The sequence below is a fragment of the Barbus barbus genome, assembly GCF_936440315.1.
Source record: "Barbus barbus genome assembly, chromosome: 13".
Classification (NCBI taxonomy): Eukaryota; Metazoa; Chordata; class Actinopteri; order Cypriniformes; family Cyprinidae; genus Barbus; species Barbus barbus.
The window spans coordinates 23371727-23432674 of NC_136741.1; the positions used below are offsets into that span (position 1 = coordinate 23371727).

The 60948-nt window shown below is 37.7% G+C and overlaps 5 protein-coding genes and 1 pseudogene across 13 annotated transcripts in view; 3 read left to right on the forward strand and 3 right to left on the reverse strand.

Annotated features, from left to right (window-relative positions):
• LOC306878646 (eukaryotic translation initiation factor 4E transporter-like) overlaps positions 1–9416 on the forward strand; it is a 15434-nt gene extending 6018 nt beyond the window's left edge. Inside the window, exons 4-19 of one of the 2 annotated variants that reach the window (XM_079431105.1) lie at positions 63–190; positions 277–551; positions 642–840; positions 935–1095; positions 1921–2059; positions 3435–3611; positions 3799–4073; positions 4579–4656; positions 4983–5088; positions 5199–5269; positions 5629–5762; positions 6075–6150; positions 6360–6489; positions 6595–6933; positions 7030–7206; positions 8410–9416. In XM_079431105.1, coding sequence (XP_079287231.1) covers positions 63–190; positions 277–551; positions 642–840; positions 935–1095; positions 1921–2059; positions 3435–3611; positions 3799–4073; positions 4579–4656; positions 4983–5088; positions 5199–5269; positions 5629–5762; positions 6075–6150; positions 6360–6489; positions 6595–6933; positions 7030–7206; positions 8410–8606 — 2662 coding nt within the window. In that variant the 3' untranslated portion in view covers positions 8607–9416. The remainder of the gene's footprint in view (positions 1–62; positions 191–276; positions 552–641; positions 841–934; positions 1096–1920; positions 2060–3434; positions 3612–3798; positions 4074–4578; positions 4657–4982; positions 5089–5198; positions 5270–5628; positions 5763–6074; positions 6151–6359; positions 6490–6594; positions 6934–7029; positions 7207–8409) is intronic. The other variant, XM_079431106.1, reaches the window with a different exon arrangement.
• A 957-nt stretch (positions 9417–10373) lies between these two features.
• Positions 10374–18928, forward strand: patz1 (POZ/BTB and AT hook containing zinc finger 1). Of its 3 annotated transcripts, XM_079431108.1 has the most exons (6): positions 10374–11888; positions 11977–12040; positions 13872–14043; positions 14409–14570; positions 16425–16634; positions 17923–18632. In XM_079431108.1, exons 1-6 carry the CDS (start codon positions 10705–10707, stop codon positions 18384–18386), a joined length of 2256 nt encoding a protein of 751 aa, XP_079287234.1. In that variant the 5' UTR covers positions 10374–10704; the 3' UTR covers positions 18387–18632. The 3 variants fall into 3 exon arrangements, with proteins under 3 accessions (XP_079287234.1, XP_079287235.1, XP_079287236.1); XM_079431109.1 differs by lacking the exon at positions 16425–16634 and having other exon boundaries at positions 17923–18928; XM_079431110.1 differs by lacking the exons at positions 14409–14570; positions 16425–16634.
• A 5741-nt stretch (positions 18929–24669) lies between these two features.
• Positions 24670–33233, reverse strand: slc2a11a (solute carrier family 2 member 11a; the record flags this gene model as incomplete). Its single annotated transcript, XM_079431987.1, has 12 exons — positions 24670–24888; positions 24992–25119; positions 25474–25549; positions 25740–25841; positions 26095–26205; positions 27100–27287; positions 27893–28041; positions 28219–28348; positions 28470–28594; positions 28768–28928; positions 32782–32880; positions 33213–33233. The coding sequence occupies 12 exons, from the start codon at positions 33231–33233 to the stop codon at positions 24670–24672; spliced, it is 1509 nt and encodes a 502-aa protein (XP_079288113.1).
• Positions 33234–34457: 1224 nt separating this feature from the next.
• Positions 34458–44369, forward strand: tgfa (transforming growth factor, alpha; the record flags this gene model as incomplete). Of its 3 annotated transcripts, XM_079431146.1 has the most annotated exons (7): positions 34458–34932; positions 36887–36980; positions 37139–37279; positions 39192–39306; positions 40197–40346; positions 40803–40912; positions 41808–44369. In XM_079431146.1, exons 2-7 carry the CDS (start codon positions 36893–36895, stop codon positions 41813–41815), a joined length of 612 nt encoding a protein of 203 aa, XP_079287272.1. In that variant the 5' UTR covers positions 34458–34932; positions 36887–36892. The 3 variants fall into 3 exon arrangements, with proteins under 3 accessions (XP_079287272.1, XP_079287273.1, XP_079287271.1); XM_079431147.1 differs by lacking the exon at positions 36887–36980; XM_079431145.1 differs by lacking the exons at positions 36887–36980; positions 41808–44369 and having other exon boundaries at positions 34474–34932; positions 40803–40956.
• Positions 44370–47860: 3491 nt separating this feature from the next.
• On the reverse strand, positions 47861–48819 carry LOC306879189 (haloacid dehalogenase-like hydrolase domain-containing protein 3; annotated as a pseudogene). The gene is made up of 2 exons: positions 48528–48819; positions 47861–48255 (listed from the first exon to the last, which is right to left on the reverse strand). The product of its transcript is annotated as a haloacid dehalogenase-like hydrolase domain-containing protein 3 (transcript).
• Positions 48820–56173: 7354 nt separating this feature from the next.
• Positions 56174–58960, reverse strand: trub2 (TruB pseudouridine (psi) synthase family member 2). Of its 3 annotated transcripts, XM_079431139.1 has the most exons (8): positions 58715–58960; positions 58429–58563; positions 58082–58156; positions 57933–57994; positions 57667–57748; positions 57499–57571; positions 57273–57409; positions 56174–57174 (listed from the first exon to the last, which is right to left on the reverse strand). In XM_079431139.1, the coding sequence occupies exons 1-8, from the start codon at positions 58830–58832 to the stop codon at positions 56813–56815; spliced, it is 1044 nt and encodes a 347-aa protein (XP_079287265.1). In that variant the 5' UTR covers positions 58833–58960; the 3' UTR covers positions 56174–56812. The 3 variants fall into 3 exon arrangements, with proteins under 3 accessions (XP_079287265.1, XP_079287266.1, XP_079287264.1); XM_079431140.1 differs by lacking the exon at positions 58082–58156; XM_079431138.1 differs by having other exon boundaries at positions 56666–57174; positions 57933–58156.
• Between the last annotated feature and the right edge of the window lie 1988 nt (positions 58961–60948).

Genomic DNA, 60948 nt, shown 5'->3' on the forward strand with positions numbered 1-60948 from the left:
AAAATGGACTTGTATGAAGAACCTAAGCCTTGAATGTGTTAACAGTACTGTTTCCTTTATAGTGATGGGGTCTGGGACCCTGAAAAATGGCATGCCTCACTATATCCCGCTTCAGAAAACAGCTGTCCAGCAGAAGGATACAAGAAAGATTATGCAGAGGATAGAGTTCCGCTAAAACGCAGAATCGCAGGTAATTGGCCAAGAAGTTTCTGATGTTATTTGTCTATCAAAACCTTGTTGCTGATATAAAACCAGAATTAACTTTGTCTTCCCTAGATCCTCGGGAACGTGTAAAAGATGATGATCTTGAGGTGGTTCTTAGTCCACAGCGACGTAGTTTTGGTGGGGGTTGTCAAGTGGCACCCACTGCCCTCCCTCGCCGCCCCATCAGCCCTCTGGAGAACAAAGAGAACGAGTCACTCCGTTTGGGGGGAGCACGTCGCATAGGGAGTGGCCGTATCATTGCATCACGTGTATTTGAGAGGGACACACGAGTTGACAAGGAGAGGGAGCGAGACCGAGAACGTGAATTTAAGGACAAGAGATTTAGGGTATTGTGATAAGGGTTTGATACAAAAGAACGTTTTGTTATTGCATTGTTCAAATATTAAAACGTTATTGTTTTCGGTGTTCTACTGTAGAGAGACTTTGGAGACAAAAGAGTGTTCAGTGAGAGAAGAAGAAATGACTCCTATGCTGAAGAGGAGCCAGAGTGGTTCTCTGGTGGGCCAACTAGTCAGTCAGAGACCATTGAGCTCATTGGCTTTGATGACAAGATCTTGGAGGATGACAGGAGGAGGACCAAGCGTTCCAGGAAGAAGCCAGAGTCTGTTAAAGAAGGCATGTATTGTACAAATGCAAACACCTAAGAAACGCTTCTGTTGTTGGATCAGTGCATTTATCAGCATGCTTTTTCAATCTTCCACACCTACAGTTGAATGTAATGGTGGGCTCTCTGAGCACCCTGAAGTAGTTCAAGAGTCAGGAGCTGACCAAGAGGTTCCACATGCCGAGGTTCTTTCTGAGCAAACCCCTGGAGAATTTGACTTCAATGAGTTCTTCAATCTTGAAAAGACCATGCCTGGCCTGGCTTCGGTAAGATATGGGGAGCACTGCATGCTTGTAAGGGTGATGGTCACAAAATATCTGGCTTGTCTTAAAGGGAAAAGGAATGGACAAATCACACCTAAGGTATTTTTGGGGGGGGTTTTAGAAATGTTTGGTTTGTGCTTATTAGGTACTTTTTCGGCAGCTTATTTATCTATACAGACTGTAAGCCTTTTTATTTATTTTTATTAAACTTGGCTCTGTAGTGTTCACTGTGCTCCTCTAATGTTTGTACCTCTTTAGTAGTTGTCATTTACTGGACCGATTTGTGTTGCAGCACTACTGATGCCTCCTAATGTTTCTCTATTGAGTCGATTGTCTGTTTAGATACATTTGTCTACTAAACGAATGCAACAATAGAAGTAGTTGTGTTGGTTATTGCAGAATAGTTCAACAAGCCTTTTTGAGGTTCATATGTTGCTGCTCATGTCTGTTCTAAATATGACGTTGTTGGTTTTGCAGTTGTGGCGTCGAGCTATTTGTTGGCTTTGAATTGTTATACCGAAAGCTGTAAATTTATGCAAATTTATGCCCATCTTACTTGTAAATATTTTATTGATACTGTTGAAACTGGGGATGAGGAGTGATTGGGGGGAGGGGTTATGCACATCTATGTTGTGCCAAATTTTAATGTAGTTAAGAAATACGTGGGGATCTTGTAAATGAAACTATTCTCCAAAATGCCCAATTTTCACCCCATTGTGATAAGCAGTCTGCAGACACACTTCACGTAAGTGTCATCCACTCCCCATGGCTGTCTCCTGCTTCTATGTTATAACGGTTTAAACCAGGTTCCTCTCTCTTTCCTTCCAGATGATTGAAGATGTTCTTGCTGAGGGTCCGGTCATGGCCAGTCGTTTCAGCCGCTGGTTCTCCAGTAACCGAAGTCCCTCTGGCAGCCGCTCCAGCAGTCTACGTTCCACACCGCATGAGGAGTTGGAGAGACTAGCAGGTAACCCTTTCCTATTATAGTATATTCACCTGGTTTGGTCTTTGGTTTCAAGGTTGCCCACCTAGCTTAGAAATAGGCATGCACAAACTTACAAATGTAAATTTAAAAACTAGAGTTTTAATATTTGAACTCCTTATCAGCTTAGCGTTTTAATTTTGTTAAAGGGTCATGAAACCCCCTGTTTCAGCACTGGTTAGTTCTCAGCACAGTTTTAAATTATAAAGTGGGCATGGTGCGTTGTGGAGTGGAGGGGGAAGAGGAGACAGACAACCAGTTTCAGACAGATTCATTTTGCTCCCATCGTGTTAACACAAATAAATGCACAGCCGTTTGCACTCTGCATCGAAAACCTATATATGAAAGTGCTGTTGATAACTTTTAAGGCTTATTCTGTGGTTTATTTAAGCCTTTTGATGAGTTGTCAAGGAGCTGTAAAAATCCGCGACACAACTGCAGCTGCGTTCTATTTATGAAGTATTGAGAGATTTCAAATGATTTTCAACGCTCGCTTTGTCGCGTCCAGTATAGATGTAGACACGGTGTAACTCTTATTACAAAGCAAAAACGAACACTCTACTTCGATCCATGAATGTTTCTGTTAATGTACGCGATCTCGCAATCTGAAGCGTCTGTCATAGCAAATCAACATGCTGTTGTGAATAATTAAGCAAAGCGTCTTCTCCTAGGATAAGAACACGGTCTCATGAATAATTTAATAGACACCGACGCAACGTTGTATTATAGTCCTTTGCCACGTCACAAATTGTGACAACACAATGTAGATTTTAAACCCAGAAGATGAAAATGGCGCAAAAAAGCTTAAAATTAACCAGTTTTCTCAAACTAAAATTAACATGCTAACATTGTCTTCTATTATGTGCAAAACAAACACCTGCTAAAATCTCAGAAATGGCAGTCTGGGGTTTCATGACCCTTTAAATCGATTAATTTTACACCAACAAAAAGCTAAAAAGGTAAATGTAAAAACTATTTAGTTCAGTTGCCTATTTAAAACTGTTTTACCTAGTAAGAAAAAGGTATATGTTTTACTGACAATTTACCATAAATATTTCTTCCCAGCCAAGAAACTGCATTTTGCATAGATATTAAAAAAGGTTCCCATCCCTGTGGCTGAAAGCAATTCGGGCAAGAGCACAGATGGTGCAAGGATGGAATTACTCCATTTATTTAACAGTTTATTCTTGCTTCGTGTATGTGTATATCTGTCTCCTATGCTCAAAGTTTAAAAAAAGCAATATTCTGAAAATATAAAATAAAACTTACTGACCATTTTCAATGGTAATGTAAATCCAACCTACCTCTGATGGAATATATATATATATATAATAAAAATATAATTTTGTGTGTATGTCAGGTCCGGAACCTCATACTGGATCTCTGAATCAGGGTACGTCTTTGTACTTCACCCCCATATCTTCAGTGGATCCCAAAGAGAAGGTGGACATTTTGGAGCTGCTGCATAAAGCCAACATTGACCTGAAACCGCTATTGTCCAGCTTGAATGTCAACAAGGCTCACCTAAAGGAGAGCAGTGAGTGGCATCCTGTATATTTAGAATATTTATTGGAATACTGCCTAATGAGGGGGGTGAGTTTTTTATTTTTATTATTTTTTTAAAGTTTATACAACTTTATCTATAGACAGCAGGCCACAGATGTCAAATTGCCCATTATTTAAAAAAATAATTGAAATACCTCTTTCTGTCTGCCCTCTTATAGCAAACTCGGGGGTGGTGCTGTCTTTGGAGGAAGTGGAGGTGGGTCTGAAGGGACTGAAGGTGCAGCCTGAACCAGCTCCATCATTACCTCGAAAGCAGCCCGGCGGAGGTGGAGGAACTCCCTTCATGGTGGAGCATCTGGAAAAGGCTCTCACGGAAGGAACCGGGGCTGTGTCACGACCGCGAGACCCTGACATGTCTGCATTCAATAAGTTGGTGAGCTCCATGAAGGCAAGTGGAACTCTACCCACCCACCCCAAAGCCAGCGGGAGTAATGTAAGTATGCAGCCATAGGCTATGTGTGCATGGTTTTGTTAGAGCTTGCTGCCTGCTGTCCAGCCCCAGGTAAAGCTGCATGTGTCAGATTGATGCATTAGTTGCCCAACTTGTTGCTCTCAAATATTACCTACCTTTGCATGCAACACAAGTCAGCGCTTTTTACTTGTTAGTTGGTCTGGGCTAGTAAATAAGTTTATTTTGACTAGTGATGGGCATAAATTTGTATTTAGCAGTTGTGGCTGACTTGTCAGTGAACATTTGCATGCCTTGCGTTGGCATATCCCGTTCTGACTCCAGTGAATCTTTTGTAACATACTTGGTTTTTAACCATTTTTGCTCAAGCCGTCACTGGTATGATGTAGGTGCCATCAGTGTTTCTGACTTCAGCTAACAAAACTTTATGGACCAAATGGTATGCGTTGTATATGATCTGTTTTTGTCTGGTTTATACTCCAACTCTCTTAACATGATCACTTTTCCCTGCTTGTGTTTTCAATTACAGCAGCAGTCAGTGGATCCTGCTATTGTGCCCTTATCGGAGGCACAGGTACCTGCCTCTCAGCAGAAAAACATCTTTCAGGTGATCTGTCAAAGACATTATTTTTGTTCTAAAGTTTAACTAATTTATACTCAACAGGACATCTGTAAACTCAGTAATGTGATTTCACTGATCTATAAACCACTGTAAGAAATGGTGCAAACTGTTTTCAGGATTTGTTTTTTTTTAAATAACTGAGGCACCAGTAATTTACTGTAATAACTGACTTCTATCCTGCGGTATTGAGACCGCTTTAGTAACCTTGTAGCTGAAGCTCTCATCTTATTCTTATTGTATTATAACACTGTTCTAGTGAATATGGTATTGAATTGACACAGAATATAAGATCTTGTGCTTCTGTGCTTTAGGAATTATTGGTTGCCCCTCATGGCCCTGTTCCTGCCCCTGTGCCTGGCCTCGTACACCACCGTGCTTCACCCCCACTCTTCCCACAGAGACAGAACTTTTTCCCAGGTAAAATTAGTTAAATGTTACTGATTTTAAACTAAGAGAGGCATGTTAAATGTGCAACAAATGTCATTTGTTTATGCCATGTTCCTCGCCCATCTTTTGTTGAATCTCAGGGTTCCCTGCTGGCCAACAATCTGTGTTAGATCAAATTCCAGACTTGCATCGGGCCAGGAATACACCACAGGTAAAACTCAAATAATATGGCAAGTTTATTTTTTATTATTTTTTTTTTTATTTTTTTTCTCCCCAAGGATGCTTTACATTTTCAAGAAGTCTACATGTGATCAATTCTGTGCTTGGTTTTAAAATATTTGTATATATTAAATATATAAACATTCATATGCAAATATTAAAATACCTTCCAATTTAGATACCAATATCAACCCTTCATGACATTTTTAAAATACTTTTAAGAGTATTTATCAGTGGTTCTGAGAATCTACATTCTAATTGTGTAAAGGCTGTTAACATGGAATTAGGAAAGTATAGAGTATGTACTTGGTTTTGCATTTTGTGAATCCGAGATGAATTCCTTGTTCTTAGATGAGAGCTTTGCCTATGGGAGTGGACCAGGCCAATCTTGAAGCTTTGTTTCAGCCGGAACTGGCAGTTCTTAATCGGCCACAGTACCAACAAGGCTACAACAAACAGGCTCACGATAAGGTGTTTCGGAACAGGTAATGTTGATTATCTGACACAAAAGGCAGGTTGTCCTAAAGCAAGCCTTGCTAATGGTTTCAGCCTCTTGAATCCATTATCTTCTAGTACTTGGTTACACTTGTCATGTATTGCACGGTCCTGATTTTTGTACAGTTTTAAGAGCTGTCAATTGAAAAGGAAATTTGACCAGATTTGAACCTTTTATGCATTTATTCATTAAATGAACCGATCCAAAAGTGTAGCTTAATGAATGGAAGAGGTTGATAATGGTGTGTACATGTGTACAGTGACACCTTCATTTATTTGCATCTAAATCTCCTGTTTTGTAGACAAACAAGGATGAACCGTTCACCTGGGCCTCACCTGCCTGGACGGACATCACCTGGTAATACAGTAACAAGTGTGGTAAGCCAGATCTATCACATTTAATTTAACTGCCACGGAGGCACTTGATCATACATCTGATGTATTTATCAACTTGCAGTGTTACAGAGCCATTTTAATGTTTTGAATTAACTTAAATGTCATTCTATAAAACTAAAACACCAAATGTGAACAAATGACTTGGTGTTTGGTTTAAACAACTTTTCTTTTTCTTTTTTTCCTCCTTGCAGCTGTCTCCATCCTTCACTCCCACTTCTGTGATCAAAAATATGTACGAGTCAAAAGAGAAAAGTCGAGATGATCCTCGGAGTAGACCAGGAAGTAAAGAGGAGACTGTGAACTCTCATAACTCACAGGAGGGTATGAAGTTCTGCACATACACCAAGAGATCAGAGCAGGGTGAATAAACAGTAGCTCTCTTTCTTTTTTCCTATTTCCTAAAGCAGTCTCCTTTTTATTTTATAGATGGGCCTCCATCGCCCAGTTCCTTTCTGGAAGATGTGGACACAAGTGGTCCTCAGACTGGTGGGGTAAAGGCATGCTCCACCCCTGTTCCTACTCAGAATCGTCATAGTAAAGACCCAGACCGACCCAGGCCTCCTTCAACCACTGGCCACCACACTCCCACCATGCTGTCACCAGGGCACTCTTCTCCCTTCCCCAGACCCCAGATGTATCCAGTCCCTCTGCTTCCCCATGTCCCTTTGGTCAGACCTCCACCCCAGCTTCATCCCAGTGTGATGCAGAGGATGCTGGCTCAGGGCATCCAGCCTCAACAGCTCGGACCCACCTTATTACAAACCGGTTGGTTTCAGACTTCTCTATTCATACCTGTTCCAGACTTGTTCCTGTTGTTAACTGAAAACATGGAATAGTGAAGTTCTTTTTCTGCACGAACAGGCATGTTCCCTCAGACTGTAGACCTGTCTCAGCTTCAGGGTTTGCCCCCAGCCCTCTTAGGGCAGCCTCTGTATCCCCTTGGTCCTGCAGGGCACCCACTAATGGCCCCTAGAGCTGCAGGAACACACATGCAGTTAGCAGTCATGCAGCAACAGCTTCAACAGCAGCAGAGACCAAGTACGTACAGCACTAGTGTTGTAAAATGACTTCATTAGAATGATAAACACTACTGTTCAAAAGTTGGATCGGTAAGAATTTTAACATGTTTGTAAAGTCTCATTCTCAACAAGGCTGCTTTTATTTTATTTATTTTTTTTTTCCCCAAGGATTCTTTAAAAACAGCATTTATTTGAAACGGAAGTCTTTTGTAACGGTCTTTACGTCACAGTTTACTAAGTGTCATTGCTAAAAAAAAAAAAATCTTTAAAAATTTGGATATCAGTTGTCAAATTTTAATCAGTTTCTGTCTATAGAACAAGGTGGACAGAGAACATGGCTGATAATCAGATTTTAACCACTTAGCATTCATGGAAAATGTAACCAGGCACAAAATGTACCATGGGCGGTATGTTGGTACACTAACAGGATAATGCAATCTAATGATTATAAATGCAATTTAGAGAATTGCTGATATGATCTTGTTTACTTTTACCTAAAACGTGTTCTAATCTATTTCTGATAATTTCATTGCCAAATAGCCAATTTATCAGTCTGTTTCTAGATTCAAGCTTTTAAACATGTTTATTACCAAAGCTTCACATTTATTCTGTCTTTGCCATGATGACAGCCTTGCTGCTGACTTGGCGATTAAAAAAAAAAAAACAACTGATGCTTTACTTCCAGACAGAAGAGAGAATATATGGGACCCTGGACCACAAAACCAGTCATAGGGGTAAATTTTTCGAGATTTATACATCATCTGAAAGCTGAATAAATTAAGCTTTCCATTGATGTATGGTATGTTAATGAGACACTATTTGGCCGAGATACAACTATCTGGAATCTGAGGGTGCCAAAAAATCTAAATACTGAGAAAATCACCTTTTTTAAAGTTGTCCAAATTAAGTTCTTAGCAATGCATATTACTAATCCAAAACTAAGTTTTGATATTTACAGTAGGAAGTTTACCAAATGTCTTCATGGAACATGATCTTTACTTAATATCCTAATGATTTTTGGCTTAAAAAAATCAATTTTGACCCATACAATGTATTTTTGGCTATTACTACAAATATACCTGCGCTACTTGACTGGTTTTGTGGTCCAGGGTCACATTACATTTTTACAAATAAATATGCTAAATGTTTAGCTTTTTTTTTTTTTTTTTTTTTTTTTTTTTTTTTTTTTTGTATGGTTTTTCAGTTTTTATTTTCTCCACAGATCTGCCAGTGGCCCAATCAGGAGGCCCCCAGTCACAGAGCCACGGTCTCCATCGGACAAACCATTCACAGCGAAGAGGTGGTAGCCCTCCTCTGGGTCTGGCCAAGTGGTTTGGTTCCGACGTGCTGCAACAGCCCCTCCCTTCCATGCCGTCTACTAAAGTAATCAGTGTTGACGAGCTCGAGTTCCACCAGTGATGACATCCTGTGACCAGTCAGCAGGAGCGAAGCAAGACATCCCTTCCCTTCCCCACTACCCTCTAGTTGGAGAGATGTGAACTTTGATTTCTACCATAATGTACAGATGTCAGAGCCCTGTCTATTTTCTGTGCTCTGCCTGAAACCCTTGCAGTTGCTAAGTTGTTGTTTTTTACAGGCCTGAGGTTAAGAGTCAAAAGGGAAGACACGTTTTTTTTTCTTCTTTCCTACCGCTTTTGTCACAATGTAGCTTCTTGTAGTTTTTGTGTTGAATTCAGTTTTTGGAGTAAAGTAAATAATGTATAGGCCTCAATTTGTACAGATTATGCAGACTATGGGAATAGATTTTTCTTTTTCCACCTTGTACATAGAATTTCTTTTTTTTTTTTTTTTTTTTTTTGTGTCAAGTCACAATGTCTGCACAATGTTCCATGTTTCCCATCTAGGGTTGATCTGGGGCGGGAAAGGGCACCATTACTGGTTTGTTGGAAAGGAGATGTTAGTGTGTAGCGATTTAATGCACCCCTAATCCAGAGATACATGCCCTTGAAACTTTTGCTGGAATATTGAAGCCAGCTTGTTCTGCAAGAGGGGACACTCTTCCACCCAAGAAGTGAATGCTAGTTGTGCCTTTGTTTCCTTTTTTTTTTTTTTTTTAAGCAAAAAGCCCTCCCATCCCTTCTCTAGCCAGTCTTCTTAGTCACCGGATGAGAAGCACTGCTCTGAATCACATTTGTTTTAGGGTGGCAGGGATTGGCAATTAAGTAATGTGCTATTAATTTAAGAAGCACAAATAGTTAATAAATATATAAAAAATTAAATAAAATAAAAAAATCCTTCACATAAAATTGTATTTGTGACTCACTGATTTCAAGGTCTTAAATTGTCTGTCTGGAAAAAAACAAACTTTTCAGAGGAAGAAATATTCCACTTTGAATGGCTGTATGTATATTGTGGTGTTCTTTGCTCTTAATGCCCAGTTCTTCTATATTCCAGTGAAACTGGACGGTCATTATTCTCCATGCTTGCCAAGTATATTTTCAAAATGCCAAAACTGCTGTGGCACGTATAATTTATTAGCAAATATCAGGTGTCCTTGGTACATAAATTGGAGTCTGTTCTAGTGTTATCCATGCATGTCCAAGCCATACTCCCTTTGCCATACTTCTGTATCCAATCTCATGGCCGCTTGGCCAGGTGTTATTTTTCTTTTCTGCACAATATTTTGTTATGAGGCTTTTCACAAACCCAAGGACGCTGGATAATGCATGGACTGAAACTCAAAAACAGAAACTACATAAGTACAACACGAAATGAATATGAAGGGAGAGCATGTTTTAATTTTATTGGAAGACCTACTGCGCTCAAAAACTGTAACTAAATATTGTGGTGTGAAACCAGCGTTTTATGCCATTTTTTTATATATGATTTAAAAAAAAAAACAATGTTTCCCTAAAGTATTTGGACATCTGATTGCCAAAACTACAAACAATACAGCAGCCAGACACCGCAAGCCAGTGTACAGTCTACAACAATTACCTTTATCTTTGTGCTTGAAATGTAAAGTACCAGTTAAGAGAGACTGTCTAGGCTACAGTGGCAGTTCAAGAGTTTTGACACTTCCCTTTAATTTCGTTCACGTTTACAGTATATTTTCAAAGTGGTTACAATGTCTAAAAGAGAGAAAGAGACGGTCTGCTGTCATGTATTCGGTGTCTGGTGTGCATTTGGGGGAGGGGTCTCACTGGAAAACAAGGATGTGAATTCATAACGCTGCGAACCAGGAAGACGGACGCGAAAATTAAATTTTGGTGTGCGACTAGTGTCTGCGCTTTATCTTTGGACCGAAGTAATGTATTAAACTGTTAAAACAGAAAATATTGCACGCGAACGACACCCCCTCCCTTTAAGCAAAGGTTAAAGTTCACAGGAAGCTGGGGGGCTGCCATTTTTCCCCCTGCTAACATGTTAGATGCTAAAAAGGCGAGGAGTGGTGGTCGCTGCTGAGTGCTTCTGTTTATTGGGTGTTTGCCGTTCGTTTGCGTCTGTCTACCTCTTCTGTCGTATGCGTTAGGCTCGGTTGTTGAATGAAGGCGGCATGGAGAGGACAGAACAGCCGTGGAATTCCTCCTACACGTACCAGGTGAGCAAACACAGCGCCGAGATGCTACACAACCTCAACAGCCAGAGAAAAGATGGAGGCAGGTTTTGTGATGTTATCTTGCGCGTCGGAGAGGAGAGCTTCCCCGCGCACAAGGCGGTGCTGGCGGCGTGTAGCGAGTATTTTGAGTCGGTGTTCAGCTGTCAGGCGGAAGACGACAGCCAGGGCAAGGAGCTGGAGATGCACACGATCAGCCCCAAAGTTTTCCGAGACATCCTGGACTTCGCGTACACCTCTAAGATCGTGGTGCGTCTGGAGTGCTTCCCGGAGCTTATGACCGCGGCGAAGTTTTTGCTCATGCGATCTGTCATCGAGATCTGTCAGGAGGTCATCAAACAATCCAACGTGCAGATCCTCGTGCCTCCTTCCCGAGGAGGCGAGCACAGCCTGTTCAGGGCCGCGGAGCAGCTCTCATACCCCCTGCCCGTGGACATGTCAAACGGGAGCGTGTCCAACGGCGCAGTGTTTACCGACAACAACGACAGCGACAGTGCCGATCCGACGCAGCCGAGTAACAGCTCTCAGCCGGCCGCTTCCGCAGCACAAGCGGCCGATCGCTTAGCGGCTTCCCCGCTGGAGTTTCCCAGCAACCACCTCAATAGCGACGGCTCCAAGCGAGGCAGAGGGAGACCCAAAAAAGAGCCCACAACAGAGCCGATCACTTACAACAACAGCACTGCTCAAATCGAAAACGAGGGGATTTTCTCGTGCGGGGTTTGTGGTAAGATGTTTCCCGACGACGTCCAGTTGAGAAACCACGAGACGCAGCACGGGACGTTCACCGGCCGCGTGAGCACAGGAGCGGAGCTGGTCGCTGTGGACGGCCCGACGGTGATGTCTCATCCCCAGGCGCGGTTTCAGGAAAACGGACTGCCCGCGGACAACCGTAAACGCGAGAGGACGAGACGACACGTCGCGTGTGATCTGTGCGGGAAGGTCTTCCGAGACGTCTACCATCTCAATCGGCACAAACTCTCTCATTCGGGCGAGAAACCGTTCGCGTGTCCGGTGTGCGGGCTGCGCTTCAAACGCAAGGACAGGATGTCATACCATGTGCGGTCTCACGACGGCTCGGTGGGTAAACCGTATGTCTGTCAAAGCTGCGGGAAAGGTTTCTCCAGGTGAGCGCAGTCATTTTTAAATGCCTCTATACATACACTGCATTCGTTTTGTATTTGTCATCATACATGATTTGTGTTGTTTTGGTAGGCCAGACCATCTGAATGGACACATTAAACAGGTTCACACCACAGAGAGACCTCACAAGTGTCAGGTGAGAAATACTAAAGTTTAATGTATGCCCATGTTTCAAATCTGTATGGCTTTCTTTCAGATGTGAATTTCTGAATCATATTCCAGCCACTCTTTTCTATATAACGAGAGTGACTGAGGACTGGGGCTGTCATACTCCAAAATGACAAAAACACCATAAAGTACAATAAAGGTGATACAGCTTATGAAGCGATATGGTAGCTTTGTGGAGAAGAAACCGAAATAACCTCTGTTAAGACCGTGTCTGAAGAACTAGTTTGACTAACTAGCAGTTAGCCAAGTGGTAATCAGTCTTTTGAGGTCCTCTGGTGGGGTTGGTGTCATCTCTTCTCAGGTGTTCAGTCATCTCATATCTTTGTAAGGGTTGGATCCAGACTGAAGCTTGTGTAATACTAATTCCTAGTTACCTCGGGATGCCAATCTCATGGCAGAAACACAGAAGCAATGAATCAATTGCTGCAGTTCACAAATCTGATCTCACTTTCTGCGTCCTAATTTGCATACTTCCCATCCTAAATAGTATTCAGAATGAGTTTGTCTGAAATCATAGTATATTACAATTATGTGATGGTGGTCCATTAAAAGGGTCATATGACGTTGCTAAAAAGAACATTATTTTGCAGTTTAAGGTTAAAAAAATGTATATTTTCCACATACTGTACATTATTGTTGCTCCTCTATGCCCCGCCTTTCTGAAACGCATCAATTTTTACAAAGCTCATCATTCTGAGAAGCGAGGCGTGCTCTGATTGGCCAGCTATCCAGTGCGTTGTGATTGGCCAAATACTTCAAGCATGAGACGGAAATGTTACACCCCTCACTGTATTGTGATGCCGTGTTCCGGCGCGACAACACAAAAACAATAAAACCCATTAGAAACGAGGCATTTGCTGCATCCAGTGGGGACATAATTACTGATTATAATGACTTATACTGTCTTTTTACCATGTCTGCATTTGTAATCGGAGAAACAACTCTACACAGCTCAAAACTCGCGTTTGAATCGTCAGTAGCAAATTCTTTAAATAAGAAAACGTACTTACAGGCTGAGAGTCAGAAGCGCCAGACTGTCATTGCAAAGTTGGAATTGCCCCACTTTATAGAAACAGCCTTTGTGCAAGCCAGCATTATAGGCTACTCTTCCAGGTTCAGGAAATAGTCCTCCGTAAAATGCACTGCACACACTCGAATATTTGCATTGTACTGTTCTGGAACAGTGTTGTAAATACATCTTAACCACTGATTTCTAGTTGTGTCCTCTTTTGGAAGCCCGAACAAAGTACTTTCGCTTTCACCACGAAACACTGCGTCTCCAGGACATGGCACCGGCGGCAGCAACAATACTACAGCGAGAATAATAGTTCCGACTTCTTTCATTGCGTATGCGTTTGGGCAGTGTTTTGGAAATCTTCCCACACCGTGACGTAGACATTAAAAAAGTGATGTGCACAGATATATCATTTATAATAAACACTGCAATATTACATTGAGAAAAATTAAATTTTGATTTTCATGGTGACATTTTTGATGGTTCTTCACTCAAAGCTATAATATAATTTGGCTTCAAAAGATTTGTAATATGTAACATGTTCTTATTAGTCATATCGCACAGGTTTCATCTCTGATGAGATGATCCTTCAATGATGCTTTTTGTTGTTGTTGTTGTTTTAGGTCTTGACAGCTCAGGTCTTCATTCACATTGATTATATTTACAAGAGTGGAATTTAAATATCTGAGTGAACACTTCCATTAAATCAACCTTCTGTTTTGAGAACACTCCCAAAAATGATCTCTCGGAAAATGCTTATAAACCATATCTTGAAATGTCTCAGATTTGCAACGCATCTTTCGCAACACGAGATCGCCTGAGGTCGCACCTGGCATGCCATGAAGATAAGATACCATGTCAAGTGTGTGGGAAATTCCTCCGGGCTGCCTACATGACCGACCACTTGAAAAAACACAGTGAAGGACCTCATAACTACTGTGGAATATGCAACAAAGGTACTGGTCAAACACACATTGAAAATAACTCATTTTATCAGGGCGTTGCTTATAAACAGCAGAACTTGTGCTTACAAAATACCCAGCTTATGATCCACGTTTTCATTGCCACCGACACCATCCTTAGTAAATTAGTTTAGGCTCACAGAAACTGATTGGCTTATTAATGCAGAAAACTGTCTAAGGGGAAAAAGCTGAAGTTTTAAATAGTAGTACTGAAAAGGTTTGTGGCTTATGCTCTATATTTTTGAAAGCCATAGAGTAATCTTCTGATTAATAAGACTTGAGTGTTGTTCTGTTTTTTTTTTTTGTTTTTTTTTATTGTTTTTATTTGTTTTTCCTACTTGTTCTTCCGATGGTCTCAGGTTTTTCTACTGCATCCTACTTAAAGGTGCACGTAAAAATGCACCACAGCTCGTCCATGCTCCCTTCCTCTGCAGCACATCAGTTCCCTGAACCACGCTCCAACAGACCACAGATGCACAACGGCGCCCCCTACCACTCAGGACGCCTATGCGCAGTGGAAGGCAAGCAAGCCTCTCCCTACAGCGTCAAATTGTTGCTCGCTCACTTGCTGTCTTTTTCACTGCTGCTTATCAGATGCTGCATCTGCTTGCATATAAACTCACCGCAAATACAGATTGTAGTGCTGCGCATTTATCATTTATTGCAGCATAATGTGCAGGGAATCAGAGATATGTTGTTCAGAATTTGGCAATTACATCATCTTTTAGGAGTTTTCTCTCAGTGGATGAGAGGACGTTTGTTACTGAAAGTAACAGAAATGAAGGAATAAAGAGGAATGTTAAGGATGAGTTTCTTCAACTCAGCTGGTAGAGTTTTGTAAAATGGATATCTAAATGCGCAATTTTAATGATACCCTTTGTATCACTTGACTGATGAAGTACTGAATATGTAGATAGTCCTTGTAGTTGCAGACTTAATGGACGGCTGCCAGATGTAAATTCAAAGTACGTTATTCAAAATATTCAAGCTTCTTCATTATTTGACTTGCTTGCAAAATATTAAAAGGAGACTAAAAAGATTTCCTTGAAAGTTTGCTGAAAATATTCTTACCCTCAGGCCAAGATGTAGATGAGTTTGTTTCTTCATTGGAACAGATCTAGAGAAATCTCTCACCAGTGGATCCTTTGCAGCGAATGGGTGCCGTTATTACAAAAACTGTGTTTGTAATAAAACAAATCTACCAATAAGGTATTTTAACTTCAAAGCATTGTTTCTGGCCAAAATACAAGTCTGTAATAATGCTTACTCTTGATTACTTGTGGATTATTGTGTTGTTTTTATCAGCTGTTTGGACTCTTAATTCTGATGGCACCCATTCGCTACAGAAGATCCATTGGTGAGCAGGTTTTTCCAGATATGTTCTGGTGAATAAACAAACTCGTCTACATCTCGGATGGCCTAAGGTTAAGTACATTTTCAGCAAATTTAAATTTTTTGTGGAACTATTGCTTTAAGTTTCTTTATTAGTCGTTATTTATATAAGATAAGCATTTAGAGATACCGTTGATTAAAGACACGAGTTAAATAATAGTTGCAGCCCTATCAATCAGCTTTGTCTGCTAGTCACTTACATTGCTGCTGACCAATTTAGCATGGCCATGTGTCCCATTATGTGTTGCTTACTTATCATCTCCATCAAGTGCTGGCACAATGAAAGCATTTTTGATCCTTCATTCATGCATGTCCACATAAGTGCACATATACATGCTGTGCATTATTTCTGTGGATTTAATGGACCTTTTTCAAACAATTATTGCCATAAAATCCAGCAGCTTGTGATTGGGAGTCTCCTTACTGAACATGATGGCAAACAATATGGAGACAGCTTCTTTTTTTTTTTTTATAATGGACTAAAAGTATTCTAGAATCTTTCCATGACCCCTTAGTAATGGAGATGCCAAGAATTATGAAAATTAAATTTTTTACTTGTTTCCAGTAGGTTATTAATGTTAACTACTATGTGGATTCACTAGAATTGAGAGGAAGTGAATTTATTTTTGATCTTGTAATGCAAGCTTTAGGGTTTTGGCAGTTAATATGCAAAAAGTAACACAGAAATGCATCAGAAAGTTGACATTAACTTTACATCAGTACAGAATTGTCATTACAGTATCACTCCAACAGTATCTTTGAGCTGCTGGCTTGGCATGTAATGAAAGAAAAAGATTCATTCATTTAATACTTATTTTTGCCATTTTAGCTTTGAACAAACAATTTTCGTAATATCTGATGGCTTCTGAACTGATGTGAAGCTAGAGGTCATCTGACTGTATTGACTGCCAATTGTCCCCCTTGGCCTCTGTCTTTTCCTCTACCCATATCCCTTACCTCTTGGGGTGGTTACTGGCGTGTAGACCTTTGCACCAGTCGCCGGCTCGTGGTTACCTTTCCCGAGACAGAGGGGTCTTTTCGGGGGCTAACTGGGCCAGTTCTACCCCAGCCCGTCCCTCCGGCCCTGGGCCTGCAGCCTGAGCTGCTCCTGGGCAAGCCAGGTCCAACCCCCTATTTCTGGGAGTGCCGCTCTTCCGGAGCACCAGGGTTTCCACTTCATGGACCTCTTACAGGTCAGTACGGGCTGTTTGGAGGGTGTTAATGTGGTGAGCCAAAGAACTGAGGATGTCTGGATGCTGTAACTGATAAGTCTGGTGCAAATATCTGCTAAGCACCATTAACATTTACAAGCCTTTTAAGTAAAATATTGGTCTGGTTTCAGTTCTTGGCTAATAATTGTCTCGTCAGTATTTTGCTCATGCTTTTGTCTGGTGGTTCTCAGTGCTGCTTGATTTTCATCAGTTTGCTTTAACAGCACCTACTTCTGACCTTCTTGTATTTCATAATTTGTGCTTTGGAAGAACAGGACTGTATCTTAGTTTTCTAGGTCTGTAAAATGCACTATAATCAACTAGAGTTTAAGTTATTATTTTTGAGTACAAAATAGTGGAATAGAGTTAGAGAGACTGTAACTCTAGATCCTTGGTACTCAACATGGTGTTCATAGAGTCTTTAATGAGAGTGTTGTAGCACAAGGGCTCATTTTCCCCCAAATATAGTGCTGCTCAGCCAATCAATAATTATCTTTGGTCTCATGCTCTGTCGTGCTGTTGTTAGTTGCTAGGAGAACTACTTAGGTTTGCTAGTTCAGGCTAAATTTCATTAATATGCATGTGGAAAAAAGTGAGAACCATCAGTTTTTCATGGTTGTTGTTTGGTGTCAGGGAAAGTCTCTACTTTGTGAAAAATAAATCTTCAAATTTTTAAAGAGATAGTTTACTCAAAAATGAAAATTCTGTCGTCATTTTATCACCTTTGTTGTTTCAAAATGGTTTGACTGCCTTTCTTTTGTCGAACATACAAGAAGATATTTTGAGAGATTTTCTTGTCCATACAGTTTAAATCAATGGGCTCCAGCGAAATTCATACATATTTGGAACAACTTGAGGGTGACTAAATTATAAAAATTTCCTTTTTGCTCCCAAACTAAGATTAAGTGCCACTGCAATAGAACCTATAGCAACTTAGTGGACTGAACAATCTGAAGTATTAATTTTCTGTATAATGTTGTACACAATAGGATGCAGTTTACCTATATTATTTTTCTCTTTGTTACACAAAGTCACAAAACAGCACAACAAATTAGACAAGCCACAATATAAAGATGAGTGAGTGCCAAGCTGGTTTTATGCTGAAAGAGGTTTATACAAGTAGTTGCTGTGGTCATGAGGGTTCAGGTATGAAGGAAATATTTTTATTTTTAGATATGTTGCTTAATGTGAGGCTCCTTCTCTTTTCCTGTATATCTCTCTGTCCCCTTCCTTCCCTGATATCCCCTTCCCCACTCTGTGTTTACCTCAGACGGGCAGGAGAATGCTGGGAAATGCCCCCATCAGGACTCTGATGGATCAGATGCAGTTTTCGGTGACCTTTCCAATGGAATGGACCTCAAGGCTGAACAGAAAGTAGAGGGAGAAGAAATGGAGGTGACCTCTTTCATCTTTAACGGCCAACCTGAGGATGCAGTGACCTCGCCGGGGGGATCAAAAAACATCCAAAAAACAGACCAAGAAAAGAAGTTTGCCTGCGGCGACTGCGGTCAGACCTTCCGCACAAAGTCTTACCTCAACAAGCACCATCACCGGGTTCATAAGAAACGTGCTGCAGCCGGGTCCGGTCTCGGTGATCTCGGCTCACCCTTTTCCCCCCAACAGAATATGTCACTTCTTGAATCCTTTGGCTTTCAGATCGTCCAGTCAGCCTTTGCCTCCTCACTAGTGGACTCTGAGATGGGCAGCAGTGGAATGGGTTTAGGGGAGAAATGACCCCTTTGAGATGCAGAAATTTCTTATAACCTTATTGGGCAACCAAACTTTTAACTGCAAGTTTAGTCTGTTGTTTCATACTCCTTGACGCCATATGTAGAATACTTTTTGTTTTGTGTTTGGCTTTTCTTACTATTCTAATGTTTGTTAATGTTTTGACTTTGCCATTTTGATTCCATCTTGGTGTGAAGCAGCTAATCTGTTTATTCCTCCATCAACAAATCCTCAATTTCATTGGTCTATCCTAAAAAAAGAAAAAAGAAAAAAAGTCATTGCTTTTGACATGTATGTGTATCACGTGTGTCTCTCAGCTTCCAGATTATGGATTGAGGATGATGTTTGCTTTAAAAGACAAACTAATGCCCCAAACTTTCAGAATGTACCTCTAGGTTATTTTTGCCCAGACTTACCTCACCGAAAAAGCATATCATTAGCAAGCATTTTTAACTCAACAAAAGTTTTCACAATCAGAAAACACTGAGACTGTGTAATTTGCGCAGCTGTTGTAGTCCAATGATCATTAAACTTCAACACCTAGTTATAAAACACAAATGTATTAGTCTTTTTCTGTATGAGGTTCTTTAACTAATATTTAAATGATTTTAAATCCTTTAAAGCTTCAGGCTAAATAATGGCTGTTAACTCAGTAATTTTTGTGGTGTTGCTTTGTTTGTCATTGATAGTTCTGAGACCGATTGTTTTGGGTTACAAAAAGTGTGTCAGTTTTTAATGTCCAACAGGGACCAATTTCAGGTTTCACTGTAAGATATAGCAAGAAGCAAAGAATATATTTTATTAACTTATTGATACCGGTGTCCAAGTCTCCTTTACGCAAAGGTATATATTGAGTTTTGTTGCAACGTGCTATTTTCTTGAATCATGCAGCCGACAGGAGGACGGCACGAGAGTGATGACATGTATGTATGAGTATATGTTTGTATGCTGCGGTCTCTCCAAGGTCCTTTATCTCTAGAATGTAATATAAACAGAGGGCTTTTTAATCTTTTTTTAATATATCAGAGTTTTTCTAAGTGGTTCAGTACATTCCTGCTTAATTTAAAGTCTTGTCACTATACATGACATGTAACATTCATTCATATATATATATATATATATATATATATATATATATATATATATATATATATATATATATATATATATAACAGATATGTATATATGTATGGCCAGTTATATTAGTTTATGTATACGGGGACCTTGTATATAGATATTTTCCTTGGCCTTGTTGAATGAATGGATATTTTCGTTCTTTTTTTTTGGAGAGTAAGTTTTAACAGAATTGTTTTAAGTTGTTATTGACAAATCCATAATTTAGTTGTGTCTTTCTTATTATGCAAGTATTTGAGTGTGTATTTGGTGTAACCCTGTTCCTCTTACTCTAAATGCAGTGTTAATGCTGGTTACCTTTCCGTTTATTTTACCCTGCAGGTTATTAGTATAGTGTACCATATACGTATTTGGAATGGCAGTTTGTACAATATTGCAGAGGTTTTGCAAGTGGTCACTCATGACTGAAGCTACGAATGATATAATGTACACACACAAAAACATCTTTATTTTATTACCTTATGTACTTGTTCAACTTATTGTTTTTATGTGGAGCTGGAAAATCTGAAGCGGGCTCATCTTAGCAGTGGAAAACCTGCAGGTTTTTTGCTTCAGCTTACTTATTTGACTAATCATTGCTAATATCAGATCATAACATCTGTTAATTGATTGCAATTTTACAATTCTAATAGTAACAATCATTGTCTGGCTAGCAAGTGTGATCTGAATATTTGCGGCCCTTATTTATTTACAAATTTTAAGTTGTAGGGAATTCTACAATTATTTTTTTTATTGTTGTTATTTGTGTTTTGTATGGTGTTCTGGCTTATTACATCACTGGAAATATTTGTTTGTTTGTTTGTTTGTTTTCTTGCATATCTATTTGTATGTTGCAAAGTGCCTTCCCAGTACTGATTGTGAACAACGATGGGTAGGAAAAATCTGTCATTTAAAGGACCTATCTTATAAAAACCATATACAAACAGAGTTGCATTGACACTTTTGTATAAAGACATGCACATAGAAAGGTGTACGTTTGGTATTCTACCTTTTTTGTTTTCTGACAAAATGTTGTTTCTCTGCAATTTATGTCACAACGTTGATCAATTTTTGGACATTTGGATATAAGCATACTTTTCTATTGATGTTTGTTTTTGTACACTGTTTTTGTGTCTCTGTCTGTTTGGTACAGAGATGGGTATAAAATAAAATTGTATTTGAGAATTTTCTTACTTGTGATGAGCACCTCAGAACACATAATTGCATATTATTCAAGGTTATTTTGTGTAAAAACAGACTCTGGCAACCTGCTGTGAAAACGGTGTAGTTTTTCATTATTTCATACTTGACTGGTGAAACTGATGCAATCATAACATAAACATTATAAGGTTATTAAATGAGGAAACCAAAATTATGCTTTTCATTAATGCTAATATTATGCATACCTGCTAATATTATGCATATTATGTTTCCTGCTGCTTGTCTGATTGAAAGTCAAAATCATAAAGATACTCAAGTAATGGCCCAGTACCAATTACAAGAGGCACAAAATTATTTGCTCAAGGGCTTGTTATTTTGACACCAATTCCAATAAAGAGTTAATCCATTCTTTTGAATGAATACAATTGTGAAGCACAGATCCAAGGTTAAGGCATCAGTGAATGCATTTTTTTTTTCAATAAACAATTCCAACCCGAGGCAGCATGCAAGGCCAGATGTCTCTGAAAAATTCTAATTTTCTAATTTTATTTATTTGCAATATTGCATAATGCAGTACAGCACTCCTTTTTTGTGTTTCCATTTGTATTATAAGCCAGGCAGCAGAAATGTAATATATATATATATATATATATATATATACACACTCACCTAAAAGATTATTAGGAACACCATACTAATATGGTGTTTGACCCCCTTTCGCCTTCAGAACTGCCTTAATTCTACGTGGCATTGATTCAACAAGGTGCTGAAAGCATTCTTTAGAAATGTTGGCCCATATTGATAGGATAGCATCTTGCAGTTGATGGAGATTTGTGGGATGTACATCCAGGGCACGAAGCTCCCGTTCCACCACATCCCAAAGATGCTCTATTGGGTTGAGATCTGGTGACTGTGGGGGCCATTTTAGTACAGTGAACTCATTGTCGTGTTCAAGAAACCAATTTGAAATGATTCGAGCTTTGTGACATGGTGCATTATCCTGCTGGAAGTAGCCATCAGAGGATGGGTACATGGTGGTCATAAAGGGATGGACATGGTCAGAAACAATGCTCAGGTAGGCCGTGGCATTTAAACGATGCCCAATTGGCACTAAGGGGCCTAAAGTGTGCCAAGAAAACATCCCCCACACCATTACACCACCACCAGCCTGCACAGTGGTAACAAGGCATGATGGATCCATGTTCTCATTCTGTTTACGCCAAATTCTGACTCTACCATCTGAATGTCTCAACAGAAATCGAGACTCATCAGACCAGGCAACATTTTTCCAGTCTTCAACTGTCCAATTTTGGTGAGCTCGTGCAAATTGTAGCCTCTTTTTCCTATTTGTAGTGGAGATGAGTGGTACCCGGTGGGGTCTTCTGCTGTTGTAGCCCATCCGCCTCAAGGTTGTGCGTGTTGTGGCTTCACAAATGCTTTGCTGCATACCTCGGTTGTAACGAGTGGTTATTTCAGTCAAAGTTGCTCTTCTATCAGCTTGAATCAGTCGGCCCATTCTCCTCTGACCTCTAGCATCAACAAGGCATTTTCGCCCACAGGACTGCCGCATACTGGATGTTTTTCCCTTTTCACACCATTCTTTGTAAACCCTAGAAATGGTTGTGCGTGAAAATCCCAGTAACTGAGCAGATTGTGAAATACTCAGACCGGCCCGTCTGGCACCAACAACCATGCCACGCTCAAAATTGCTTAAATCACCTTTCTTTCCCATTCTGACATTCAGTTTGGAGTTCAGGAGATTGTCTTGACCAGGACCACACCCCTAAATGCATTGAAGCAACTGCCATGTGATTGGTTGATTAGATAATTGCATTAATGAGAAATTGAACAGGTGTTCCTAATAATCCTTTAGGTGAGTGTGTATATATGCATAGGAAATGCAGAAAGTCACTCTTGAACTTGAAAGGACAGTCGATCAGGGTTGAAGTGCAGTAGATGAATAAATAAACCATTTAAATGAATACTTAATTTTTTATAAAGTATTTTATAAAGTAGAAAACAAAATTACAAAAGAAACACTGAAATCATACAATTTGTGGATGTTCATCTGCGGACTAAGGTAAATATTACCTTGAATGAAAATGAGCACGAGTACTTTACAATCAACCCAAAACAATAATCAATGATCCAGTGTAACCTGTAGGCTAATTTTTTCCCAGATTGTTGCATATTTTAGGCTCAGCAGAACGTTTATTTCCGTTCGTTTGGATTTCTAAAACAATTCTTTAGCTCATTGACGCCATCTGTTGGCATGATGGTGGCATAATAATTAATTTTGACAATTATAAACCATTATAATTTTGACACGTAAAGAAAAATAGTCACCTAAACATAGTTTATTAAAGTTGTTTAGAGTTAAATTCGAATATAGACAGTAGTGTTTCAGTCCACAATCCAGATTTGTGTTACATCTGTTATGATGCAATTTTATGCAATAATGTGCAAGTTTCTTTGTTTAATTTTTTAAAATGTTTTTCGACTGTCGTAATTTACCTTAACATAATATATAAAATATGCCGTCCTTATAAATTAATGCTTTTGAATGTGCAAAGGCTTATGGAATTAATTGGGTTTCTAAAACCTAAAACAAAGCAGGCTATTAGGCTACTGGTTATGTTTTAAAAAATAACCCATGCTTAGCATCAAACAACCTGAAGCCCTTTTTAAAGCGCGAGAAAGCCTGAAGCCATAAACACACCTGTTTACACGCACACATAGCCTACTTGCACAGAAATATGGAAGTGTGTTAGACACGTACACAGTTGGATTAAAACATATGCACACACAAAAGCAGGCACATTATAGATGAAACAGTTTTATTGTGTACCACATAGTATACTTCTGTTGAAGTGTTTCAATTATTTACATGTTTGCACTTCTACTGAAATATTTTAATACTTTAATATTGCTGAAGTTTTTAATTTCCTTAAATCTTCACTTCTGGTGAAGTGTTTTAATTATTGATACTATTATGAATATAGATCTATGAATGCTCGATCAGTGGAAGTAATAATTTTATATTTTGAAAAATTTATATTAAACAATGTCCCATCATAAGCAAGTGTATTACCTAAGCAAAAACTAGCTTAAAATGTGTGTCCCATTTTACATGAAAAAAAGCAATGGGTATTTTAAGAAGCCATTTTTTATAAATATATTAGTGTATTTAGAATATATTCAAAATACGTTTATTTGCATTTAACATAGCCTACAATTTACTTACTTGACTTCTCCCTTATAGCTAACCCATTTCACAATAGCAAAAAAACCAAATGGTCAGTTGTGCTTTTTAGCTTTTTAACAGCCCAGTCCAGTACAAAACTACATTAAATGAGTCAGCTAGGTAATTGGTGACCTAAAACAGTATGTCCTTTCAAAGTTGGCAGAACTTTAGGCACGTTGCCCATTTGTGCAGATAATCTTGCAGAAATAAGCAACCGATTTAGCAGAATAATCTGTTCTCGGCACCAGCCAGAATCACGTGTTTACTATGAACTAAAGCTCTCTGTTGCCATAGAATAGCTTCAAGGGTTCGCTGCCTTAAGAGTGTTGCTGAGTCACACTGACCTTAAGGAAAAACATTCAGCAGAATCGTTATAACTGCACACCCTCAAAGTCAATTTACCTAAGTGTTATCTTAAAATCTTCTGTATCAAGTGTGCTAACAAAACTACAAAAAGATTTAGTTTTTTATACCTTGTGGGAATCATGGTAAAGGGAGCTACAGAGAACTACTTTTCATTTCATTTCCAAGCAGTTAAGTCTATGGTTAGCAATATCTTATTCTTAAATAACGTGAGATGGTAATGCATGACTAATGGATGAATCAAGTAAGCAAAGCAAGTCAGTCAAGTGATGCAGAATACAATTTTTAATCACCAAGTAATGCATGTACAAAGATGTAAACTTACTGCAGGGTGAGGAAGAGTTAAGGCATCATTTTAAATATATTTTTCAAAAAATATTAATTTAGTTGGTGAGAATATTTAACACTTTATAAGGCAGTGGAATGAAAGATTTCCCCTAGTTGGTACTGAGCTTGTTTTCCTTCTATATCCATCTTCGCCTGTCCACGGTAGTTGAGTCTGTGAAACTCTTTATTGATCATCGATAGGGTCTTTCCCTTGGTTTCAGGTAGAACCATTTGAATATATAAAGCAGTCAAGAGGCACACAGTCCCAAATGGCACAAAGCAATACTGTCCTAAACCGCTCTGCAAAAACAAACACAGAGGACATTCAGAAGAAAGGAAATCCTATTCTTAATGGGTATTTTGTCAAATATGTCAGATATTAGGATTTTTTTCGAGTTCTCACCACAAGGAAAGGGAAGATCATCCCGATAATGAAAAGGTTCAGCCACATTAGAGAGCCAGCGGTCATGTAGGCGGCAGGACGTGATGTTTGGTTAAAAATCTCTGTAGGGAGGATTCCAGTTACCCCAGCTACCGTATGAAAAAAAGAAATTGGAACACTATAGAATTGGTTACATTATCCTATTGAAAAAAACAGCATATGCTGGTTAGGTATGTTTTGAAGCATGGCTGTTGGTTTGAGCTGGTTTAAGCTGGTCATGTGCTGATCCTAAGCTGGACCTGAGCAGGAGTTAGTTGTTAAGGACCAGCTTAAACCCTCTCAAACCAGAACCTATTCTTCAAAACATACCTAACTAGCATATGCTGGTTTTTTTCAACAGGGTATATATATATATATATATATATATATATATATATATATATATATATATATATATATATATATATATACTATGCACTGTATGTCAGGGTGTTGTAGTTCACCTGGTCCCATGCCAAAGCTGAGAATGTAGGTGAAGATGCAGGTCATGCTCAGGTAAGGCATCCAGGTAACCATATTCTATTGGGTGAAAGGTAAAACCAGAGGTAAAAGACATAGTTAAACAAAGTTGAACATTGTAGATGACAATAAAGTTAAAGTTGGACATTATCACTTTGGGGTTAGACATTAGCTTTTACATAACATTCCACGTGATGGTGTGTGTGCACTGGTAAAGGGAAAGAGGGGTAATGTATTGAATAATACACACCTCAAGTGAAAGAGCTACAGTGAAGACTACAGCCCATCCTGTCATAAGAACATAGCCGCCCATCAACATCAGCCTTCTACCCAACCTTTCTATCAACAGGTTCTGCACAGATTTAAAATCACGTATGGCCATGTCATTCTACACAGAAATTATTCAGTATTCAGTTACACTATTAAAATGGTAATCTAGGTCCTCCGAACAGATTATGTCTTAGCTAAATTTTTGTCCAGTCCTGACTGATCAGCCTAGTATTCAGGGTGAATTAGATCACTCAAACTATGCAAGTGGGTCAAAGGATTGCCGGTATAGTTCTGGGACAGTTACATAATTGATAACAGATGAATGGAAGACTCACACATAGAATGCAAGCGGTGAATTCACACATCCCGGTGCCAATGGTCACATATTGGATCTGTCCTGCAGATATACCCGCTTCTTGGAACACATATGAAGCATAGAAGTAAATCTGAGGATTGAAAAAATGGTCCTTAATCTTTGTAATTTCTGAGTGTGCAAACCACACACACACACACACACACCAGCACTAACACTTGAAATCCTTCTGAAGCATTTTGAGTTATGTAAAAAAGTGTTATGTACAGGAGAGATTTACCAAAGCTTTATGCAAGGCAAGTCAATTAGTCATTTGCTATTTTAGTTCCTTATTTAATTTACAGGAAAGAATCAAATATGTTTTTCTATGGTTTTTAACAGGTAACAATTAAGAGAATTTACTAAATAAATGTTCACTTCTAATATTGTCTATCACAATATTAGAAGTGAATATATAATATTAAAAGCATTTTTAAAGATAAAAATTATATACTTATTCTTATATATATAATTATATTACTATTCATAAGATCTTTTAATGCTTACCAAGGCTACATTTATTTGATACAGTAAAATAATAACATAGTAAAATGTATTGGAATTTAAAACAACTGTTTTTATTTTAATATATTTAAAATATCTTATAAAATGTAATTAATTCCTGCGATGGCAAAGCTGAATTTTAAGCAGCCATTGCTCCAGTCTTCAGTGTCGCATGATCCTTCAGAAATCACACTATGTTGATTTGGTGTTTTGAAAACAGTTGTGCTGCTTAATAGTTTTGTGGAAACAGTGTTATGTACATTTTTTGAACTTTATATTTATCAAAGAATCCTGATTAGTTAAGACATGGATCTATTTTAACTTCTGATAAGTGCTTTGTGTCTGTTTGCATGCATTTTTATCCCCTAGAATTATGAAGACTCCTTCCAATATTAACATAAACCCTGCAACAAGCATTTATTCTCATGATCGGCTAAGAGCCAAAGATATAATGACACAGAATTGGACAGAGGCAGGGTCTCACCGAGTCATTGCCGCACAGTTGCATGGCACTGCTCAGGACCGCCACAGTGATGAGCTGCCAGCGGACGCTGCGGTCAGTGAAGAGCTCCCACGGCTGTTTGGCACGTTCTCCCTTTGTTTCATTCTGTTCCTGCAGAATCTCATCCATCTCTTCTCTCTGTACCTCACAGCCTCGCAGACGCTGCAGTGCTGTGAAACAAACATGATTAATGTATATAATCATGCGTGAGAATTACATGCGTTGTAAAACACAATAGGAGATATCTGATATTTTGTACTATTTTTTCTATCCAAAAAAAAGCGAATGTATTACTTTCATTGTATGGCCAAAAGCGGCTTTGACATTCTGGGAAAGAATTTGAATTATCCCTTTAAACGTGTTAAAAGTTATTATAGTACATATAATATTGTTTTATCTGTACACTCTTAAAAATAAAGGTTCCCCAAAGAACTTTTCAGTGAGCACCCTATTGAAAAAAACAGCATATGCTGGTTAGGTATGTTTTGAAGCATGGCAGCTGATTTGAGCTGGTTAAACTGGTCCTGAGTTGGTTATAAACTGGGTTTGAGCTGGTTTGTAATCTAAAGAACTGTTTTCCACTATAAAGAACCTTTTGTGCATTTGAAAGGTTCCATGGATGTTAAAAGTTCTTCACAGAACCTTAGATGCCAAAAAAAAGAACCTTTACTTTTCAAGAGTGTAGACTTCAGTGAGGCTATCATACTCTGCATTGCAAAGAATATAGCAATATACAGTATAACTGCACCAATACTTAAAACTCATGCTCTCATACCCATTACGCAGGCCTCTTTGTCTCCACAGTCAATGAGGAGGTAGCGGGGACTTTCTGGAAACCATGGCAAGGTGAGAAGTTGGATGAAGCCTGGGATAGCATTACTGGCCAATAAGTACTGCCAACACGGCTCACTACCTAACAACTCTCTGAAAAAATCAGTAATTTCAGTCATGGTTGTCTATTTAATTTGAGAAAAAAATAACATTGGCATGTTACGTATTTTCAGTGCACCTCATAAATAAAAAAACATTCTTTACATTGCATAAGGCAATGGTAATTGCTCTCATTAGCATCGTAAGAGATGCATCAAATATATAACATACTTCAGACTGACCACCTGTCCCAACACCAGGCCAAAAGAAGTGAAGACAGCTGAGGACAGGGACACAGCCCCTCGTAAGTGCTTTGGTGCACTTTCACCAAAATACATGGGCTGTACATTCATACTGATGCCTGAATAGAAACAGAGAAGATGGTTTATAATAATACCAGGAAGAAACTAGCAATTTCAATGGCAAAATATAAAGGGTCCATTAACGAAACTGCATTTGCAGGTAAAATATATACACAGTACCTGCATTTATGCCAACCAAAAATCTGGAGATGATAATCATCTCAAATGATTTTGCTGTTCGGCTTAACAATGCAAGCAATGAACTTGATAAGAGAAAGACATTGTTCAGCAACATAGTCTTCTTTCTTGGAAACAAGAACATAACAGGGCATACTGTAAAGATTTATTACTTATTTAAAGTTTACAATTTTTTTTACATTTAAATAATCAAATATAAATAAATATAAATAAAACAATTTGCATGGAACATGAACTTTAACATGTAAATTATACTGTATAACAACAAGATTAACCATACCTCCCGAAACGTACTGACATTGGCCCTGCTATCAGGGCCCCAATAAAGCCGCCCAGTGAGAAAATGGAAATTATAAAAGTCCATATCAGTGTGACCTCATAAACCGCCAACTGTATTCCCCATCGCTCCAGAAATGTCTCATTGACAAAGTTTTGAATGAACTGCAGGAAGGAACGCAGAACAGAAAAAAGATAATTATCAGACACAGAGACAACTGTTACAGAGGAGGTTCCTGCACCGCCTCCCTCGCACCACCAGAGGGATCTGTCTCCCGAATATTAACTCTCTCATTTGAACTCAATTTCCCATCATGCCTCTTACCTGGGACTGATTGCACTCTACACCTGCATCTCATTTACACACACATATAAGGCACTCACACACACCACTTGACTGCAAAGTCTTGATTTGCCCCGGCTCTCACTACCGAGCGTTTATTACCCGTGTTTGATATATACCTCTCAACCTTGGACTGTTTACCTTGCTGATTGTTCGCTACCTGCCCCGACCCGGATTGTTTATTGGACTCTGTTTCTTGCTGCCTGCCTCGACTCTCTGCCTGACTCTCGACTCTGTCTCTGCCTTGCCTCTATTGCTCTGTTTGCTGGTATTTGACGCTGCCTGTTTGATCATTCTTAAATAAAGCTGCAAATGGATCCAACCCAGTCTGGTCCTCTCCAGTCAGCTCTCGACTTGCTTTCCCAGAAACGTTTGATGGAACTCCCACCAAATGCAAAGGTTTCCTACTGCAATGTTCACTCTTCGTCAGCCAGCAGCCGTCATTATACCCCTCAGAATCAAGCCGTATAGCTTTTGTTTGTTCAATACTCACCGGGAAAGCGGTGGAGTGGGCTACAGCAGTCTGGAGGACGGATGGGTCCTAATTTCCCACCTTTGAGGCTTTCCTCCAGCAGTTTCGTGAAGTGTTTGAACATCCCACCGAAGAGGGAAACGCCGGTGAGCAATTACTAACCCTTTCTCAAGGAAGAAGATCGGCCGCCGAGTTCGCTCTCTCTTTCCACACTCTCGCTGCTCAAACCACCTGGGTAGAGGACACACTGAAACTTCTGTTTCGAAAGGGATTAACCACGGAATTGCAATCCGAACTGGCATGCCGAGATGAGGGGAAAAGTTTGAATCAATTCATCGATCTCGCCATTCAGATTGATAACTTAATCCGTTCACGACGCTCTACTCGAGCCACGCCCCACTATTCTTTTTCAGAGTTCCCGAGTTCACAGTTATACCCCTGACTCCCCCATTCCAGATCCTGATAAATTGAATGTGCCTTCTGAGTACTCTGATATCATTGAAGCCTTCAGCAAGAGAAAACCATCTCAAATACCTGAACATCGCTCAGTTGATTGCACCATTGAACTCATGCCCAGAACCACACCTTCTAGGGGACGAATCTTCCCTCTGTCTCAGCCCGAATCCGAAGCTATGAAACACTACATTGAAGAGGAATTAGCCAAAGGATTCATTAGACCGTCAACCTCTCCAGCGTCAGCCAGTTTCTTCTTCGTGAAGAAGAAAGATGGAGGCTTGCGGCCATGTATTGGATGAGAGTTGCTGAAATCGCGTTTGGTCTCGTACTGTATCGTGTATCTTGTTATTATACCGCGGCAGCCGTCATGTGAAGCCCTCTTAGTGTGAAGACCAAAGAGTGTAAAGACCATTGACTCTACCGTGCGACTCCACCGGGCAGGGACACCGGCAAGGGATAGTAGTAGCTTTTTATTTAATTTTTTCATTGATATGTTTATTATTGAAATGTTGTTGTTATATGCATGTGTTAATTTTATTTAATTTCTTTATTTTCTTAAATATGTGGGTAGATAGTATTTATAGAGTTGTAACTTTTTAGTTTTAGTTACTTTTTCTTATTTGTAAGTCGCTTTGGACAAAAGCGTCTGCTAAATGACATAAGTAAGTAAGTATTGATTATCGCGGCCTGAACGACATCACTGTCAAATTTCGATACCCATTGCCTTTAGTTCCAGCCGCCTTAGAACAGCTTCATCGGGCCAAGTATTATACAAAGTTAGACCTGCGCAATGCCTATAACCTGATTCGCATTCGAGAGGGTGATGAATGGAAGACCGCATTCTCCACCACTAGCGGGCACTATGAGTACTTAGTTATGCCCTTCGGACTAGCCAACAGTCCTTCAGTATTCCAATCCTTCATGAACGACATCTTCAGAGACACGCTAGATATAGATGGGTAATCGTGTACATCGATGACATCTTGATCTACTCAAACACCATGGAAGAACACATTCACCACATCCGGTCAGTTTTGAAACGTCTCATCCAACACCAACTCTATGCCAAAGCTGAAAAGTGTGAATTTCATCAGACAAGCACATCATTTCTGGGATACATGATCAGCCAAGAGGGGGTAGCCATGGATGAGAAGAAGGTCAGCGCGGTCTTGGATTGGCCTCTACCTCAAACAGTCAAGGAACTACAACGTTTCCTGGGTTTCGCTAATTTCTATAGACGTTTCATTAGGAACTTTAGTGTCATTGCCTCTCCTTTAACCGCCATGACTAAACGTCACACAGCCCGTCTAAGTTGGTCCACAGAATCACGTCAGGCCTTCGACGAACTGAAAACCAGATTCACTTCGGCCCCCATTCTACGACACCCAGATCCCGAACGGCAATTCATCATAGAGGTCGACGCCTCCAACACAGGGGTAGGCGCAGTGGCTGAAGGGATTAACGCATCCATTCATTGTCCTCACAGACCACAAGAATCTTGAATATCTCCGCTCTGCCAAACGCTTAAACCCTCGTCAGGCCAGGTGGGCCTTGTTCTTCACGAGATTTCGCTTCTCGGTGACATACAGACCAGGTTCCAAGAACATTAAAGACGACGCTCTCTCTCGCCAAACAGAGGAGTCAACTCGCACATCTACCTCTGAAAACATTATTCCTGAGAATCTGCTTGTGGCCCCGGTACAGTGGGATATCATGACAGAAATCGAGCAATTGAATCTTCAGGAACCACCTCCCGCCGAATGTCCAGCCAACCTCACTTATGTTCCAGAAACTCTTCGTCAACAACTCATCCCCCAGGTACACACAACACCCAGCTCAGGTAATCCCGGAATCACGGCCACGACACAGCTCCTCAAAAACCGCTTCTGGTGGCCTACTCTGTTAACAGACACAACCCCATCCTGATTGACGGCGAGGAGGCGTATCGTGTTCACGAGCTACTCGACTCCAGACGCCGGGGGGGGGGGGGGGGGGGGGGGGGGGGGGGTACACTCCAGTACCTGGTTGACTGGGAGTGGTTCAGTCCGGAGGAGCGGTCCTGGGTCAATTCAGGGGATATCCTAGACCCCACACTCACTGAGGAATTTCACCAGACCCACCCGGAGAAAGAAGCCATCCCCTCGACCTCGAGGAAGACCCTGGCGTCGCTTGCCTCCACGCATCAGGAGCCGCTCGTAGGGGGAGGGCTCTGTTACAGAGGAGGTTCCTGCACCGCCTCCCTCGCACCACCAGAGGGATCCATCTCCCGAATATTAACTCTCTCATTTGAACTCAATTTCCCATCATGCCTCTTACCTGGGACTGATTGCACTCTACACCTGCATCTCATTTACACACACATATAAGCCACTCTCACACACCACTTCACTGCGAAGTCTTGATTTGCACCGGCTGTCACTACTGAGCGTTTATTACCCGTGTTTGATTTATACCTCTCGACCTTGGACTGTTTACCTTGCTGATTGTTCGCTACCTACTCCGACCCGGATTGTTTATTGGACTCTGTTTCTTGCTGCCTGCCTCGACTCTCTGCCTGACTCTCGACTCTGTCTCTGCCTTGCCTCTATTGCTCTGTTTGCTGGTATTTGACGCTGCCTGTTTGACCATTCTTAAATAAAGCTGTAAATGGATCCAACCCAGTCTGGTCCTTCACAACACTAACAGGCTATGACATAAATGTAAAAATGTGTACTCTTTCACAAACACAAACTCAATGAAACACTTACAACAGTCGGTGCATTCATTATGGCCAGGTTGTATCCATATTGTAGAGTTCCCCCAATAGCTGTAGAGGTCACCATTAATACCAAAGTGTATGCATGACCCTGATTAGACAAATCATAAAACAGTCATTTAATGCACTTCTAGGCAACAAAACAAACAAATCAACTTCACAACAAACCAATTAAATTATTAAATTACTATTAAACATTAAGTGTCAACATATGATGTTATGTATGAACCAATAAAGGATTTTGAGTCTCTTGATGTGCTCCACAAATTAATTTGAAATGTATTTTTTTAATAATATTTTATTCAATTGTCATTACTAGTAGCAGTTACATATGACTTTACAGTGAAACTCACTACTTATTTATTTAATTTAAAAACAAAAATCGGACTAAAAAAGAACACCAGCAAAAGGACATAAACATACCTTCTTCTCCTTTGTGGTCATGCTGTCCTCTTTATATGTACTAATATTGCTTTGAGAAAAATAATCCAGAGGATGAAATCCAAGAATAAAAAAGGTAGTTGTCAGTTTGTGCTCGCCATTAAATGAGACACAGATGCTCTGAGAAATGTGCGTAGAAAAGAGAGTTCGAGACTATGACACACGTCTACAAATGTTACAGCCAATAATAAGTAACCTCAGAATAGTTTAACCAAGCGTCCTCTTGGCTAGATAAAACAATGTTGTAAAAGATTTTCGAATTCTCTTGAGAACTCCTGTTGAATTAAACTAATCTGCCCTTTACTAACTATACATTGGCACTGTGTCCACTTAAAAGTTCAAATCCATTTGAAAGAAAATGAGATCGAATTAAACTGTAGTTGAACTCCACCTATCGGAATATAAATATAACTGTAGGTAGCCTACTGTAAAACAGAATATTTACGTGTTATTATTTATTTATTAGCTTGTTTCACATTCAATCATCACATGTAGGCTACTTATTAAATATTTATGGTATCACAGCATAGAACAGCAGTAAAAATATTAAGACTATCCATTCATTCCGTTAGGGGGCAGCATAACATTATCATATTTTGACACTCTTGCATTTTGCACTGTAACAGCAAAGTTTAAGGAATATGTAAAAGCTTGGTTTTGGTCGACCTATGAATAAATTAACTTTTAGCACATATTTTGGATCAGCTGAGAAAATGCTCTTGAGATCAGTTTAGGTAACACAAAGAAATGCATGACTGATCTAAGACCTCTATGGACATTTGGGTTCTTCCCCTTATGTGTTGTAACAGCAGACCACTAAAATCAGTCCAATCTTGAGGAATCATTTTTAACCAGGTAAGGCAATATGCCTACCTGTGGGAGTGGATTAAAAGAAGCCACGCCACATCTAACACATGTGACAATAGAAATATAGGATATAAGATGTTGCCAGGTCAGTGTAACCAGGACCCTACTGCCTCTAAAGAAATAACTGACCAATAATAAGGCGCTGTATCTCACGCATTTTTAGTAAACGTTTAATAATAATTTTAAAATTTCACTCTGTATTTAGTTCTAAATATTAAAGCAATGTAATTTTTTACATAGTTAAAAAAGGTAAATAAATATTACATCACTTACATCGAGAAAAAAAACAGTTAAACAGGTGTAAACAAAATATGTTACAACACTATCAGATCTCCAACGACGCACGCCTCTCTTTAACTCACACGAGCGCGCGCACGCACAACAGAAGGATGTCGAGGGTGCGGAGAGGGTTCTGTGCTAGGAGTGATTAGTAATAATGTGGTTTTGTAGTTAACATTGTTTTACCACTTATCTTTATCATGATAGTGAATTAGAAAAAAATTATATAGAGAAGGCTTCATATGACCTCTGTGGTAAAACGGCGTTGATCAAGTTTAACGTCAAGTTCAAAATACTTGAGTCGACGCATGGCGTCTTTTGTCGAGTAGGACACATGAAACTATGAAGAAAGATGCACACCGGTTTACTATGGAAGTCAGATTTATAACCTGTGCAATGGACTATCAATAATATTAGCTAATCTAAAGAATACGAGCGTGTCTCCATCTGTGTTGGCAAAGATAAATGTTTTAAAATAAGAGACGACGCTGCGAGTCACACAAACGCCTTATAATGATGTATCGTGCTTTTTGGGATACAATATTCCTTCTCACCGGTGAGTAAATGTGTTTGATGTTCTTTTCATTCAGTTTACTGGCATTATTTTTATTAAGTAACTCTGAAATGTAAATTATACCTTAATTAATGAACCAAAATATTAGAGTTAAACGTATGAAAAAGTTTAGCCTAAATAGCCCACATTGCCTCAAGTGGAAACTTGGTCAAACTATCAAATTATTTTTTTATTCAGAGTTTGAACTGAATCTGAGAGCTCTGAATAAAGCTTTTACAGTTATTTTATGTTGTGCATGTGATTTTCCAGTAGTGCTTTATATATTATATATAGCCTAGTTTTAGCATCATGATTTGACACTCTAGTCATCAGTATAAAAAACAATAATATTAGTGGTCCACTTCTCTCTTGACACCCACCGTTTCATTCTCATAACTAGTAATGACAGACTAATGTTATATAATTATTCTGTTTTGTTGAACAGCTTTTTAGCTTGGTAGTATGAAGAATGTGCTGTCAGTGTTTATCCAAGGCACTGAAGAAACCGTGGTTTGCTTTTCTTTGGCTCAGTAGTCTTGCTCCTGTCATTAACAAGGTTAACAGAGCTTAGTTTAAATATAGAGCCATTCTTTAGCTCTCTTTTATGGCTATGTTTCTACAATGAAGGCAAGTTCTTAACTCCGCAAACAGATTCAGTGAGAGAAAGTCTGTAAAGATTGAAGGAATTTTTAAATCAGCTGGACATCATGTGTGTTGTTGCTTTCTGTGCTTTTAATATTAAGCAAATGTTTATGCATTACATCATGACTGGGCATTTTTAAACCTGCCTGATGCAGGATGCTCTATGGTAAAGCATTGACATAACAGTACGACTTTCTTGAAAAAACAATTTTACAAATAAATTTGACTTGACTTGATGCTCCATAAAAAGCTACTGTGATTGTATCTGTATTGCAAGCAGCTGTTTTATTCTTCAAGGATATAGGCAAGGTTTCCAGTAATTAATGTCCCATTATCTCAGTAAGTGATTTTGGTACAATGAAAAGACATCAGATTGACATCAAAAGACAAATAAAACCGATGTCAAAAACTTAATGTAACTTGAACGTCAAACATATTGGCCTACATATACATTTAACCAATTTAAGTGTGAAATTAACTCAAACTCGGGACTATTAATAAGAATAGCATTTAACACAAAATCGATTGAGAGGCCTTAAGTATGTTTATTTAGTGACATTTTTCAACAGAATTAAACCCACATTAACATGTCAAATTGACAGCCCATTGTGAAAAAGTTTGAGAAACAAAAATGGAATGTGCTGCATCACAGTCTTCTGCCTACATAGACAGCTGCCTCCGTCCTAACCATCATGGAACCTTATGATTTGGAACACACGATGTAGACAGCAATTCTAACCCCTATACAGATAGCTCTCTGCAAGAGTTGCTCGACTAATTGTTTTCAGTAGTTTGGCATTAGTATATTGCTACGCTAATGGCACAATACTCTTATAAGCATATCAGAACATTCAGTATTGATTAAATTAAGTTTATTTGCAATAAACATTTTTTTTAACTCACCTGTCATGTTGGATTTTTTTTTCCCTGAGCTCATTGCAGTGCAATTCTACACATATATCATGCCTTAAATATCTTTTGCTAGGTAACTTTTGGAGCAGAGCGATACATTTTGTGATTTGTGGTGGTTCTGCCATTTTCTGTAAATGTACTAGTGTATTAAGCACGCCATGACAAAGATTCCTTCGGCAGTGTCTTACCTGTGTATGCGGAGAGATCCGCATCACAAATCCACTTTAATATATCTTAACCCAGTCTTTCTCTAGCAGCTCTTAAAATAGACTGAAGGTCAGAAGTCAGTTACTCCCACTGATGTTCTAGGGCATTTTAATTGATCTCTGAGTCTAAAGCAAGTGGGTTTTAAGTAGCTATTACTCATTTGCGCTGGACGCCACTCAAGCCTTTTTCTCTCTAGTGTGTGATGCTGTTGTTCCGCTGTGTTCTCTTTGCTGTAACGGTCATGAGTCTGGCAATTTTTGACTTTGTTGGATCCTCATATTCACATTTGGGTAAGGTGTTCACAATACTAGATTTCACAGAGTCAGTAGCAGTTGTATTTGAATAGTTTTGAACACCTCATTCTAATCTACTTAGCTGTTCTCAGCAATATTAGCGTTAAATTGTAGTGCTATTGTTTTTGAATATGTGCTTGCTGTTTGATTTGTAGGCTCCCTTTTTACATATGGGCAGGTGCAAGAGAATTCTACCTCAACAACGACCATTGCAACCACCACAACTACAACTACCACCACTACCACAACAACCTCCACCAGCACGACGACAACCACTACTACTACACGTGTCAAAAGTATGCTCTGTCTACCTTTTTCCTTTATGCTCAGCTCATTTTGGCTTTCATAGACTGAAATCCAATGTGTATTTTTCTGAATAAGAATTCATATATTCCATGAATGTGGAATATAATTATATAGTAAATATTAGACTGCAGCCTTATAGATGTTAAAAAGAAAATATTTAATTTATATAAAATTAACATATTTAGGATTATATAATAATTAGTTTGCTGTCCAGAGGTTGACCAATATAGATCTTATTGTGAACGATCTTATGTATCCATGCATCTATGTATATGTTTTTTCTTTTTGTAATGTTTTGTAATGTTTAATCAAAGTGTTAAAACTTGATCTTCCCATGGGAATGACAGACTTCTCTTTGGTGATGTATGCCAGACACCTCCAATCAGTTTTCCCGCTTAAACCCTGCCCCTCAACAATCAACTGCAACCGTGCATTTATTTTTCAGTGCAACGGCCACATGTCAAAGTTCCATCAACAACCCATGGATAGAACCAAGTCCCCATCCTACATTTTTTTTCTTATGTTTAAAAAAAAAAAACACAAAACCTTTTAGATTCTATTTTGTCCTCAATTCATAAAAAATGTTAGAAGGGGACACATAGTAATATTAGGCTGCTAACACAAAGAAGATTTTAATCATTGTCCATTAAAATTAGCTTTTTTATTCATTATACTGCAGACAGTTTTTATCCAATGTAAATACCTTCTGTAGACAAAGCTCACAATGATTAGAAATGGGAATCTGTCAATTTCAAGAGAGCCCCTCAGATCTTGACCGGAAGTCCTGGCTAAGTCTTGCTTTTTCTTGTCTTATACCATGTTAAAAGCAGAAGTGTGCCTTAGGGAGGATAGAGTCTGAGAAACTGGCAAGTCTTGAAAATATTAAATCCAAAGGGCTGTGATCTTCCAGATAATATAAAATCCTATAATTCTGATTGGCTGAGAACTTGGAATGTCTTGGAATCCTTCCACTTCTTCGGTTTCCACCAGTGCCTTCCACAAAACATCACTAATTTGGCTCTAGCTTTGATGATAATTGTAAGGTCCACGAATTGGTGCAATGGAGGTATCCCGTGGTGGATGAAGGTTTCCTGCGTGTTCAGTCTTTTCGGAGCACAAAGTTATTTAATTTAAATTAAACTCTAATTTGACTCTATTTTATGATCTAATCTGACTCCATTTTATTATGACCTCGAATTTAGGTTGAAATGCCAACTGGTTGTTTGTTCATTTCTAATTATTATTATTATCCTCACATTTGATTATTCTATTTCGCTCTTTAATCGTATTGAATCTCATTAATTTTATTCCTATAACACTTGAGTCTCATACCGGCCGGTATACGGATCTCATATTCACAAACTCGTCAGTCTTGGTCATTAGACAGAGGCGATTGACTAATATTCTAGACGGCCCGTGCCATACTTTGCTCGTTCCAGAATACCTTTATAAGTCCCCATAGATCCGAACACACTTAAAGTAAGACTATATCTAAATGAACTGATGCATATTGTGAGAGAGATGTTTTCCCGCATTTTATCTCAGTGAGTGAGATGTGGAAACAGATGTCTGTATTTGAATACACTTTGTGTGTATTGTCCTTCTAAGAAGATCAAAATGTCTGAGGTTCTGTAATTCTTATAATAATAATAAAGGTTATTCTGTTCTGTTTGTGTTAAAGTGGGATTAGTAATGATGTCATCTTGTGTGTTGTTCACAAATTTATTATGAACTGAGATGCTGGTCAACGGTATTATTATTATTATTATTATTGGTCATCAGGCATAACATTTGCAAACATGTTTTTAAGTAATTTTTGCATAGATCTTTATATTTTATTAATCCAAAAATGGTCATTTATATCCATATTAAACCTAGCTTCTGTTTATTTTGTTCTTGAAGAATTTATAGCAGCTGTTGTCCACTCTCACTTTGATGACTGCCCCGACTCCCACAGCCACTTCTGTTTTCATGGCACATGCCGCTTTCTCATACTGGAGGAAACACCTGCATGCGTGTAAGTTCTAAGATTGTCCTTTTTTATGACAGTTTTTTTCATGATTTTTTCCTGAATTGTGACTTCCCCGGGTCTGTTAACAATCCATATTTTCACATTAGTTTTTTTTTTTTTTTGATGGTTAAGAACAGTCTGTTTTCAAGGAGTCAAAACACCTGTATGTTCACACAGTCATATATTTTTCACTCGCTATATAGAGACTGCTCAGACTGTAGCGACTGGTTAAGTGCTGCTTTATTTAATGCTGTCAGTCAGCATTGCTATGGCAGTTTTTATTTGAAATCAAATGCTGTGTATCTTGATTACTGAAAAAAAAAAAAGATTCCAGAAATCCTTTTACTACGATTGTAGTTTGGGTCAGATTTTTTTTGTTTTTAAATCTCATTTGTATTTTTTTTTTTCTGGTCAAACATCATATATTTTTACATAATGAGATTAAATGGCTAAACGGACAGACATGCATTTTGATTGTTTACTGACTTGGATAAATTCTTGCTGACAGCGTTTTCATTAAGCTGTCCTTGTCAAGATACAAGCATGTTTTGTCCTTTGCTAAATTGCATTTCTGTGTATAAATTTGACTGCTTGTGTGTTGGTTCTTGTGTCTGAGTTGGTATGAGTCCTCCTGTTGTTAGGGAATGTATTGTTTTCTTTTCTCTATGTCCACAGCCGTATGTCATAGTTCACCACAAAATGTCAAATGAATTATAGTCAATTTGAATTTGATTGATTTTAGGAACATGATACTGGCAGATTCCTCATTTTAGGATGAAATGCTTTACTAACATCTATTGAATATACTAATATATTGCCATGCATATTGTCATATTTGGCTTTAGTTTAATAAAGGCCCCCTTTTCAGTTATAATAAATCAGTCTTGTTTGTGTAGATGTCATCCTGGCTTTGTGGGTATGCGTTGCGAACATGCAGATCTCTTGGCTGTGGTGGCGTCTAACCACAGGCAGCAGACCGTGGCCACCATGCTGGTGTTGTGTGTGGTGGGCAGTGTTCTACTCATGCTGCTCTGCACTTTACTAAAGTGAGTATTATTCATTTAGCACACCTTTAAATGTATTTATCTGTATTGCTTAACTTTTAAAATTAAAAAACAGTAAAACTGTAATGTGAAATATGGTTGCAATTTAAAAGAGCTATTTTCTAATTTAATACATTTTAAAATGTAATTTATTACTGTCAAAGCAAAGATGCCATTACTCCAGTCTTCAGTGTCACGTGATCCTTCACAAATCCTACTAATATGCTAATGTAATGCTCAGGAAACATTTCTTATTATTATCAATGTTAAAAACACTTGTGCTGCTTAATATTGCATTTTAGAATGTAATAAAATATGGTTATGTATTCCAGCATATAATTTCCCAAGAGCAGGTTATTTATTTGGTTTTATATCTCTCTTTGTTTAATAACTGTGCAATACAGTTTTTTTGTGGAGGAGAAAGAGGTCATTTGTAGAGTTCACACATTGTCTTTCTAGTTGTTGGTGGAGACGGGGTGGTTGTGGGCGAGGTAACACCATTTCGTGTTGGTCGGAGAAGCCTAGGAGTATTCTGACGGGTGGGACATCATGCTGTCACTCAGAAACAGGTATTCTGGTGCTACTTTTCCATTTTTACACAACTTTTTGCTGAGCTGTAGTGTCATGTGTTAAGTGTCGTGCAGTGTCTAATTATTATCATCAATAGGGGGTGTTTTGCATGCTGAGACCAGCATATGTGTGAGGCCTTTATCTTTTAATGGCCTATGATTTGTCTTTGCTCAAGGGTTTAAGATGATAGTTTAGCCATCTGTTGTCACTCTGTCCTAAGACGGTCAATGAATACAGGTTATGATATGTAGAAATAATTTATATTCGTCTACAAACCTCTTTTCAAAAATTAAAGCTTTAAAATTAAACAATTTTTAAAAATGATTCAGTCAAGTGTATCTAAACCTTAACCTCTTAGCATATTTCATGTTATGTTGTGAGTGTATGTGGGCAGATTATGTGTAATCACTGGAGGACCTGAATATCCCCAGACATAATTCCGCAATTAGAAATGGAATTGTTGGAATTTTGTCCATACAAATACTCCGTTATCTCTGCCAGTCTGCTCACAGTGCTGCTTGTTGACAGAGTATTGCAAACCTTTAATTAGATTTGTCAACAGGACGTTGTCACATACTTTGTCAGCGTCGTAAGGCATTTCTAATAGTTAGGTAGAACTGTGGCAATCTTTCCACAGTAACATATCAATACATTTGCATCAGTCATCAGTTTGAAGAAAAACACTGTCATGTTTGTCTTACATATGTGTATGTTTTGTTAATTTTCTCTTCCACTTCCATCTTGTCTTCTCACCTCATCAGAAAATGTTCCTTACGCACAAGGTATTAATTTGTAAAGTGTTTTGGAGTAGTTTGATCATGTGAACAAAAAGGTTTCTACATTGCTTGCAATGATGTAATGCTTTTATTTTTCATTTGTGTTTTTCTCATGCAGTGGTTTGACCTGCGTTTTCTGGAGCTCACGCAGGTGCTCTCGTAAAAACGAGACCACAAAATCTTCCATCTTACACCTGGACTTCACTATGACTGCGTTTCCCAGACTGGCACAGCTGGTGAACGCAGCACATATTGAGAGCATTTCGATATGGGCAGTGGGAGGACTCAATCAAACATGGAACTTTACATTCAGACAGACTGTGTCATTCCAAAAAGGATATTTTTGGAACAACAACAGCAATGACAAGAGCTAAAGATGGAACTCAAAAACTGAGAAACTCTGAAAGAAGAACTCCGAAAAAGCTACATGGAACTCAACTACAGGATCCAGTGATGTAGAGACAGGGCCATTTCGAATAAGGTACGGATCGATGGCCAAAAAAACTGATCTGAAAGTGAAAACTATGAGAGAGGTTTTAGAGAAATCATTCTTACTAACAGAGCTTATCTTAAAGCTATAAATATCGTTATAGATGTACAAGATAACACTCTCCCAGTTTTTCTTTTAAAATACTCTTATTATAAGCAAAACACTAATAATATGCCATTAATGGGATGTGAAACTCACTAAAAAGTAGTTTATTATATACTTTTTAACATGGATATAATATCACATTATGTTCTGTATCACGCTAATGGATAAAGAATGGGAGATAACTTAACATTTAAGTCAGTCAGGTAGCATAGTAATATTAAAACTACAACAGACTCTACCAATTTATTTTAGCTTGATCTCCTTATGTTTATTTAAAAAATGTAAACTTTTCATAGATTAACAGCAAACATAAGACACTATAGCCGGCTCTGAGGGACAAATAATATCTTTTACACATTATAACACTTTTATTTTGTTTTTTTTAATAGAAAATATTGGAATGTATAGTGACAAATTTCACAATTTTGACATGTAACTTGAAGTTATGCATAGATTCACAAATCCAACACGATATTTTCTTCATGCACAAAAAGTGCTTGTTCATATAATGTGCTCTCTAAGATTTGTCAACATCAGTAGGGTAAATGGTTTGTAAACGGAGCCTCAGTATGTTCACTATTTTTAGTCACGGTATATCACATAACATCTGCATGTTCACATATGATATGATTGGATGCATGCATGTCTGATCACATAATTACACACATTTCACTGTGCACTTGTGTGATGCACATTTCAAACACATTGTGAATAGTCACCAATAGATCTGCACTTATGTTTTCCATGATGGATGTTGGTAGAACGACTCACTTGAGGAAAAGAACACTTCACTGTATCCTAAAGTGCACCATTTTCATGTTTATTAGGGCACACATATGCATACAGAGGCTCAAATCATTATTGATAATATTCAATTTGATGCACATTGTCCTTATCAACTTATGCTTATAAGATATATGGAAACTTTTACACTGAAATATTTTAATCCATGTTCATTTTGTTCTCATTGACTTATCTGTCCCAAAGCTTTTGCCAATCTCATGTTATAAATCAAATGTTGATTGATTGTTGAATGTCAAAATGTGGTGCTGGTTTACATATAAAATATGCCATTGTAGGTTTTATTCAGTCAAACCCCTTCTCGGAAGCTGGCAAATGACTGCTCTAGTACAAAGAAAAGAAAAAGAAAATGATTTGGTGGACTTAGATCTGGCCGTGTTCTGTTATGAGATCGCGGAAGCATTTACTGAAGTCTGATCACTGTGTGAAGATTCATGAAATATTTGATATAATGATACCAAAAGTCATCCAAGTGATAAATTAAACAGTTAGGCTGTTAGCATGGGCAACATTTGAGTTACTGTCTATGTGAATGATTTAGATCAGCCTGAAAGAACCGATTCAGGATGATTGATCAAAGTTTATTTATTGATCTATGTGGCTGATCCTGATATGTAATTTAACTATAAAAATGTATTATATAAACAAACAAATTTGATCGATGGATTGTATAAGGACTGTGTATAAAATTCACAAAAATGAGTGAATGAGAGTGCAGTGACAGAAAAGTATGTAATTGAGTGTTAAACCTCAGATTCATCAAATGTAATGGTTTTTTGTTTTGGTCTTTATGAGAGTACTTTGGATAAAAAGGTGAAGTAAGGTTTTGTAACATGCAGTCATTGCATAATTTCCAGATGTGGAATTGCAGTCATCCGTGATGATGTCACTCATAGACTAACGGATGAATTGGCCTTAGACTAGAGATGATGCTCAGTGTTGCATCTTTTGCTTTGTTTCAACTGAATCCTGTTTAAACCTGGTTAACTGCTTATTTATTGACATTTATGTATGATATACTGTAAACACCATCCGTCATTCTCTTTAAAATACTGTCTTGTTTCATGTTGGGAAAAATGCTTTGTAAATAATGTTGAAATATTATTTTGGTTGTATATGGAGAATGAGGTGTTTTCTTGACTATCACTGATCATCAGTCATGAAGGTAAGAATTAGATGATTCCATTAAGACTGTCACATGCTTGGCTGTATGACGTTTTGTTCAGTGTTTTGACCTCTTTGTCTAAGTTTGCATATTTTTCCAAATATCACGAAGTGCGGCACATTTTTGACTGGACCTGATTCTTTCTTACCTATCGTAATTTCTCGTTTCATCACACTTTTAATGAAGTAACTCAAGTTATAAACCGCAATGTCCATGTGTATCCTCCATCTGATTATTTTAAAAGGGTCAAACAAAGAGCCATAGTGCTCTTTTTGCTGCGGGTAAAGCTCAGCTCCTTTATTTACTTACTTGCCTATTTATTTATTTGTTTGTTTGGCTAAACCTTTTGTGAGATGAGGGGAAGGCCCCTAGATCATGGCTGAGAGCAGTTAAGCTTACGCATGAGTTACCACGATGCAAAGTGCCTGCATGATGGACATTGCGTGAGTATTTTATTATTTTTTTATTTGCTTGTAATTTACTTTCTGTGCTCAATCCCTATTTTAGCTTCAATTCTCTCCACATATTTTATGCTATTTGATTTATTTACAAAGCAAGTAGTATTTCCCTCAAGTGCCCCAGGATATATGCCAGTAAAGATTCTTTAATAACATCCATGGAACTTTTCCACAGCACAAAAGGTTCCTTATGGTGGCAAAAAATTATTTAGATTTAAAATGCTTTTCATGCTAAGATAATTTTTTTTTTCTAGTGGAACTGTTTGCTGAAAGGTTCTTTGGAGATCCCAAAATAGTGGTTCCGTTCTGTACTTTTGGAGCCTTTATTTTTGTCTTTCTTCCATCTGTATTTCCTGTATTTCATCTTAACTGCTCTTAACCTCGATCTCCTCTCCCTTTCTTCTTCTACCACGATCCTCTGTTGATGGGTTTCCCAATCCCATTAAGGTTTTCAATTGGATTGCAGCACAGCCCCTCATAGCCGACTGGCTGAGCCTCTAAAGCCAGCTTTGTTTTAAGCGCTCTGCTGAGGGAACTCCAGCAATATACACAACACTCTTACGGAGCAGCAAGATAGAAACACAAAAGAGATGATGCATTTCAGTTGTCGATTATGTGAACATCGCCTGAGGAAGCACTCGGGGAACAACGACATGGAAATTCACCGTCTGTGTCCTGCTGGTGTTTGCCCTCGTTTCATAATCTTCTCATCGTATGCAAATTCCACAATAATTGAAGAGCATAATCATTTTCATATTTTACTTTTTGCCATTTTTGCCCCAGTTTGTCAGTCTTTTCATGTCTAACCATTGCTGGTATCTGCTGGAGCAGATGGGGAGGAATAAGAGTATTTGGGTATTAGGGTTAAGTGATCCATCCACAGCAGCCTCGGCGCTGAAACAATGACTACAGAAACTACCCCTATTGTCTTTATTTTATTGTCTGAACTATTTCACTTAATAATTTATATTCTGATTCATTCGGCCAGTGATGTAAAAAACAAACAAATGATTAGATTATATAAATAATTTTGTTTGGCTTTCATCTTATCGACTTTCAGCTTATCGGACCATGAAAATTCATAAAGTACAACTGTCACACCAACTTTAATAATGTCCCTCATTCGGCCAATAAAAACTGCTGGTTATACCCTGTATAATTGTGTATACGACAAATAAAAAAAATCTTGAATCTTGAATTCAGTCCACTACAAGACATTTAATACAGCTCCCTCTGCTGAGTTTATAGAAAATATTAAATAACACGTTTTTATCTTTAACTATAGATTAATTTCTTTATATACACGTCCTTATCAATTTATTAATTATTTGTCAATTGATCATTCTGTGTATATATATGAAAATTTAATATGCAAAAACATCCGTTTTTAAGAATTTTCAAAAATCATGTTTTGTTTTGAGAAAAAAAGTTATGTTTTTGCAAATAAACTCTTTAGAGAGAGAGAGAAGAACCTTGACATTTTAACTAAATACTGCCATGATTGGAACTTAGAAGTCAACATCCAAAAAACTAAGTTAATGATATTTCAGGAAAAAAAAAAACAGAAATCTAGAACATAAACATATATTTACTTTAAACACCACCACACTTCAACATGCTTTACAATATAATTATCTTGGTCTGGTTTAAACTCCCACAAGAAATTTCAATTTGGCAATAAAAAATTTCTTGTAAAAGCCCGCAGGGCACTACACGCCATATGAACAAAATTATTCAAAATAGACATCCCCATCAGAATCTGGACAAAGATTTTTGATAGTATCATACTGCCTATTGCCCTGTTATGGAAGCGGGATCTGGGGCCCAATGAGTAACTACAGCCATAAAGATTGGCACAAGCACCCTTTAGAAGCTCTGCATGTAGAGTTGTGCAGAAACATCCTTCATGTGCACAGAAGCACCTAATAATGCCTGCAGAGCGGCGTTAGGCCATCTCCCCATAAATGTAATCATTAAAAAAAGAGTTTTAAAGTACTGGATTCACTTAAACTCTAGTTCTGAAGATTCTCTTCATTTTAAAGCACTAAAAACACAAAAAATTAGTGCCCAAAAAAGTCAACTTTGTGTATTGGTGTCAGATCTGACTAACAAAGCACTCAATATCACCAACCCTGAAAAACCTGGAAGAATCAAAGAAATTATGAAGAGAAGGAGACATACATACAGCATTGGAAAGAACAAACCAAAGACCAAAGTCGTCTCCAATATTATCTGAAACTCAACAGAGAGTACAGTCTGGCTGATTATCTGGTCTCAGTCAGGAATATAACTCACAGACATTTACTGACGAAGTACAGACTGAGTGACCACCAGCTGGCTATTGAAAGAGGACGACATAAAAAGACGTGGTTACCTAAAGTAGAGCGAATCTGTAATGAATGTAGATCTGGATCAGTTGAGACGGAGGAACACTTTCTCCTCCACTGTGACAAATACACGTCCTTAAGAGACGCGCTGTACAGTCAAATACAGCAGATTATTCCTGAGTTCCAGTCACTCCATGAAAATGACAAATTAAGAATATTACTTGGCGAAGGACCTGCTTCCTCTTTGGTAGCACAACATATTTAGAAATGCTCACATCTGCATTAGTAGTACCATTAATGTTTATATAAATATATATATAGATGTATTTGACATGTATTTTGTTTATTTATGGATATATATTATATACATATTTGTTTTTATTCTGCTATGTACAATGCTTTGGCAATATGTATCTAAGTATGTCATGCCAATAAAGCAATATGAATTGAAAATTGAACTGAGAGAGAGTGCGAAAGAGACTGAGCCTATGAGTAAAACCTTTATATTTCGGGACATATCTGACCAGTATTTTACCAAATGCTATATTTACGAATGAGTGGATAACACAATTTTCACAAACAATATATAATTTATTGGCAGATTAACAATAAAATATCATGTATTGGCAGTATATTACAATTTAATTCAATCTAAACTTCTAAAAGAACATGATTTTTTGTTTTCTAGTCCCACATTCTGATGTTTCATCTTGTTTCATCATATGAAACGTGCATCTGGAAAAAATATGGTCCATTTAAAAATTAGTTTAACCCTGCAGCAACATTACATAATTATCAGCTGCACTGGATAAAATTTGTGCACTCTCAGTCTGTGTCCTGTTTTAATTGAGCAGGTAGTTCATCTAGGTTGTGTAATCTATGCTGTGGAGGAACATCAAGGTGCCCATGACAGTCTTGTCTATCAAGCAGGTAACCTCGAATACCCAATGAGCGTGAGGTCAGGTAGTCATTCACATAATGGTCCCCAACATGAACTACACTGGAGGCTGGAACACCAAACCATACCAGTGCCTGGGTAAAAATAGCAGGGTCTGGCTTAGCAACCCCAGCTTCTTCTGAGGTCAGGAGAAATGAGAAGTGAGTGAGAAGTCCACATCCCCTCAGGACCCCTTCCAAACGCTTGTCGAAGTTGGACACTACGCCTTGCTCGAGTCCAAAAGCGGTGCAAACTTGAGGGTGCTATAAGAATCAGGAAACACCTGATGGTGACACAATTTGAGATTATAAAAATCCATCTTCCTCATTTTAAAGTCAGTGTAAAATACTTCAGCATACTTGCCTGCATTCAAGCTATTTCAATTTGTTATTTTATTAGAGGATAAGAAATAACTATCAATGGAGAAGTGTACTGAACAAGCGCCCCCTAAAGGGGATTCTGGAATTAGACATAAAAACCGTTTAAAATACTAAGTTTGAAAGAAAAATAACTATTTTAAAGGCTAAAATATCTGAGTAGTCAAATACCCCTTACCTCCCAGTTTTATGGTCCACAGAAGTTGTGATAGAGGTTGTTGGCTAGTCTATCCAGTAAAGCAGGGTCATCTACCCCACACCGGGCAAGTGTCCCTCACTAGTCCAGTCCACCACACCTGGCTGTTCATGCCCTGAGCTCTGCTATAGTTGGGAAATAGGAGTGATTGGTGTCGGTAAGCCTGTCTGAAAGCAGTTTCTACCTGTGCAGCTGGCAGCTTGAGTCCTGCTCGCTCTGCTTCGCTGCAGTACTGCTCTCCAACCGAGCGCCGGGTGTTCTGACGGAACACCATACTGGCAGAATGGCATACCTTCGGTTAATGCGCATGCGCAGCAGTGAAATTTGTTGAATTGCGCATGCGTTAAATTTAAACCATCATTTCAGCATACTAAGATTACACGCGGTAAGCGTTGGTGTAATATATTGCATATTATATACACATTACCTAATTGCATGCCTTGTACAATCACAAGAAATGTTGACAGACGTTTTCAATATATTATTTTTAGCAAGTGGGGTCATAAAGTCCCGTAATGTCGTGTTAAAACGTTAAATCTGGTGTTAACTCGAGGTTCTAGCGTTTGGCGCATTCTAACCGAGATTAAATACATCGACTGTATTTTTATTAAACCATGGGCTATCAAAACACCATACCCCATTATAAACTGTATTTTTTATTAAACCAGGGGCTATCAAAACAGCATACCCCATTATAAACTGTATTTTTTATTAAACCAGGGGCTATCAAAACACCATACCCCATTATAAACTGTATTTTTTATTAAACCAGAGGCTATCAAAACACCATACCCCATTATAAACTGTATTTTTTATTAAACCATGGGCTATCAAAACACCATACCCCATTATAAACTGTATTTTTTATTAAACCAGGGGCTATCAAAACACCATACCCCATTATAAACTGTATTTTTTATTAAACCAGGGGCTATCAAAACAGCATACCCCTTTATAAACTGTATTTTTATTAAACCAGGGTCTATCAAAACAGCATACCCCTTTATAAACTGTATTTTTATTAAACCAGGGGCTATCAAAACAGCATACCCCTTTATAAACTGTATTTTTCTATTAAACCAGGGGCTATCAAAACAGCATACCCCTTTATAAACTGTATTTTTCTATTAAACCAGGGGCTATCAAAACCGCATACCCCTTTATAAACTGTATTTTTTTATTAAACCAGGGGCTATCAAAACAGAATAACCCTTTATAAACTGTATTTTTTTATTAAACCAGGGGCTATCAAAACAGCATACCCCTTTATAAACTGTATTTTTATTAAACCAGGGGCTATCAAAACAGCATACCCCTTTATAAACTGTATTTTTATTAAACCAGGGGCTATCAAAACATACCCCTTTATAAACTGTATTTTTATTAAACCAGGGGCTATCAAAACATACCCCTTTATAAACTGTATTTTTATTAAACCAGGGGATATCAAAACAGCATACCCCTTTATAAACTGTATTTTTATTAAACCAGGGGCTATCAAAACACCATACCCCTTTATAAACTGTATTTTTATTAAACCAGGGGCTATCAAAACACCATACCCCTTTATAAACTGTATTTCTTATTAAACCAGGGGCTATCAAAACAGCATACCCCTGTATAAACTGTATTTTTATTAAACCAGGGGCTATCAAAACAGCATACCCCTTTATAAACTGTATTTTTTATTAAACCAGGGGCTATCAAAACAGCATACCCCTTTATAAACTGTATTTTTTATTAAACCAGGGGCTATCAAAACAGCATACCCCTTTATAAACTGTATTTTTATTAAACCAGGGGCTATCAAAACAGCATACCCCTTTATAAACTGTATTTTTTATTAAACCAGGGGATATCAAAACAGCATACCCCTTTATAAACTGTATTTCTTATTAAACCAGGGGCTATCAAAACAGCATACCCCTTTATAAACTGTATTTTTTATTAAACCAGGGGCTATCAAAACAGCATACCCCTTTATAAACTGTATTTTTGTTAAACCAGGGGCTATCAAAACAGCATACCCCTTTATAAACTGTATTTTCTATTAAACCAGGGGCTATCAAAACAGCATATCCCTTTATAAACTGTATTTTTATTAAACCAGGGGCTATCAAAACAGCATACCCCTTTATAAACTGTATTTTTTATTAAACCAGGGGCTATCAAAACAGCATACCCCTTTATAAACTGTATTTTTGTTAAACCAGGGGCTATCAAAACAGCATACCCCTTTATAAACTGTATTTTCTATTAAACCAGGGGCTATCAAAACAGCATATCCCTTTATAAACTGTATTTTTATTAAACCAGGGGCTATCAAAACAGCATACCCCTTTATAAACTGTATTTTCTATTAAACCAGGGGCTATCAAAACAGCATACCCCTTTATAAACTGTATTTTCTATTAAACCAGGGGCTATCACAACAGCATACCCCTTTATAAACTGTATTTTTTATTAAACCAGGGGCTATCACAACAGCATACCCCTTTATAAACTGTATTTTTTATTAAACCAGGGGCTATCAAAACAGCATACCCCTTTATAAACTGTATTTTTATTAAACCAGGGGCTATCAAAACAGCATACCCCTTTAAAAACTGTATTTTTTATTAAACCAGGGGCTATCAAAACAGCATACCCCTTTATAAACTGTATTTTATTATTAAACCAGGGGCTATCAAAACAGCATACCCCTTTATAAACTGTATTTTATTATTAAACCAGGGGCTATCAAAACAGCATACCCCTTTATAAACTGTATTTTATTATTAAACCAGGGGCTATCAAAACAGCATACCCCTTTATAAACTGTATTTTCTATTAAACCAGGGGCTATCAAAACAGCATACCCCTTTATAAACTGTATTTTTCTATTAAACCAGGGGCTATCAAAACAGCATACCCCTTTATAAACTGTATTTTTCTATTAAACCAGGGGCTATCAAAACAGCATACCCCTTTATAAACTGTATTTTCTATTAAACCAGGGGCTATCAAAACAGCATACCCCTTTATAAACTGTATTTTTCTATTAAACCAGGGGCTATCAAAACAGCATACCCCTTTATAAACTGTATTTTTCTATTAAACCAGGGGCTATCAAAACAGCATACCCCTTTATAAACTGTATTTTTATTAAACCAGGGGCTATCAAAACAGCATACCCCTTTATAAACTGTATTTTTCTATTAAACCAGGGGCTATCACAACAGCATACCCCTTTATAAACTGTATTTTTGTTAAACCAGGGGCTATCAAAACAGCATACCCCTTTATAAACTGTATTTTTCTATTAAACCAGGGGCTATCAAAACAGCATACCCCTTTATAAACTGTATTTTTCTATTAAACCAGGGGCTATCAAAACAGCATACCCCTTTATAAACTGTATTTTTATTAAACCAGGGGCTATCAAAACAGCATACCCCTTTATAAACTGTATTTTTCTATTAAACCAGGGGCTATCACAACAGCATACCCCTTTATAAACTGTATTTTTGTTAAACCAGAGGCTATCAAAACAGCATACCCCTTTATAAACTGTATTTTATTATTAAACCAGGGGCTATCAAAACAGCATACCCCTTTATAAACTGTATTTTATTATTAAACCAGGGGCTATCAAAACAGCATACCCCTTTATAAACTGTATTTTATTATTAAACCAGGGGCTATCAAAACAGCATACCCCTTTATAAACTGTATTTTATTATTAAACCAGGGGCTATCAAAACAGCATACCCCTTTATAAACTGTATTTTATTATTAAACCAGGGGCTATCAAAACAGCATACCCCTTTATAAACTGTATTTTCTATTAAACCAGGGGCTATCAAAACAGCATACCCCTTTATAAACTGTATTTTTCTATTAAACCAGGGGCTATCAAAACAGCATACCCCTTTATAAACTGTATTTTTCTATTAAACCAGGGGCTATCAAAACAGCATACCCCTTTATAAACTGTATTTTTATTAAACCAGGGGCTATCAAAACAGCATACCCCTTTATAAACTGTATTTTTCTATTAAACCAGGGGCTATCACAACAGCATACCCCTTTATAAACTGTATTTTTGTTAAACCAGGGGCTATCAAAACAGCATACCCCTTTATAAACTGTATTTTCTATTAAACCAGGGGCTATCAAAACAGCATACCCCTTTATAAACTGTATTTTTCTATTAAACCAGGGGCTATCAAAACAGCATACCCCTTTATAAACTGTATTTTTCTATTAAACCAGGGGCTATCAAAACAGCATACCCCTTTATAAACTGTATTTTTCTATTAAACCAGGGGCTATCAAAACAGCATACCCCTTTATAAACTGTATTTTTATTAAACCAGGGGCTATCAAAACAGCATACCCCTTTATAAACTGTATTTTTCTATTAAACCAGGGGCTATCACAACAGCATACCCCTTTATAAACTGTATTTTTGTTAAACCAGGGGCTATCAAAACAGCATACCCCTTTATAAACTGTATTTTATTATTAAACCAGGGGCTATCAAAACAGCATACCCCTTTATAAACTGTATTTTATTATTAAACCAGGGGCTATCAAAACAGCATACCCCTTTATAAACTGTATTTTATTATTAAACCAGGGGCTATCAAAACAGCATACCCCTTTATAAACTGTATTTTCTATTAAACCAGGGGCTATCAAAACAGCATACCCCTTTATAAACTGTATTTTTCTATTAAACCAGGGGCTATCAAAACAGCATACCCCTTTATAAACTGTATTTTTCTATTAAACCAGGGGCTATCAAAACAGCATACCCCTTTATAAACTGTATTTTTATTAAACCAGGGGCTATCAAAACAGCATACCCCTTTATAAACTGTATTTTTCTATTAAACCAGGGGCTATCACAACAGCATACCCCTTTATAAACTGTATTTTTGTTAAACCAGGGGCTATCAAAACAGCATACCCCTTTATAAACTGTATTTTTATTAAACCAGGGGCTATCAAAACAGCATACCCCTTTATAAACTGTATTTTTCTATTAAACCAGGGGCTATCACAACAGCATACCCCTTTATAAACTGTATTTTTATTAAACCAGGGGCTATCAAAACAGCATACCCCTTTATAAACTGTATTTTTCTATTAAACCAGGGGCTATCAAAACAGCATACCCCTTTATAAACTGTATTTTTATTAAACCAGGGGCTATCAAAACAGCATACCCCTTTATAAACTGTATTTTTTATTAAACCAGGGGCTATCAAAACAGCATACCCCTTTATAAACTGTATTTTTATTAAACCAGGGGCTATCAAAACAGCATACCCCTTTATAAACTGTATTTTATTAAACCAGGGGCTATCAAAACAGCATATCCCTTTATAAACTGTATTTTTATTAAACCAGGGGCTATCAAAACAGCATATCCCTTTATAAACTGTATTTTTCTATTAAACCAGGGGCTATCAAAACAGCATACCCCTTTATAAACTGTATTTTATTAAACCAGGGGCTATCAAAACAGCATATCCCTTTATAAACTGTATTTTTATTAAACCAAGGACTATCAAAACAGCATACCCTTCACAAACACTGGTATGCTGTTTTGACAAAGTAGGCTAAATTGATAGACCCTGCTATAAAACCCAACTTCCGGTATGCTATTCTGACAAAGTATGCTACATCGACAGAACACCGGACCTTTAACAGAGTGTCCTTCACACCCCAGAACACCCAACGCACTGGCCCTCGCATCACCGACACGGCTTACGCTCTGATAATAGGAATCACACACATAACCTACAGAAGGTAACGCAGGGTTAGAAGGCAATGTAATAAGGTAAACAGACTGGTTCTCTAGGGGGCGCCTGACGGCTCAAAAAGCCGAATCCCACATTGAACCACATTTAAATCTCAGCCGCTGGGGATATCTCAGCCCTAAAACAGTATCCTATAAAAATAAAAAAACAATTTTAAAGATTTTATAATTAAAAAGATTCTGACATAAATTTGCACCAGCAATCACAAATGATCTACAGAAATGCCTCATCCAGAAGAAAAAATAATTGTGGTCGATCCATTTCGAGTAGCGATGAGAAAAGCAACCAGTGAGGCTGTGCTACTTCTGCAGCGGTCTGAACAATTTTTAAATACGGTTTCATTTAAAATACATTTACAAATACATAGCAACTATTCATGCCTGACTAATCAGAGATAAGTTACTTTCTTGTAGTGATGGGCGCTTTCGAAGCACAGCTGAAGATTCGAAACGTTTGTGAATCATGTCAGTCAAGCTCTTTGCGAACGTTCAATTGATTCGAGGATTCGAAAAGGATTGTTTGTCCCATCAAATTTTTGGGTCACTAACTCCCGTCGTTTTGACAACCCTATTCGGTTGTTGATAGCCTTTCTACCCACTATTTCTATTGAACAGTGAACGAGTTCGTCATTACAATTGTCCGTACAGGATTTGATCAAGAGAACAAGGGTTCCACATTTAAAAATGCTTTCTATACCTCAACAACCGGTACTTCTATTCTCTAGTCTTTGATATCACACAGGTTTCACTCTATTAGTGAGCACATCTCATAAACTCCCATGGTTTTTATATTGGGTTAATAATATTTTCTATGGCCTAACCCTACTCTTGATTTAACAGTCATTCTTGAGACATGGGACAAAACATGTCCAGCAATTTTAACTGCTATTAGGTTTAAAAATAAAAAATATTTTCAATTGTAAATGTTATGGGGGTTATTAATAAAATGTATTTAACACAATTATCCCCTTCAATTTGATGTAATCATTATTATGTGAAATCTATGACACTTATTGTCTTCTCACTACATCTAAAACAGTGTGTCCACAGAGAAGGGTTCAATCATTCATATGCTATAAAATGGATAAAAATGATTTTTAATGATGAAAAAGACATTGTCTTATGAAAAGTAACACTAATAAAGTCTCATATCAAAGCAAGGTTGTTTTTCAGTGATACATGCATGTTTCATAAGGTTTCAAAGTTGTGTCCCCACTTTTTGTCAACACCGTCAGACATTTATTAAAATGTAATAAAATCAGGGAATATCAGGGGCAGCTGTCACTCTAAAGAACCCCCTCGCCACAATCCTTCTCCGTAGAGTACATCACTGTCAGACAGGCTCTGCTAAGTTTTATAGTTTTAGAATATTTTAAATCCTAATGTTAATATTTCCTGGTCACAACCATGATATGTCAACACCATCTTCCAATTTCTGAGGAAATTATTTGAAATATTTAGATATTTTTATTCTCCTGAAGCAGGTTCCATTGGCATCTAGCATCAACAGAAAAAACTAAATGGCTACTTCATGAACTCTATTTGTTTTGTGAAAGAAATGCCAAATTTGTCAACACCGTCAGATGTCACCACCGTCAGATTTTGTGTTCCAATAATATATCAAAATACTTAAATGTGACTCTTAAATAAAAGCTTTATAAACAATAACAAACTCACTGTTTGTTGTGTTTGTTTTAATACAGTAATTGATTGATCCAATGTATTTGATAGTTAAAATGACAACAAATTCAGGTTTTCATCACCACCGTCAGATGTGTCACATTTTGACAATAGTTCATTATGATATTTTATTTTTGTTGTGGAATTGTTGGTCACATGTGAAAGTGTAATCTATCAGCTAACATGAGAATGTGTTTTGAAATGTTAAAAACATATTGAATGCTGTTAAAGATAAAGTTGAAATTATATTACACAGTCCAAGGTAAAAAGCACATTTTGTTAAAAAAAGAGAAAGTTAGGAGGTTGCATCAAAGCATAGCTCAGTAGCTTAGTACATATAAGATACATAAATGTAGTTTCATTTGTCTGTGTACAAAGTTTCATTTTTTCAATTTTGCACCGTTTTGTCCCACTTCTCAAGAATGACTGATAACCATCACAGAGAACTGTGCAGGACACTAGATTTAAACAGAAACACGATTCGACTGATTTATAAGACTTTAACAAGTGAGGACATGTAAAAGTGGTCATACTATTTCACTATTTAAGTGAGGAGATTTGGCCCTCAAAAGTATAGCTAAACAAGTACACACACACAACCTCAATATTATCAATGATGACAGAGAGAAGATAGCTAAAATGCAGTTTTAATGATGCACAATGATGATTGTATAACAAATTCATAAATTATAGTGAACAGATAAATACGTCTCAGAATTCAGAAATCAAATCCTAATTGAGGCAGATGATTCGATGAACTTATTGTTTTGGTCTCCCCTCACTCAGTGCCACAGGTGTCTCTCTGTCCACAACTGCTTGAGAGTTCAACATGCTCTGGATTTATTTGCTCAGATTGACTTATGGTTTGCTCTTGGACCTGTGCGCTTGAGTTCAATTGACCAGCAGTCTGCCTGTACATTCCTGACTTCCTGATTTTGCGAGTAGTCTTGCTAAAGTGAGCAATAGCTTGTATAATGCTGTCAGCAGTCCAGTGTTGTCGGGTGAGTGCATTCTCTACTTTGAAGGGACCGTCTCGTGTACGACGCACTCCAGAACAGACAGCAGACGTCCGCAGCTCTAGTCCCACCTCGTGAATCAATTTACACAGATATTTCTGAGTCTCATTCACACACTGGACCTCTGGTTTGAAGTGAGGAAAATAAATATTTAAATACATATAAAGGACACATGTTAAACATAAACTTATAAGTACGCAATAAATAATTCAGTGTACTAACCTAATGTGAAATGCGGTGGACTGAAATGTATGCATCGCAGACCAGTCAGAATCGGTGGGCTTTTACCATGAGGATACAATAAACCCCTCACTGCAAGCTCGTAAGCCTCCTGAGTGCGCAGATCCACCTGAGAATACCTGCATAGAGACATAATAACATACTCAAGAGACATGCTATGCATAAGCCAAATATTTACATGTAGAATAATATTCTAATAGCGACTCACGTAATTAAGGCTTTCTGGTTGGCTCCCTGTATCATGGCAAGAACTCTCTCGAGCTTATCCAGGGTCACGTGGTCTAGACAATAGAGACACAAAGTTTACTACAAATTCTTAGTCTGTATACTATACATAACAAATGTGATAGTTATGATATTGTAATGCACACATTACCATATGTGGTTTTTTCAATGACTCGGCCTGTGTCAGTGAAATTATCAGAGGCTTTTCCAAACTCCCCCTCAAGTGTGTAGTCCTTCAAATATAAAACAAACACAACAGTTTGCATAAAATTGTCTACTAGACATCTACTAAGAGTCCTGATTCGATCATCACTTAGTACTTAATCAATCAGTGGAAAAAATATAGCAATAATAAAAAATAGAATAGCAGTTAAATGTGAGATGAATTATTACGGAATATAAAAATATAACCTTTACCCGAGTTACATGTGATTTGCACAGATGCTCCAGCACTCCATTTCCTTTCCCAATACCTAAAACTGAGGTAGAGATATGAGAGAATTGAGCACAGAGTGCATTCCACAATAAATCACTTGAAAACTTAAGAGTTAAACATTTTTGGTCACCCAACACCCCAGAGGAAAAAGCATCCAATCGATGACCAACTCCGACGTGAACCTTATGAAACTGTGGCCCTGTCACTACAGAGGAAAAGCAAGTTATCACCTTAAAGGTAACAATGCATGACTGATATACAGTTATGCATAAATCATATATATATATATATATATATATATATATATATACATATATATATATATATATAATAAAATGTATGCTAATTTAAAAAACTAACCAAACTATAATTCATTAATTCTTGATGATTATGAAAATAATGTCATAATGCAAAACTATTAATGGTTATAAAGTGTTTATGTGATCTGGACATATTTTTGAAGATTAAGCCACTAACCTAGAGGATGGTCTGCCAGTGTGGGGACCATAGAGGGTGATAATACGAGATCTTTGGAGCTGCTGTTCTCTCCACCGGACAGAAGCTGGAAGTGCACTGCAAGCTGAGGAGCTGGTGGAGGACAGGAGTTCAGCGCTTCAGGAGGATGGCAGGGAATGCATTGAAGGAAGAGAAGAAAGTTACAGTTTTCAGTTGCACTAACAATCATGTAATTAAATTAGCTCAGAATTGATCACAAAGGTAGTCGTTATCTAGAAGTATTTACTTCACAAGTGACAGACACTACCTTTTAATAAACTGGATTCTATGCTGTCACGAACGTGTTTCCAGTGAACTCCATGAGGTTTGTACACAGCAAAGAGTCCATCCATTTTACGGAAAAGACGTATAGCCTGAGTGGTCATCTTCGCCCAGAAACAAATGTTACAAGCATCAATATAATCCTAGGTAAATAAACAGGGAAGCAAAAATTCACATGCTGCTGTGCTGAAATTCTGGCGTGACCTTCTTCTTCTACTGGCCTTACAGTCTTACAGTCGCATCAGCGCCCTCTACTGGACGAGATGGGATTCCGCGACAAACTGGAAGTGTCACAAGATCTAGAATTGGAATCAAATTAGAATAGATTTTTGCGGGTTGTAGTCTACCTATCCTCCAAACTGTAGTATACAAACATAAAGACGGTCATTTTGGTGGAAAAACAACATTAGAAGGTTTTAGCAATGATATTGATGTGACATTTTATGGTAGTCTATTACCAGTTGGATATATAGACATCCCAATTGTTTTATAAAATTAGGCTACATAAATTATTATTAGGCTATATCAACATTTCAAAATATCTCAACTTACCTAACTTACAAAATGTGTTTTAGCAGCAGTGGTTTTGCATGTTGTTTTCAAAAACCTATTATTCAAATTCAAAATCCTTTTGAATTAGAATAATTTAGTGAATTCTATCAAAAGTCAATTGCTATGAAATTCAGTTTTATATTTCCTGGAGGTTGTTTTTTTTAATTAAAAGTTAAAAAAGTTATGGTTAATGTATTATATACTACACACGCACACACACACACACACACACACACACACACACACACACACACACACACACATATATATATATATATATACATTTGATGAGATGACTGTAAATGATGGGGGGGCCCAGAAACCATAGCAGTGACCCTGGTTTTAACATTCATTTGTATTTACCATTGGAATCAAAACAAACCTGCACAGTCACCTTAAAATTACTGGAAGAACAAATAATTTAAATTATTATTCAACCTTAAACATTGTATTGAATGCATTGAACACTTTAATAATGGAATGCATGTTAATTTAGTTTAAAGTTGATTTGGACAGAGAAAAATCCTCAAATAAAATTACAAATGATTTACTATTTTCAAATCATTTTCATCAAATCAAATCAATGATTTACAATTTTAAAATCATTCAAATCATCTTTCAAATCTTTATTACACTTGTCATAGATCATGGGTCATTAGTCTAGTAATTAGTCATAAGATGAATCAGGTAATATATTAGATAAGTTTGGACTGAGTCTGACAAGCACTATTTTACATTATTAACAGCTACAGCATGCAATGTATCACCAGCTAAACGATGAATTCATCTAATTGTATTTGCAAAAATGTTAGAAAAACAGAAAATATCTTATATACAAATTTAGTAAGATTTCATAAGAAATGGAACATTTGTAACGCCTGTATTATAAACAATTTAAATAAAGACAACATATACAGTAGTTTTTGAAAGACTAATATATATGCACATATAAATACGTACTTTTCTTTTTATCATATTATTATCATATATACACAGTCATGGTCTTTCTTTTCTTCTATTTCAAATTGCTTTTGCTCTTTCATTTTTATATGCCCTCAGTTGTGTTAAGTAGCCATAGCATCCTGAAGTTTTCCACTAAGGAAAATTATTCAACAAAAACAGCCAAACTAATTATTCAGTGGAATGGAAATGAAGCTTTGAAATTTTATTTTGCTGGAATGGAAAATGGAAATGTATTTAAATATGTTCCTGGAAGAGGACGAAGCTTCTTCCTTATCCAGTGTTATGAAATGTGCTGTACAAATAAAACGGCATTGAATTGTTTGATATGAAAATAAGTATACTGTATATCGTATGATGTAATACTGTGTACACACACAGTACACCAGTTCAACCTGTCTTACCAAATAGGGAACACAGGACCCTCACAAGAAACTGTTTCAAAGATCCCTTTTTATAATTCTAGAGCTCTAAAAAGAGGTATGTAATTGTTTTCTTCCCATTTTTAGCATATAAATGCATTTAAGTTACATAACAAAGCTGTCACCATCCAAAACCACAAGGATGTGACAGAGTATAATGACCTTTAATCTGATAATGCCCTTTATTGGCTTATACTCACTGCATAATATATTAGGGTCATATTAGGGTGGAGAATTTTACAGACCAAATCAGTTGCATTGCTGACTGTGACTAATTAAGAAAATA

Coding starts and splice junctions, on each gene's coding strand:
- patz1 (XM_079431108.1), top strand. CDS start 10,705: ATGGAGAGGACAGAACAGCCGTGGAATTCCTCCTACACGTACCAGGTG. Junction 14,044..14,408: donor CTGTGGAATATGCAACAAAG/GTACTGGTCAAA, acceptor CGATGGTCTCAG/GTTTTTCTACTGCATCCTAC. Junction 14,571..16,424: donor ACGCCTATGCGCAGTGGAAG/GCAAGCAAGCCT, acceptor ACTGGCGTGTAG/ACCTTTGCACCAGTCGCCGG.
- trub2 (XM_079431138.1), bottom strand. CDS start 58,832: ATGACCACTCAGGCTATACGTCTTTTCCGTAAAATGGATGGACTCTTT. Junction 58,564..58,714: donor AGAATCCAGTTTATTAAAAG/GTAGTGTCTGTC, acceptor ATCCTCCTGAAG/CGCTGAACTCCTGTCCTCCA. Junction 57,749..57,932: donor GCAAATCACATGTAACTCGG/GTAAAGGTTATA, acceptor TTATATTTGAAG/GACTACACACTTGAGGGGGA.